A 72,089-nucleotide genomic window follows, 5' to 3' on the forward strand; every position below is an offset into this window, starting at 1 on the left:
ATAAAAGCCGCACCGTTTGAAGCTCTATATGGCCGCAAGTGTCGCTCACCGCTTTGTTGAGCGAAAGCTGGAGACAGACAACTGATTAGTCCCGAACTAGTCCAGGAAACGACTGATAAAATCTTTCAGAACAAAGACCGTATCAAGGTGGCTTGTGATCGACAGAAGAGCTACACCGACCGAAGATGGAAATCGTTAACTTTCGAGGTAGGAGACAAGGTTTTGTTGAAAGTCTCACCTTGAAAGGGTGTAGCAAGGTTCGGGAAACATGGAAATTTGAATTGTCACACCCCCAAAATCCACAAGCGGAATATCACCGCAGGGAGCATGACAGACCAGGATCCGGCCACCAATCATATTGAACAATTTAAATAAATAAATAAAATCCAAACCAAACCAAACAATATAATTGGTGTCTAAACAATTTAACAAAGTCTAAGTTATCAGCGGAAGCAATAAGTTCAAAACCAAATGACGAGTTTAAAGTTCACAAGTTAATCACGAACACACAACGGTCCATGCTCCACAACGACACCTCCCATGCAAGCTCCTGCTAAGTACGTAATGACCTGTAAGGCATGTAACAACGAATGAACAACAGTGTTGAGCGAGTTCACAGTTGGTTATCCAGTTTAATGTTGTTCCAAAAACCATAAGTTGTTTCGAAAACCACAAGTTATCCAATTCCTTGTTTCCCAAACCATAACCAGTGGGGGCTTCCCCATGTTAACCACATGTTAACCACTAGACTCGTTACCATATCAACTACTGATTGTAGTTATGTTTATGTGCCCTGCGTCAATGTCTATCATCATTGACTAGTGCCCAAGTCCATTAGTCCACGCCCGTCCTCTGCGGCACGGTGTGAGGCTTGTCAAACCTAATAGCGCTATTTAACTAATGACCCGTTCGCCATTGGCCCGGCGATTAAGTCGATATAAAAATGAGGGACTTAATGATAGAGTTTTGTCTAGTGTCTATCAATGTTGTCACCCTTCAATTGTGAGGGTGGGAGTACGTGTCCTACCCAAAGAGAACACGCAGGTTTCAATGTTGTCACCCTTCATCTAAGAGGGTGGAAGTACGTATTCTACCCAAGGAGAATACACAGGTTTCCTTATTAAACGTTAACCCATTCCCAAACCACCGGGAATCCCATGCCTTGTAGAAAGTGTGAACTCACTTAGATTAGCTCGGCAGATTAAGTTATGGAAAGAAATACGTGAGGTGGAACCAGTCAATCACGTCCTAACATGAATACCATTTAAGGGTTAGTGGGTGTGCTCACACGGAAACACGAATCCTACACGTATCTAGCACATAACACATTTTATCATACAATACCAATATCATGCATGCATTTATCACGACATAGCTTAGCGACAACATAAGTGTCACAAAAGACTTAAAATACTTTTCAATAAATATTCAACCATATAGTGCATTTTCGGCAATTTTCGGCAGTTTTCAGATTGTTATCCGGAATAGTTCGTGTATAACAAAATTCCCAAAAAATTGCAGAATGTGTTAAACGATCCAAATATTATTGTGTCAAAATCTCGGGTTCCAATTCATCACCAATTATTTTATAAAATTCATTTGCCGGGCTACAATCAGATTCGTCACTTTCTGACTGCAGTCCATGGAAAAAATCATTTAAAATTCCAGTTGTAGAATTACAACGACATCAGTGGCCATCTACAGTACAAATTTCATAGCAAAACTCCAATTACGCAGCAAGTTATGACCCAAAACATATGACCCATTTACTGCAGATTTTCGCAGCTTCAGTGTTTGTTCGTAAATAATTCGTTAAACATATCAAACGGTGTCGAAAAAATATGATTCTAGTGCCATATGATTCGTATTTCAAAATAACACGTAATAGACTCAAGAAACACCAAATTTCGTCAAATTACGACCCGGTTACAGCCGAGAAAACTCAGCTGTAACTGCGTGACAGTTTGTTGTTTTCGCTTCCCGAACCAGCAAACGATCAACTAGCAAACCCGCGACAATCAATATTAATTATAGCAGGTTATAGGTTGATTTATATCAGATCCATCCTACCAAAGTGTCAATATCATAAAAAACATAAGCCCTAATCCATATGTGAGCATCTAACCAACCATATAACGACTAAACATATAATATTACACAAGACTCTCTTGACTACACACCATCCAACACACAAACAATAATTCACTCATCATTCATGTAGCACATAATTCACTTATGACAGCTCCATTTGAAAGTTAACCATCATTTTTCTTTTTTTACGTATACATACATCCGATCGATAAATACATGCACATCCTCCTATATTTATTTCCTATAACATACCCCTCTTGTTCTAGTAAATCCCCACATCCATGACTACACACAAACACAGTTACGCATGCATTTATAGTTCATCCATACACACTCAATTTGCAAGCTTTCGATTCATTATAACTATCCACGATCAACCGAGCTTGTTACACATAACATCACCTACATAACTTCATGTCCCTGAAGTCTACAACCAACCCGAATGTTCGTATACGAGTTCATGTTTTTGAACCGAAGTCGAACCGGAACTTGTTCTCATACATACTCTTTACGTTTTCTCTCGAGTACATATATACATATACATATACACAGTTACGCAAACACATATTACACGAATTCGTGTACGGGTTTTCATGGCTTTAAAACGAAGTCGGACCGGAACTCTTATACATTCAGTCCAACCCATGCACTTCACCATGAAGATCAAGTATCAACTACCATCATATTACCATAAAACCATACTCCACAAATTTCATGCATACATCTGCCCCTATACATATATATGTAGACAAAGGCTTTCATGTGCAAGCATAATCACATACCATCTACTCTTATATGTCATCGTACACATACAACTATTAATAGTTTCATGTAATCACTTAATCACAGGCACAAAACGAAGCTAAGGTCCGACCGAAACCGAGACAACACGTTCTTAAATTAAAGCTATGAGATGAGTGGGTCTTACCGATAACTGTCACACCCCCAAAATCCACCTGCGGAGTATCACCGCTTGGGAGCGTGACTGACCAGGATCAAGCCACCAATCATATTGAACATGCATTTAATATTAAGTAAAAGAAATGAAAACCATCCATTCAATACAAAAGGTGTTCAACAATAAATCGTTTCAAGTGTAGCGGAAGCATAGTAAATAACCAGTAATAGTTAACAGTTTAAGTGTCATAATAATTCAATGGAAAAGCCACGATCCTTGTCCACAACGACCCGCTTCTCCAGTGCAAGCTCCAAGTACCTAGCGATCTGCAAGGCATGTAACAGAATGATCAACAAACTAGTTGAGCGAGTTCACATAAAGGAAATGCGTAATAGTAAGTTCATTTGTAATAGGTGGCTCTACTGGGCCGTTTGTATATTTTACTGTGGTGGTGTTCCACGTTTTCCTGTGGTGGTGTTCCACGTTTTCCTGTGGTGGTGTTCCACGTTTTCCTGTGGTGGTGTTCCACGTTTTCCTGTGGTGGTGTTCCACGTTTTCCTGTGGTGGTGTTCCACGTTTTCCTGTGGTGGTGTTCCACGTTTTCCTGTGGTGGTGTTCCACGTTTTCCTGTGGTGGTGTTCCACGTTACTTAACCACTAGACTACTCGCAACTATAGGTATCCTTCGCAACCGAGGATGGTGATGTGGTAGTCTAGTCATAGTGTCAATAGAGTATCTAATCAACCTTCCAATCCCCATTCCCAACCCCGGGAACCCCATGCCTTGGTAAGAGTGTGAACTCACCTTGGTTTGCTCGGTATGCTAAATAAGTGCTCACAGTTAATTAATCACGTCCTATGTATACACGTATAGCAAATCAGTTCATGCTCGAAATGTTACGCATGCAATTAATTGGTTCACATAGCAGTCAGTTTGCATATCAGTACAACACGTAGTATTACACGAATATGTTCATCACCAAGCATGGCATGTAAATTAATTCAACTTATGTTCCACTGTTCAAAGCGTTATCAAAACCCTAATATCTTTCGATTCATTAGTCATCTTTCGACCAACAGTTTTGTCATGTTTCGAAGCATGCTATCCTTCGACCAAATCTATCCTTCGGTCAAATTATGGTTCGGTCAAACTATCTTTCGGTCACTACTATTATCTTTCGGCATATACATTATCTTTCGATAATATCGGTTACGTTTTATTCAAGTTTCCAATTTATCCGTGAAAATCAACCAACACGATTTCAATCATTTCTGTTTCCTAAAAATTGATCAAACAGGGATTATTTTCATAAACATTATGAACCCTAAATTCACCCACATGAACCATAACAGTATTTAATCCTATACGATCCGATTTCAAGAGCAACGAATCAATAACACAAATCGAATTGTACAATATCACAACCAACCCACAAACCTTATCATTATACATTATCACAACGGATTCGATTTGTTAGCCGATTAATAACAATATCATAACAATCATGGCAGTTTAATACAAATATCCTTGCTAACCCATCGTAACATTCATACCGTACAAATCCGATCATAAAAACACATATTGCAAAACGATTAGGCAGTTATAACATTCATATCCCATTAACATTCGTAACCGGTTAGCATACAAACCACGTATAGCAAATAATTGATAAACCATGACATCATGTACACCTTGAACACTAACCGGAATTTGTAAACAAGTGGATCGATCAGCAAGAAGTCTCCGTAAGTCTGTGATTGCCGTCACAAGGATGCTCTAGGGTTTTTTTAGAATAATCATTACCGATACATGTATTTTCAGTTATAAACGTATCATCGGAATGGGCCAAGCCCATTAAATGACTGGGCCGAAGGATGTCGAAGGATTCCTTCATGGCCCGAATGATATGTTTCGAGACTTATCAATCCGAAGGATGATCTTCCGGATCGAAGGATATGTTTCGTCATCCTTCGATTCATGCACCATGTTTCGTGGACATCCTTCGAAGGTTGTTTGTGTAATGTAATGTGTTTCATGCTAACTAGTTTACAAGTTTCACAATGTAGCAAACAACTATGCACGATCAAACAATCAAAACGTATATATATATTTTCATTAACACACAACTCGTATAATTCAAGTCCACAATCCAACAACTAAACAGTCAAAGTCAAAGTCAACGCGCATTAAATGCGAAAGTGAAAATCAAAAACTCGAGTTGTCACATTATCCCCAACTTAAAAGAAATTTCGTCCCGAAATTTGGTACGCACTTACTGAGGAAGCTAGGTAAGTTACATCGTTCACTGATTTTCCTGGGGTGTCACATCATCCCCCCGTTGATTTGGAATTTCGTCCCGAAATTCGGTAGTAGTAGCTTCAGCCTCAGAAGTGGATGCATTGGTTTCGAATAACTGGGGATACTTTTCTTTCATCTGGTCTTCGCGTTCCCAGGTATACTCTGGACCACGCTGGGAGTTCCAACGAACTCGAACAAGAGGGATTCTCTTGTGCTTGAGGACCTTAACATCCCGGTCCGTGATTTCAACTGGTTCCTCGACGAACTGCAACCGCTCATCGATAGTGAGTTCCTTAAAAGGAACTATAAGGGTCTCGTCTGATAGGCATTTCTTCAGATTCGACACGTGAAATACATTGTGAACTGCACCGAGTTCAGGAGGTAGGTTTAATCTGTAGGCTACTTTGCCAATCTTTTCTAAGATTTCGAACGGTCCGACGTACCGCGGATTGAGTTTGCCCCGTTTACCAAAACGTACCACACCCTTCCAGGGTGAAACTTTCAATAAAACCCGGTCCCCGACCTCAAATTCCAATGGCTTTCTACGCTTGTCCGCGTAGGCTTTCTGACGGTCGCGTGCTGCCGCCATGCGTTGTCGTATCTGTGCTATCTTTTCTGTGGCGTCCACAACAATATCTGGACCCGTAATCTGACTATCCCCCACCTCTGCCCAACAGAGAGGTGACCGGCATTTACGTCCGTACAATGCCTCGAATGGAGCGGCTTGAATGCTGGTATGATAACTGTTATTGTACGAGAACTCTACCAAAGGGAGGTGCTTTTCCCAGCCGTTGCCGAAATCGATAACACACGCTCGAAGCATGTCTTCTAGAGTTTGAATAGTTCGCTCAGACTGCCCATCCGTCTGAGGATGATATGCTGTGCTCATGTCTAATCGTGAGCCGAAGGATTTGTGCATCGCTTGCCAAAGCTCTGACGTGAATCGTGCATCGCGATCCGAAATAATAGAGGTGGGCACTCCGTGCCTCGAAACAACTTCTTTCATGTAGATGTCTGCTAGGGTAGAAAACTTATCCTTTTCTTTGATAGCCAAGAAGTGAGCAGACTTTGTGAGCCGATCAACGACCACCCAGATAGTGTCATTCCCACGCTGGGATCTAGGTAGGCCAGTAACAAAATCCATGGAAATTTGCTCCCATTTCCATTGTGGTATTTCTGGTTGCTGAAGTAGGCCTGATGGTTTCTGGTACTCGATTTTAACCCTTGCACAAGTTAAACACTTGCCGACGTAAGTTGCGATAAGAGCTTTCATGTTTGGCCACCAATAAGTTGTTCTGATATCGTGGTACATCTTATCCGACCCTGGATGTACCGAGTAGCGAGACTTGTGCGCTTCATCCATCACAAGTTCGCGTAAACCGCCATAAAGTGGGACCCAAATACGCCCCGTTACATAGTAAGCACCGTCTTCCTTTTGTTCCATGCGTTGCCTTGAACCGCGTAAGGCTTCAGCTTTGACGTTGTCAGGTTTCAGTGCTTCTAACTGAGCTGCTCGTATCTGTGCAGGAAGACTGGACTGAATGGTAAGCTGTAGCGCTCGCACGCGCTTAGGTAGAGAGTCTTTCCGACTGAGGGCATCAGCCACAACATTGGCCTTGCCTGGATGATACTTGATGGCGCATTCGTAGTCGTTCAGAAGTTCAACCCATCTTCGTTGACGCATATTCAAATCCTTTTGCTTAAGAATATGCTCGAGACTCCTGTGATCGGTGTAAATCGTGCACCTGGTACCGTACAGGTAGTGTCGCCATATCTTAAGCGCGAAAACAACAGCTCCCAGCTCTAAATCGTGCGTCGTGTAGTTCCGTTCATGAACCTTGAGTTGCCGAGAGGCGTATGCGATAACTTTATCCCGTTGCATCAATACACAACCAAGCCCTTGTATCGATGCGTCACAATAAACCACGAAGTCATCCGTGCCCTCGGGCAGTGAGAGAATAGGCGCGCTGCAAAGCCTATCCTTTAAGTACTGAAAAGCGGTCTCCTGTGTATTACCCCATCTGTAAACGACACCTTTCTGTGTAAGCATAGTGAGTGGTTGCGCGATCTTGGAGAAGTCTTTAATAAATCGCCTGTAGTAACCTGCCAAACCCAAGAATTGGCGTATTTCTGTCGGTGTACGCGGTGCTGGCCAGTTTCTGATCGAATCAACCTTGGATGGATCGACATGAATCCCATCCTTGTTTACCACATGACCTAAGAAGTGGACTTCACGAAGCCAGAAGTCGCATTTTGAAAACTTTGCGTACAGTTGCTCTTTTCGAAGAAGTTCCAAGATAATACGTAGATGCTGCTCGTGCTCCTCCTGACTCTTGGAGTAAATCAAAATGTCGTCAATGAAAACGATGACGAACTTGTCGAGATACGGTTTGCACACCCTGTTCATAAGATCCATGAAGACTGCAGGTGCGTTTGTAAGCCCGAATGGCATGACCAGAAACTCGTAGTGACCATAGCGAGTTCTGAAAGCAGTTTTGGAGACGTCCTCATCCCGGACTCTCAGCTGATGATACCCTGACCTCAAATCGATCTTGGAATAGTAACACGACCCTTGCAACTGGTCGAATAAGTCATCTATGCGTGGAAGAGGATAACGGTTCTTCACCGTCACCTTGTTGAGTTCACGGTAGTCGATGCACATCCTGAACGTACCGTCTTTCTTCTTCACAAATAACACTGGAGCTCCCCAAGGCGAAGAGCTTGGACGAATAAAGCCCTTTTCCAAGAGCTCTTGTAGCTGCTTCGACAGTTCTTCCAGTTCGGTTGGAGCTAAACGATACGGTGCGCGGGCTATTGGTGCTGCTCCAGGTGCCAATTCGATCTGAAACTCGACTTGACGATGAGGCGGTAAGCCTGGTAAATCTTCAGGAAACACCTGAGGGAAGTCACGTACAACTGGGATATCCTCCAGCTTCTTTTCCTTTGCTGATGCATCAGTAACGAGAGCCAGAATGGCAGTATGCCCCTTTCGTAAACATTTCTGCGCCTTCAAGTAAGAGATGATGCCAACCACAGCACCACTTTTGTCGCCCTGAACTTCGAGAGGTTCTTGACTGGAGCGAGGAATACGAATAACCTTTTCCTTGCATAAGATCTCTGCATGATGTTGAGATAACCAATCCATGCCAATGACGACGTCGAAGCTACCCAAGACTATGGGTATAAGATCAATCGTGAAAGTCTGACCCGCTAGAACAATGCTACAACCCTTGACTACATGAGCGGCTTCTACACTTTTACCATTCGCTAGTTCTACGACGTGTTTAGTGTCTAGAGGTGTTGGTGTACGTTTTAATAAGTTACTCATTTTCATGGACATATAACTTGTATCAGCACCCGAATCAAATAAGACAGTAACGTAAATATCGTCGAGAAGGAACTTACCCATAACTACGTTAGGATCATTCACTGCATCTCCTCGACCCAACACAAATGCTCGACCACGAGCTTCATTGCCGTTGTTGTTGTTGTTGTTGTTGTTGTTATTTCCCCCGTTGTTGTTGTTGCCATTACCCTGATTGTTGTTGCGGTTGTTGTTGTTCTGATTTCTGTTCAACTGAGGGCAATTCCTTTTAAAGTGTCCCTCTGCACCGCACTGAAAGCACCCTCTGTTACCCTGCTGCTGATTCTGCTGTGCCTGAGGTTGCTGCTGATTCTGGTTTGCAGGACGAGCGCTTCTACAATCTTTAGCCTCGTGACCCATTTTGTGGCATCTTTGACAACGAACCTTATTACACTGGCCGCTGTGGTGTTTGTTGCAGGTGTTGCACTTTGGAAGGTTTCCTCGATACCCTCCCTGCCTGTGGCTGCTCGATGAGTGTTGACTGGGACTTTGGTAACTATCCGTCTTTCGCTGCTGAGACTGTGACTGTACCGATGCTGATCCCTTGCTAGAATCCCCCTCCCATTTTCTCTTACTTTCGCTGGGAGTAGCAAGTGTAGTAGTAGCAGTAGCGGTAGCGGTAGCACTGATACGCTTTGGCAGTTTGCCCTGGTCTACTGCCTGATCTGTGATGCGATGAGCGAGACGCTGGATTTCCTGGATGTTGTTGAGGTTAGCCGAGGTAACGTGGCTCTGTATTTCTGGTGCCAAACCTTTGAGATACAACTCGATTCGCTTGTATGGAGGGTCCACCATAGTTGGACATAACACAGCCAACTCATTCGATCTTTTGGTGTAAGCTTCGATTTCTGAACCCACCATCTTCAAATTGTACAACTCATCCTCCAACTTGTGGATGTCTTCTCTTGTGCAATATTCCCTCTTAATCAGTTCTTTGAATTCATTCCAGGGTGTGGCGTTAGCAGCTGCCAACCCTAAGATCTGTACTTGCGCATTCCACCAGGTGAGCGCAATCCCTTCAAGAGTGCCAGTGGCGAACTTCACCCTGCGAGCCTCAGGGCATTCACACATTTCAAAAACCGACTCGAGCTTTTCAAACCAGTGGAGGAGTCCAACTGCCCCCTCCGTGCCACTGAACGAGCTAGGACGACAGTCCATGAAATTCTTGAATGTGCACCCAGGTTGTTGCTGAGCGGGTTGACCTATTGTGTACGAATAGGGCAAAGTTAAGTACGAGAATTAATGTAGGATCTAAAGATCCTAGTGTCTATACTGCAGGGTATACTACCTGCTTGGGCGGCTGCAACTGCCGCAGCAACGAGAGCCTCTAGCTGGGCTTGAGTCATGGTAATTCGTGCGGCCATTGATCTTCACATCAAAGGCAACATAAGTGAGAAAGGTTCGCGAATAGTGCGATGACAGAAGAGTGTAAGCACATAAGTATTCTCATGCTATGACAAGTTGTGAGCAAGGTAATGTAAGCATACTACGAGCAAAGTTCTAAGCAAATTCTAGCATGTAGGCAATAAACATAAACCTTATTACCTAAGAAGTTGAGTCTTGCACGTGGAGCGAAGCGTCGTTGTGGATCGTTGAGAGCACTGTTCTGGTTATAGTCTGGTTTTAATAAAAACGTTTTCCCCTTATTAAAACCAAGTTCTCTATAACCAATGGCTCTGATACCAATCTGTCACACCCCCAAAATCCACCTGCGGAGTATCACCGCTTGGGAGCGTGACTGACCAGGATCAAGCCACCAATCATATTGAACATGCATTTAATATTAAGTAAAAGAAATGAAAACCATCCATTCAATACAAAAGGTGTTCAACAATAAATCGTTTCAAGTGTAGCGGAAGCATAGTAAATAACCAGTAATAGTTAACAGTTTAAGTGTCATAATAATTCAATGGAAAAGCCACGATCCTTGTCCACAACGACCCGCTTCTCCAGTGCAAGCTCCAAGTACCTAGCGATCTGCAAGGCATGTAACAGAATGATCAACAAACTAGTTGAGCGAGTTCACATAAAGGAAATGCGTAATAGTAAGTTCATTTGTAATAGGTGGCTCTACTGGGCCGTTTGTATATTTTACTGTGGTGGTGTTCCACGTTTTCCTGTGGTGGTGTTCCACGTTTTCCTGTGGTGGTGTTCCACGTTTTCCTGTGGTGGTGTTCCACGTTTTCCTGTGGTGGTGTTCCACGTTTTCCTGTGGTGGTGTTCCACGTTTTCCTGTGGTGGTGTTCCACGTTTTCCTGTGGTGGTGTTCCACGTTTTCCTGTGGTGGTGTTCCACGTTACTTAACCACTAGACTACTCGCAACTATAGGTATCCTTCGCAACCGAGGATGGTGATGTGGTAGTCTAGTCATAGTGTCAATAGAGTATCTAATCAACCTTCCAATCCCCATTCCCAACCCCGGGAACCCCATGCCTTGGTAAGAGTGTGAACTCACCTTGGTTTGCTCGGTATGCTAAATAAGTGCTCACAGTTAATTAATCACGTCCTATGTATACACGTATAGCAAATCAGTTCATGCTCGAAATGTTACGCATGCAATTAATTGGTTCACATAGCAGTCAGTTTGCATATCAGTACAACACGTAGTATTACACGAATATGTTCATCACCAAGCATGGCATGTAAATTAATTCAACTTATGTTCCACTGTTCAAAGCGTTATCAAAACCCTAATATCTTTCGATTCATTAGTCATCTTTCGACCAACAGTTTTGTCATGTTTCGAAGCATGCTATCCTTCGATCAAATCTATCCTTCGGTCAAATTATGGTTCGGTCAAACTATCTTTCGGTCACTACTATTATCTTTCGGCATATACATTATCTTTCGATAATATCGGTTACGTTTTATTCAAGTTTCCAATTTATCCGTGAAAATCAACCAACACGATTTCAATCATTTCTGTTTCCTAAAAATTGATCAAACAGGGATTATTTTCATAAACATTATGAACCCTAAATTCACCCACATGAACCATAACAGTATTTAATCCTATACGATCCGATTTCAAGAGCAACGAATCAATAACACAAATCGAATTGTACAATATCACAACCAACCCACAAACCTTATCATTATACATTATCACAACGGATTCGATTTGTTAGCCGATTAATAACAATATCATAACAATCATGGCAGTTTAATACAAATATCCTTGCTAACCCATCGTAACATTCATACCGTACAAATCCGATCATAAAAACACATATTGCAAAACGATTAGGCAGTTATAACATTCATATCCCATTAACATTCGTAACCGGTTAGCATACAAACCACGTATAGCAAATAATTGATAAACCATGACATCATGTACACCTTGAACACTAACCGGAATTTGTAAACAAGTGGATCGATCAGCAAGAAGTCTCCGTAAGTCTGTGATTGCCGTCACAAGGATGCTCTAGGGTTTTTTTAGAATAATCATTACCGATACATGTATTTTCAGTTATAAACGTATCATCGGAATGGGCCAAGCCCATTAAATGACTGGGCCGAAGGATGTCGAAGGATTCCTTCATGGCCCGAATGATATGTTTCGAGACTTATCAATCCGAAGGATGATCTTCCGGATCGAAGGATATGTTTCGTCATCCTTCGATTCATGCACCATGTTTCGTGGACATCCTTCGAAGGTTGTTTGTGTAATGTAATGTGTTTCATGCTAACTAGTTTACAAGTTTCACAATGTAGCAAACAACTATGCACGATCAAACAATCAAAACGTATATATATATTTTCATTAACACACAACTCGTATAATTCAAGTCCACAATCCAACAACTAAACAGTCAAAGTCAAAGTCAACGCGCATTAAATGCGAAACTGAAAATCAAAAACTCGAGTTGTCACAATAACGGTGGTGGTCTTGAGGGGCTACTTAGTCGTTGAGGGTTGCATAAGATGGAGGAAGAGGTGGTGGTCGTTCGGTCGCCGTAGGGTTTCGGCGAGAAAGATGAGGGACGAATGGGGGGAAACGGGTAGGGTTTAGGTTTTAAATTTATTATAGTATTTTTTTTTGCAAGATGGTCCCTCAAGTTCCAAGTATTTAATGCTTGGTTGAAAAGTTAACTAAATAACTTTCATATTATGGCTAGATTAGTCCCTCGGTTATGTTGGTTATTGTTTATTGCGCTAACCTCCTTTTTTAACATGTGCGTGTTTAGTTAGTGACCTCCAAGTCACTACCGCTTAAGAGTTTATTAGTGATCTACAAATCGTGGATGAGGGTGGCCGACCGGAGACTCCCTCCGCATCTATCTTTCTCTCTCATCTGGCTCTCTCTTGAATATGCATATTTATGCATGTGTTAGGAGAAATAACTATATAGCTAGGGTTTAGGTGGGTGGGTTAAGTGCACACTGCGAATGCGAACCCGCTTAAACGTCATGAGTCTCATTCATATTTCGTTCATTAAATTATAAAATAACTATATCAAAAAGTTATTTATTTATCTAATTAAAATGAATATATGGAATATATACTATATATAAAACATATAATATACATTGAATCAATATCGTTTGGCTACAATTGTTGGTTAAACGACACGTTGCACGCATCGTAAGTTTAAGAAGCGTATTTCCACATAATTATTTTCACCGGTAACCTTACGTAATTAACCAAGGTCGAAAATATATGGTTGTCACATTCTCCCCATGTTACAGGAATTTCGACCTCGAAATTTAGGTTAAGATATACTATACGCTCCAGGTATAGGTTCATCAATAACACGTTGTTATGTGAAAATAAATATGGTTTCACGAAGGTTCACTACACATTACCAAGCACACAATCATTCAAATAAAATCAACCACCATATACATTTCATTTAATGTACATGCAATTACACAGTAAAACGAAACGTTCAGGGATTTATATGAGTTGTCACATCATCCCCAAGTTGAAAGAAATTCCGTCCCGAAATTTAGCACATAGTCACTGAGGAAATTAGTTGTGTTGTGCGTTTTCCTAGGGTATCACATCATCCCCCCGTTGGTTTGGAATTTCGTCCCGAAATTCCGAAGTAGCTTCAGTACTGGACTCACCTTTCTTAAATAACTGGGGGTACTTGCGTTTCATCTGGCCCACTCTTTCCCAAGTGAACTCTGGGCCACGATAGGAGTTCCAACGGTTCCTCGACGAAGCACAACTGGTCGTCGATAGTGAGTTCCTTGAAAGGAACAATGAGGGTCTCATCTGATAAACACTTCTTCAGATTCGACACATGAAAAACGTTGTGAACACCACTGAGTTCTTCGTGCGAATTCAATCTGTAGGCCACCTTGCCGATTTTCTCAGTGACTTCAATGGTCTGACATATCGCGGATTACGTTTGCCACGTTTGCCAAAATGAACCACACCTTTCCATGGCAAGACTTTAAGTAGCACACGATCCCCAACCTGGAACTCGAGAGGTTTCCTATGCTTATCCGCGTAGCTTTTCTGACGGTCACGAGCTGCCGCCATTCGTTGTCGGATTTGGGAAATCTTTTCTGTTGTGTTGATAACGAGTTATGGGTCAGTGATTTGGCTGTCGCCAACTCCTGCCCAACATAGAGGTGATCGACATTTCCACCCATACAAAGCCTCGAACGGAGCAGCCTTGATACTGGGGTGGTAACTATTATGGTATGAAAACTCCACTAAAGGCAGGTGCCTCTCCCAACCGTTGCTAAAGTCGATAACACATGCCTAGGTTTGGTTTCTTTCCGACTGAGGGCATCAACCACAACATTGGCCTTGCCTGGATGATACTTGATTACAGACTCGTAGTCGTTGAGGAGTTCGACCCATCGACGATGGCGCATGTTCAACCCCTTCTGATCCAAGATATGTTGGAGACTCTTGTGATCGGTGTAGATGGCGCACTTGGTATAATCGTGGGTAGTGTAGTTCTTTTCGTGAGTCTGGAGTTGGCGTGATACGTAAGCAATGACTTTCTCACGTTGCATCATCACACAACTACGTCCTTGGATAGACGCGTCACAATAAACAACGGAATCGTCTGTGCCTTCGGGTAGTGAAAGAATGGGTGTACTACATAGTTTCACATTCAACTGTTGAAACGCGGATTCCTGAGCAATCATTCGAGTTAGAGTTGCGAGGGTTTGTGCACACTGTTGGACCGTTCTATGACCCTAAACAGTCAGTATAAGGCAGTTCATCTTCAATACAAAGGCGGAATCAGTGTAAATGAAGTAACACAGCTGTTCCTCTTAATTTCCTCTTTATAAACACTTTCTGAGTCGTTTTACAAGAATTCTGACAAAAATCCGGTAGCACCTCGACTCTGATTTCGCTCCAAACGTTACAAGTGAAGATCACACATGAGGTATTTATAAGCTGGCTGATTTCGCTCCAAACTGCATGAGCGAAATCACCATGTGACCTAATAAGCGAAATCACCAGGTAACCATATGAGCGAAACTCCCTAGCTGACCCTATGAGCGAAACCTACTCTAATGTGTATACTAGAGCGAAATTACAAGACTAACTGATTTCGCTCAGAATGACACAAGTGTCATCTGGAGCGAAATTAACATCTTAAAACCCTAAATTCTATTTTCAACTCTGTACAACCTATCTAGACCTAAGACTCGATACAAACGTAGTCAACAGACATTCAGTGCACCAACAGACTCCCCCTTGGATGTTGACGAAGTCTTCGGCTCCGAGTCTTCAGTCTTGGTCTTTTCTCGAACTTTGTCTTCTCATTATAAAAACTCTATCTTCACAGGTTCAGGATCACATCCTGGCTCTATCTTCAAACTTCCCCTTTTGACTGTTGATCCAGACTCCCCCTTTCACAGACTCCCCCTCTCAATATGCTAGAATCTGAGGTCTTCATCTGGTTCAAGCTTTGACAATTAGCTTCCGTGGGAATGATGAAGTCCAAAACCTGTGTCTCAAACATCAAACATTACAAACTTATCTTTTCACAACAACACACAATCTATCAGTTCTAGAAATCCACTCAAGTATTCAGGTCCAATTTAATGACCCTGATTACTCAATTAATCTACCAAGTTCAACTTAATGACCTTGGTTGATCTTTTGACAATACGGACTGATTTTGTAAAACATTTTCAAACATTTTCTGAAAAATGTAACAAGCATCAAATTAATGAACTTGTTTTAACTTGTAAATCACTCAAACTCTGTCAAAGTAAGCTCTCCTCATTCTTCAGCTCAGAACTTTTCCTGCATCTGCTTCAATTCTTCGAGAATCCAACGATTAACTCTCCACTTTGGTTTGTCAAAAATAAAGCAGAAATAAAATCTTTTTGGATTTTAATAAAGTGTTCTAAACTAAGAAAATGAAATTCAAAAACTTAAATTGCAGAAATTAAAGACATTAAACTATTTACACACATATTTTTGGTGAGCGTGTCAGGGAATCATATCAGCTTTTCAGACAAATTACAAGTACCGTTAAGCTTCATTTCATACTCAGACTTAAACAATTCACGTCGATTGTCGATATACTGATCCTTCTTAAATTCTCACACAAATTTCAATTTACTCAGGATACGAATTAGATGTTTTAAGAACTTAGCTCATTCATGTGTCCCACCTCTTAAATATACTCCCGTATCCAGAATCCCAAATATTCAGTCTTACAGGTGAGTATACCACAGATGATATCTGTCAGGGGTTAAACGCGAGGGCCGTGAGAGCTCAGGTCGATACTTCCGTATACGCAGAGAGATGACGGCTTCGACTTTTCGGTGTGTCCCCTTTAGAGGATCTTTTAGTTACAATAGCACACGATTAGCATTTTGCAATGTTTCATCGTTTTTTATGCTGAGGGTGGTTGCTATATTTCAAGCAACGTGGAAAGTATTATTCGGGGACTAGGTCAGAACTTCCATTCAACAGAAGACCCGGAATAATACCCCAGATATCACTGAGTATAAAGACCTAGTATCTTAGAATAAGGGACCTTTCAAACGAGATTTCAGGGGTTACCTATATATCCAAGTAGTGTTCCCCACGAATTACGCAAGTTTGAAAGTTTAGGTTTATATCCCGAATAAATCTACTGAATGTGCGAAAACCTATCGACACATCATCAGTGAGACTGTTTAACTCATTTAAACTTTACAATTCTTTAGCATACTGTAATTGTCTAGCCGATGTACGATCATATTCCCTTTTTACACAAGCTCTTTTTCAGTTTTCTATTGTTTTTGGATTTTGAAATTTTATCATGTTTTTGTATTTTTGCATTTTTTACTGTTTTTGTATTTTCTGAAAATAAACTATTTACATCTACTCCCCCTAAATACCAAAACAAGTAAAAAATCGACAAACCATTGTAGATTATTTCTCATCTTCATCGGCAACAGTACTCTCATCAACGCCAATAATACCATCCGACACCGAAAGAAGCTTCATACCATTCAGTTTTAACAGATATTTAAACCGTGTTTTATCAAAAGCTTTGGTATGTAAATCAGCTTTCTGTTCGTCAGTGTGGATTTTCTCAATTCGTATCAACTTTTTCTCGAAACAATCGCGAATAAAGTGATGACGAATTTCTATATGTTTAGTTTTAGCGTGATGTACTGGATTCTTTGTTATATTTATTGCGGCCTCATTTTCAACAAAAAGAGGTGTGTTAAGAAACTGCAAACCGTAGTCGCGCAACTGTTGCTGTATCCGTAGGATTTGAGAGCAGCAACTGCTAGCAGAAACGTACTCCGCTTCACATGTAGATAGCGCCACAGATGTTTGTTTCTTACACTGCCAGGTAACCAATCTAGGTCCAAAGAACTGGCATCCTTCAGTTGTTAATTTTGAATTGACTTTGCAGCATCCGAAATCCGAATCGGAATACCCTTCGAGCGTAAAGTCGCCTTTCCTAGGATACCACAACCCCAATGAAAGAGTTCCTTTCAGGTAGCGTAATATCCTCTTCTCAATAATCATGTGCGAAGCTCTCGGGTTAGATTGATATCTTGCTGCGAGGCACGTTGGGTACATGATATCAGGACGTGAAGCAGTTAGATACATCAAAGAACCTATCATGGAACGGTAGAACGTTTCATCAGCCCTGTCTCCGGTGAGATCGGGGTGAATCCCATGATTTGTTGCAAGTGGGGTAGCAGCTGGAATAGAACTTGACATTCCAAATTTCTCTAGAATATCATGCACGTACTTCGTCTGGTGAATGAAAATTCCTTTAGGTAGTTGTTCAACTTGAAGTCCCAGAAAGAATTTCATCTCCCCCATTGATGACATTTCGAATTTTTGCTTCATCAACTGTTCGAAATCTTTGCATAGATTCCCATTCGTCGACCCAAAGATTATATCGTCCACATAAATCTGAACTATCAGAAGATGTCCATCGACTTCTTTAGTGAAGAGAGTGGCATCCACTTTTCCACGTATAAAGCTGTTGGCTAGTAGGTGTTGAGACAAAGTCTCGTACCAAGCTCTCGGGGCCTGGTGTAAACCATACAACGCTTTGTCCAATAAGTAGACCTTGTTTTTGTGGATTGGATTGGTAAAGCCCGGCGGCTGACCGACATAAACCTCCTCTTTAACCTTCCCATAAAGAAACGCCGATTTTACATCTAGCTGATATACTTTGAAGTTCTTCCAAGATGCAAATGCAAGGAAAATTCCGATTGCCTCTAGTCGTGCCACAGGAGCATAGACTTCAGTAAAATCAATCCCCTCCTGTTGACTAAAGCCCTGAACAACGAGTCGAGCTTTGTTCCTTACAACAACTCCTTTATCGTCTCTCTTACATTTAAATACCCATTTCGTATTGATTTTCCTTTGACCATCCGGCAAATCCACTAACTTCCACACACCCAACTTTTCAAACTGACTTAACTCTTCTTGCATCGCAATGACCCAAGAGTCTTCAGTAAGCGCCTCTTTGTAAGTTCTTGGTTCGATCTGCGAAATAAAACAACTCAATGAAAATTCAGTTTGTAAAGGTGCTACTGTAGAGTAAAAACATGTAAGGCCCTGGTCAATTTGACGTCTCGTGCGAACGCCTGAATGCAATTCTCCTATGGTCAACTCCTCTGGATGGTATGAAAGAGTTCACGGCATTACATCGCTTGGAACATCCACATCGCCTTCCAGATTAGTAACATTTTGATCTGCACCTTGTTCACCAATTTGGTTTGTTTGACTTAAATCCTGAATCTGCTCCCCCTCCGAATCTGAATCTCCTCGATCAAATATCGGCATGTTTTCAGCTTCTTGATTATCATTCTCAACCGACTGATTATCTTGAGCAACTTCATTCTGTTGGACATCATTATGTTCACCAGCATTACTCGGACCTGCTTCATCGTCATTTGAGGTTCCCCGTGGTCGCCTTGAATACTCAACTGGGAACCTTTGCTGTGACTCGTACTCACGCAAAATATCCAACTCATCAAAGAAATCTTCATCTTCCTCGGAATCTTCTCTCATGTCAAACTATTCCCACAACTTGTCATAATGATATCGCCATGAATCTCCTGGATTTTGTGGTGGCATAGTATAACCTTGACATTCAACATTTGCAGCTTCAATAATCCGTCTCTCACTTGGAACGAAGACACGTCGCGAAGGACTTGAATATCCAACAAATATACCCTCAATGCACTTCGGACCAAACTTTCCATAAGGCTCTAGAACAGTACAGGGTGACCCGAACGGTTCAAGATACTTCAAATTAGGTTTGCGTTTATTGATCAGCTCAAAGCATGTTTTGTTGAACTTCTTGACAGTGAGAACTCTGTTGAGCGTATAGCATGCGGCGGAAACAGCTTCAGCCCAAAAATTAATCGGTAACTTTGAATCTGCGAGCATCGTTCTAGCCGTCTCGATTAGTGTCCGGTTTTTGCGTTCTGCGACTCCATTCTGCTGCGGAGTGTACGGAGCACTAAACTCATGCAATATACCTCTTTCATCACAAATTCTTCCATCTTGCTGTTCTTGAATTCAGTACCACTATCACTTCGAATTCTTTTGATACGCCTTTGGTACAGATTCTCAATTCTTTTGAACAACGCTATCAAACTATCAAACGTTTCGTCTTTCATTTTCAAGAAAGAAACCCACGAAAATCTGGAATAATCATCAGTAACCACAAGACAATATTTGTCTCCCGTAATACTTTTGACATTCACCGGACCAAACAAATACATGTGAAGTCTTTCCAGGGGTCTTGAGACTGAATTGACTTGCTTTGTAAGGTGTGACTTTTTCTTCTGCTTGCCTTTAACACAGCTAATGCACTCCCCTTCCAGATGAAAACCTTTGACATGAACTCCTGTAACCAAATCATTATGCACCAAGTGATTAATTTTTCTAAGATGTATATGTCCCATCTTCCGGTGCCACAATCTCGATTCTTTTTCAGTTGCTCTGGACACGAAACAATGAGCCTGACCCGTGGTTGTAGTAGCTACGCTCATATCCAACACGTACAGATCATTAACTCTCGGTGCCCTCATGATAATCCATTCCTCAGGGATAACAAATCCTGGCTTCAAGATCAAACATTCTTTATCAGTGAAATGAGTGGTATACATCCTGTCACAAATCTGCGAGATACTCAGCAGATTGTTCTCCAGCTCAGCAATGTAGTTAACTCTTTCAAACGTCACAATCCCGTTGGATAACGTTCCTTCACCAATAATTCTTCCTCCTTGATTACCCGCAAAACCAACGTAACCTCCATTGATATTCTTCACATCATATAACAATGCAGTCTTCCCTGTCATATGTCGAGACGCTCCACTATCCATAATCCAGCGTGAGACTAATCTCGGAAGATCCTGCACATACAACAACATGATTCAAACACTTCAATAAGGATGCCGATTCATGCTTCGCGATCAACGAAGCTCCGGCAATTCAAACTGCTTAGTCAAACATTGTGTCCACCCAAGCCTCATCAGTCTTGGGTGTGACCTTGGTAGTTTTAACTCTCGCAATTTGAATTTTAAAGTTTTCAGCCTTCAAAGGTTTAAAATTTGCATCATATTCAATCTGAATTGAATCCTCAGAAGGTGAAATCTTTTTCTTAGTTTTCGGTTTCCAAACTTGTTGAGCTAATACTACCCGTTTGTAAAATTTGTCATTTTTAGTTATCACTTTCTTTACGGATTCATTTTTCACTTTGATGTTGTCATTTTTCACACTCTTTTTCTCAAAAACCACTTGTGTTTTACCCTTCACCTCAACTTTCTTCTGTTAAATCTTCACAGTTTCAGTCTTAGGCTTCACGTTGGTACACTTTCGTGCAATGTGACCAACTTGATTACATCTGAAGCATGTTCGAGTATCAACTACTCGACCTGTGCCTTCAGACTGAGACTGTGAAGCTCTCTTCTCAAAGAACTCTTCATTTGATTTTGAAAAAATCTCTTTCTCTTCATCAGCAAGTGAACTCGAACTGCTCACAAACATTTTCTTTTCAACAAACCTCTTGTTTTGAACATTTCTTCTCTGATAATTCTTACCACCCTGATAACCACCTGACCAATTGTTTTGATTCTTGTTGTTATAAAAACGTGGTGGAACAACAGGTTTCTTGTAGTATGATTTATCTTTTTCAAAGTTCATTTGTCTCTTTGTTTGACTCAAACTGTTCATTCTGACAATTCAACTTCGACCAACTTGAAAACATTTGTTAACTTTTTCACATTCACATTCTCAATTGGAAACTCTGAATCTGAATACAACTTATCAGATCCCGACATCTTGTACATAACAAGAGTAGGTTCATCATTTAAGTTGTTTTTGGACTTTTGTTTCGGAATGTATTTATCCAGAAAACATCCATCATCTTCAGCTGAATCAGACATCAAAACACTTTCAGTTGTGCTCTTAACAATCTTCAGCTGAATCAGACATGTTCTCAAGAAGTTTAACTTCATTCTCTTCCTCGATTTCAACCAACCCAGATTGCTTTTTCGTATAATTTTCAAGAATTGGCGGTGGAACTCTATGAAAACCCACCCCAGTTCCATCTGAATACACATCTTCGCCTGCTTTGTTCTTCCCGATGGGTTTGGGAACAATGTGTTGCAAAACAAAGCTTTCGGAGTTGTAACTGTTAAGCTTCAACTGGATGCGCTCATTTTCGATTTCAACCTCTTGAACTTTAAGTTTCAATTTAGTGATTTCATCCAGTTGTTCGTTGATTGATTCTTCTTTTATCCTAAGCACAGTTTTTAGTTGAACATTTTCTTTATAAGTTTTACCATTTCGATCATCATTATCTTTCATTGTGCTTTTAAGCTTCTCAAATTTTTCAGTAATTTGACGGTTTTCAAGAACTAACTTTTCATTTTCTTGTCTAATCCTTTCATGATCAGTTTTATCATTTTCGATTTTGTTAGTTAATTCTTTTATCCGTTCAGTTGAAGCTTTAACCATCTTGTCACGATCAAGAATTTGATTCTCAACGTTTCTGACTTTTGCTGTCAGATCTTCAACCTTCTTACCATTGAGATACGTGATCGTATTACAAAATTTGCATTCTTTGATGCAATTTTTGCAATCAGCATCCCCATTAACTTTCTTACCTGATTCAGTCGTTGACGTGTTTGAACTGACCTGGCTTTTAGACTCAGAGACGGATTTAGAATCTACCTCAATCGCCTTAGCTGCCAGCACCTTGTTAGCCATCTTTCCGAGATTTTCAGTAGTCAACTCCTGAGTAGTGTCAATGATTCCAGTATCAACTTTCTTTGACTTCTCTTTCTCTTCTTTCTCCTTCTTCTCTTTCTCTTTTTTCTCTTTCTCGTCTCCAGTTCCCCACCATTTATTCTGCCAATAATCATCATCATCTTTTAACTCTTTGATTATGGCCTCTATGTCACACCCCGACCACGTAAAACATCAAATCGTGGCGGAAACGTCGGGGAGTGTTGTAACAGAATTATTGTTCCACAACCAAGGTAATTTAAATAATATTTTATTCATCACCCAAGGGTGGAATACATTGTTTTGAAACAAGAACCAACGAGTTACAGTGTCTTAAAATAAAAAGAAACAAAGTACATAACAAGTTTTTAGCTAGTCTAGATCTATTTTATCGTCACTAAGGCCCAAGTCCATCCTAGTGTATCATGATCATCCTATGCATTTGCTCCTGAAACACATGTGAAAATAGGTACGTCAGCATAAAAATGCCTGTGAGATACATAGGTTTTGTGAAAATAGGATCCATGACTTAGGTTTTAGAAAAATGTTTAATGAAATGTAGTCATGAACCTTGTTGATTGTATTGTTTGTAAATCATTTGAAAAACGATGGTAGATATGTATTTTTGAAAGAATAATGTATGGTTAAATGAATAACCAGGTAAAATGAATTTGTATAAAACAAACTATTTTGTAAAACAATGTCTTGTGAAAAATATGTTATTTGTGTAAAAATGTGTAAATCCAAATTAAATGATTTAAATAACGCAACGACATGTAATATAGTACAAGCACTTATATATAGGAAGTACCAGCGGCGTATCCACCATGCTTGTATCACATTACACACGCCTCGTTACTTAAGTCACTTACCCAAACAAACCACCAATGTAAATTGCCCATGTCTAAACCAATTGTCAAATGTTATTGTCAAAACCATGTCAAAATGTCTATGTCAAATGTCAATCATGTAATGTGTAAACAAAATGTCATGTATGGCAAGTGAAATATGTATCCACTAAACCATGTGTAAAAGTGCACAAAACAATGTATTGAAGTAAAACGTGGTTTAAATCAATGTTATGTTTTGTGGAAATGCATGCTATACTGAATACAAACACTTATGCGGTATTGAGAAAGTGCATACATCCAAGCCTTGTGACTGTGGTGATAAACCTTTAAACAAATTAAAGGTCCATCGGTTTTTATGTTTAAATCGAATTCGGTCATTCCTTTCATCCAAACATACCCAGGATGTCAGGAACGGGAGTTGTCAATTCCTATGGTACCACTACCTACTAACGAGCAGCGTGATCAAAGTTAATGAATGTATATTGTCCCACTTAAACAAACTAAATGTCATACACAAAATATAAACATGTGAAAACAATGCACTAAGTATGTAATCAAATGTACACACTTAGCGTGAAATATCATGTAAAACAAATGTACTAAGTATGATGAACATACATAGCATGAAAATGGTAAATCAAATGTACTAAGTATGGTAAACATACATAGCATGAAAATGTCATGTAAAACGATGTACTAAGTATGCACACAATGGACATACATAGCAAAAACATAATGAAATCATGTACTAATGAACATAGCAAGTATATAATGCAAAAACACGAAAAGCATGAAAGTAACAAGTAGGCACATGTGTTTCACCCCAAAACGTTTGAAAAACAATAAAAGAGGGGTCTATGTACTCACTTGAGAGTGCTTAGAAGTCCTAGGATAACCACTAAGCAAAGCTAGTGTCACACCCCGGCCGCGTAAAACAACAAACCGCGGCGGAAACGCCGGGGAGGTGAGTGGCGACAGAATTATTGTTTCAACAACCATGGTAAATAAAGTTATGTATTATTAAAATTTAAAGTTACATTGTCTTTAAGTTCAAACTAAACTAACATAATAACTGTCTTTTAAGTCACTAAGGCCCGAGTCCGCCTAAGTGAAGCACAAGCATCATCATGCATTAGCACCTGAAACACATGTAAAAATAGGTACGTCAGCATAAAAATGCCTGTGAGATACATAGGTTTTGTTTATGCAGATTCATGACTTGTATTTGAAAGGAGAGTTTAATAAAATGTAGTCATGAACCTTGTAAAATGTTTTCCTTTGTAAAACCATGTGAAAATCAATGAAAATCAAATGATGATGAAATGATAATGCATGGTTAAATGAATAACCAAGTAAAAGTGAATTTGTATAAAATATGTAATTTGTAAAACAATGTCATGTTTATGTATGAAATGTTTCATGTGTTGCCCAAGTGGTTTATATAACGCAACGATGTATAATACGATAAAAGCACTTATATATAGGAAGTACCAGCGGCGTATCCACCATGCTTTTATCATATAACACATAGCCCCGTTACATAAGTCACTTATCAATAACCAACCAAAATGTCTTGTTCCATGTCAATATGTGTATGTGTAAACCATGTACAATGTCATGTGTATCATGTAAAACCAATGAGATGCATAGCAAGTAGGAAATCATCTACTCAACTATGTAATGATGTCTAATGTGAAAACAAATGTCATGTATGGTGAATAACTAGAAGTTACTCAACCCCATAGAAAATGTACAAAACATGTTTTTGAATAAACCTAAGTTTAAATCAAATGTTATGCTTTGCAGAAAAACAATGCTTTATGATTACAAACATTTATGCAGTAATGTTAATCGCATACATTCAAGCCTTGCGACTGTGGCGACAAACCCTTAAACGAATTAAAGGTTTATCTAAATTATGTAGTCGGATTCTGTCATCCCCAACTTCCAAACAAACCCAGGAAGTCGGAAACGGGAGTTGTCAATTCCTATGGTACCATTACATAAGTCCGAGCGGCGTAGCTAATGTTAATGAATGTATTATTGTCCCGATTGAACATACCAAATGTCATAACCAATGTAGCATGTGAAAACCATGTACTAGGAATGCTAAGTAAACATGCCTAGTAGAAATGTTCATGTAAAAGCAATGTGCTAGCATGCTCAGTAAACATACATAGCAGAAACGTCATGTAAAACAATGTGTTACATATGCTAAGTAAACATATGCAACAAATGTGTAACAAATCAATGTGCTAGCATGCTTGACATACATAGCAAAACACAATGGAAAGCATGTACTATATATGTACTAGGTGAAAGTAGCATGTTTATGTCATAAAAGCATGAAATACACAAAAGTAACATGTATGTACATGTGTATCACCCCAAAGTATTTGAAAACGGTAAAAGAGGGGAACTATGTACTCACTTGGGATTGCTAATTAGTCTTGAGAATAAGACCAATTTAAGCTCTAAGTATCACGGAAATCAACCGGCACATAGTATAGGTAACTATGTTAATAATCGGCTCCTAAATCGGGAGATAGGATAGAATGAGGTTCTATAAATCAAATGAGTAATTGAACTCATATAGTATGATTTATTAGTCCCAACATTCTGATTGGAAGGCCTACCTAAGTGCTTTTGACCCGTTTCGACACATTATGGTAACATAAGCTACTATAAGGCGTCGTTAGCGTAAAACTATCATCGGATGGTTAACTATGTGCTATGTCAAGTCTTACATGCCCAATTATCCCTAAACATGTTACTAAATCAGATTACATGTCAAAATTATGTTCACATAGTCAAAATACGGATTTATGCTTCAAAAGGGCATTTTGGTCATTTCCTATGGGCATACAAGCTAACAAGCATATGACTAACCAATCCTAGGTGATCATAAGGTTATAACCTCAGTGGTTATTCCCTATGAAACTATGATCATTAACTAAGCTTGGTCGGATCCTAAAGATCGACCAAACGGGTCGGGTTCGAAAGTCTAAGCGGTTGTTTAGACCGCTTAACTTACGACCCTAAACAAGCACAAACTAATAGTGTCGAGTTAAACATGTCAAAACATGTCTAACCTACTGATTTGGTATCAAAACAAAGTGTTTTGATACCCTAAAGTAGTTTCGTTGCAAAATGCGTGCTAAAACGCATGTTGACCGAAACTTTGACTCGACACTACAACTAGCTAACGTGGTAATCAGCAGCTATAACCGTGAAGGATTATAACTATCGTGATTACAATCACGTTTCAAAGTTCAATTGAACTTTGACTTGACCAATTGATGGTCAAAACCGAAAGTCAAACTGTTGGCCAAACATTTGACTTTCTGCACTACATAAGGAAAAAGCCATAAAAAGAAATGAAAGAATGCTCACTAAGGGTCCTTGCTATCTTTTCTACAAGAAGACAAAGTCCCAAATGCTTGAGAGAGAGCTCCAAAGCAGATGTGAAGAGAGAATGAGAAGAAATGAGCAAAGAATGAAGGAGTTTGGATGGCTATTTATACTTGTGGTGAGTTAATAGGATCATCACAAGTGTTTTGCTTGGTCATTAAGCATTAATCCTAGCCATACATGTGTTACAAGCTGATTAGAAGCCTTGTTGAACACACAAACTTGCCCACCACACAAAGAAATTGCACAAACAGCCCCTGAATTTGCAAACTGTTGCTGAAAATGAACTTTCTGCCCAGATGTGGCACTCGCGTAGCGCGACGGCATAGGCAGGAGGGCTCGCGCTACGCTAGCATGCATCAGGTTCAGCAAAGTTTCAAAATTGACAGAAATGGTCCCTGCACGTGTTTAAAGCCTTTTTCGATGCGTTTAAACCCCGTTAACCTCATTTCAAGGCTCTAAAATGAAGTTAAAGTATAGGGGACTCAAAACATGCTTGAAAACATCTCGGATGTCGGTTCGTTTGGTCGTACGATCGCGTTGTTCGGTTAATTACGACGGAAGTCGTAACGAACGCAAAATCGATCCAAATTAAGCGACGAATGGAATTTTTGCATGGCGAATCACTAAAATAAAAATATTTTAGTGTGTACAAAAATTTTGGATGTCCAGATGTGTCCAGAACGTAAGATATGCGCGAAAATGCAAACTTACGTCGTTTTTGACACTTTTAGTCCCTGTAAGATTATATAAGCATGTTTTCGCACACCGAACCTATCAAAGCTTATTTCTAAGCCATGTTTAGGTTATTTATGGTATGTTTAACTTATGATCAAGTTCCGGACTGTACGTTGCCTTACGAAACGGCAGACTTTCGCAAGTTGACGCAAATAGTCCCTGAGAGCGAATAAACTTGTTTTTGCCATACCAAAGCCTTTAAAACTTATTTCTAAGTTATGTAAAGGTTATTTAAGGTATGTTAAGTTTATGATGATGTTCCGGAGTGTTTGTCGCGTTAAACTGATTGTGTTTACGCATCAGTTTGCGTATAACTTTCCAGAAAACGATATAGAGTTCAAAATCGATCAAAAATCAACATGGGCACAAAACCAAACATAAATGACAAACATTGGGATCAAAACACACTGTTTTATTAATATTGTATTGTTCAGAGTTTGTAAAATGATATCACAAGCACAGATGTCACAGTCTCCCGTACTTCAGGAAATTTCGTCCCGAAATTTATTTAGAGGAAACTTGTGAGAATAGATGCGGATATTTCGCTTTCATCTGATCTTCACGTTCCCAAGTAAACTCTGGGCCACGTTTAGATTCCCAGCGAACTTTGACCAATTTAATCCGCTTGCCTTTCAACTGTTTAAACGAACGGTCCACTATCTCCACAGGTTTCTCAACGAAGTGCATTGTATTATCAACACGAATTTCATCAAGTGGTATGTGGAGGTTCTCATCAGCTAAACACTTTCTGAGATTGGACACGTGGAATGTTGGATGAACATTTCCAAGTTCAGGAGGTAGCTCAAGCCTGTAGGCTACTTTTCCGACTCTTTCAACGATCTTGAATGGTCCAACATAGCGAGGTGCAAGTTTTCCTTTCTTCCCAAATCTAATCACACCTTTCCAAGGGGATACCTTGAGTAGGACGTGATCACCAACTTGGAATTCCAAGGGCTTGCGTCGTCGATCCGCGTAACACTTCTGACGGCTTCTAGCTGTCTGAAGGTTTTCACGAATCTTCTTGACCTTATCTGTAGTCTCTAGAATGAGTTCAGGTCCAGTAAGCTGAGCTTCACCTATCTCATCCCAGCAGACCGGTGAACGACATTTTCGACCGTATAAAGCTTCAAAAGGAGCCATATTGATGCTAGAGTGATAACTGTTGTTGTAAGAGAATTCGATCAAAGGTAGATGCGAATCCCAACTACCACCAAAGTCAATCACACACGCTCTAAGCATATCCTCCAGTGTCTGGATTGTTCTCTCAGATTGACAATCTGTCTGCGGATGGTACGCTGAGCTTAAATGAAGTTGAGTACCCATGGCAGATTGCATGGTTCTCCAAAAGCGAGACGAGAATCGAGCATCTCTGTCTGATATAATGTTCAAAGGAACACCATGTCGAGATACAATCTCATCAACATATATCTTGGCAAGATCGTCAGCAGACAGACTCTCAAGGATTGGCAAGAAGTGTGCTGTCTTTGTAAGACGATCAACAACAACCCAAATGGCGTCATGACCCTTCTTAGTGCGCGGTAACTTGGTAATGAGATCCATAGAAATGTTTTCCCATTTCCAAACCGGAATCTCTGGTTGCTCCAAAAATCCAGAGGGGTGTTGATGTTCTGCCTTAACCTTAAGACAAGTAAGGCATTTTGAAACATATAAGGCAATGTCTTTCTTCATACCTGGCCACCAGTACTGGGTTCGAAGATCCTTATACATTTTGTCCGCACCAGGATGAATAGAATAACGAGACTTGTGAGCTTCATCCATAAGCAAAGTGCGAAGATCGTCTATACTTGGGACCCACAAACGGCCCGTGTAATAGAAAATCCCAAAATCTCTTAGTTCAAGCTCAGGATTAGTATGACAGGGTAACTCTTTACCCATCAAGTCTTGTATAACACAAGTATGTTGAGCCTGAATTATGTGAGATTGAAGGTCGGATCGAACCTGAACATAGTGAAGCTTGACACGTTCCTTACGACTTAATGCATCAGCCACGACATTCGCCTTACCAGGATGGTAGCGAATTTCGCAATCGTAGTCGTTTAGGAGTTCAACCCAACGTCGTTGCCTCATGTTTAGTTCTTTCTGATTGAAGATATGTTGGAGACTCTTGTGGTCAGTAAACACTACACACTTTGTACCGTAAAGGTAGTGTCTCCAGATTTTGAGAGCAAAGACTACTGCACCTAACTCAAGATCATGAGTTGTGTAGTTTTTCTCGTGCACTTTCAGCTGTCTTGATGCATAGGCTATAACTTTGTTTCTTTGCATAAGAACACAGCCTAGGCCTAAGTTGGATGCATCACAGTACACGACAAAATCGTCGTTACCCTCGGGCAAAGATAGAATAGGTGCATCACAAAGCTTCTGTTTCAAGGTCTGGAAAACTTCTTCCTGTTTGGATCCCCACTCAAAAGGTTTGCCTTTCTGAGTTAAAGCAGTGAGAGGAACCGCAATCTTGGAGAAGTTTTCTATGAAACGGCGGTAGTAACCCACTAGACCAAGAAATGAACGAACCTCGGTAGGAGTAGTAGGAGTATCCCAGTCCTTAATCGCACTGATTTTGGCGGGATCTACATGTATACCTTGTTCGTTGACGATGTGCCCCAAAAATTGAACTTCCTTAAGCCAGAATTCGCACTTGGAGAATTTGGCGAAAAGCTGTTCTTTCTTTAGGAGCTCCATTGTAAGACGAAGATGTTGCTCGTGATCCGCACGAGTCTTAGAATAGATCAAAATATCATCAATAAAGACGATGATGAACTTATCCAAATAAGGTTTACAAACCCTATTCATCAAGTCCATGAAAACAGCAGGAGCATTTGTTAAACCGAAAGGCATAACAGTAAACTCATAATGACCATATCTGGTACGAAAAGCTGTCTTGGGAATATCTTCTTCGAGAACTCGAAGTTGATGATACCCAGAACGTAGATCAATCTTTAAAAAGCAAGTAGCACCCTGAAGCTGATCAAAGAGATCATCAATGCGAGGTAGGGGATATCGATTCTTGATGGTAAGCTTGTTCAGCTCACGATAATTAATACACATCCTAAAAGATCCATCTTTCTTTTTCACGAATAGGACAGGAGCGCCCCATGGGGAAAAGCTTGGACGGATGAATCCTTTGTCAGAAAGCTCCTGAAGCTGCTTAGACACCTCTTGCATCTCAGACGGTGCAAGACGATAAGGTGACTTAGCAATGGGATTAGCGCCAGGCACAAGATCAATGCGGAACTCAACTTGGCGCACAGGGGGTAAACCAGGTAATTCTTCAGGAAATACCTCTGGATAATCCCGAACAACAGGGATATCTTGGGTTGTCTTACCCTTGCCTTTATCCTCTACGACATGTGCCAAGAAAGCAACATACTTCTTGCGTAGAAATTTGCGGGCTTGGGTACATGACATGAGTTTAACGGGTTTCTCCCCATGAACTTCTAAGATCTCACCAGTCGAAAGCGGTATACGAACCAACTTCTCAAAACATACTACCTCAGCATGGTACTTGGATAACCAATCCATTCCAACTATAATGTCGAAGCTCCCGAGTTGCATCGGTGTGAGGTCGATAGGGAAAAGATGGTCATTGAGATTCAACTGGCAATTTCGAAGAACAGAGTTGAGGACAACAGGTTCACCACTAGCTACTTCTACTGTCAAGGGCTGTCCTAGTTTTGTTCTAGTCATCGCAAGTAAAGGCTCAAATGCTAAGGACACAAAACTCTTATCGGCACCCGAATCAAATAGAACAGAAGCAGGATGGTTGTTAACAAGGAACGTACCGTTCACCACTTCGTTATCCGCACGCGCCTCATTTGCATTCAGATTAAAAGCTCTACCACGAGCTGGTGCCTGATTTGCATTTACCAACCTCGGGCAATTGTTCCTATAGTGGGTCAGATCCCCACAGTTGAAACATGAACCAGGCGGAAAGTGAGGTCGTACAGGATTCTGGGCTGGGTTTTGTACTGCTGGATTTTGAGCTGCCTGATTCTGATTAGGAGCAAAGCGGCAGGTGTTTGCAAGATGACCAGACTTGCCACAATTCGTGCAGATACGGCATTGCATCTGTGGCTGGTGGTGGCTGTTACATCTGTTGCACAGAGGTGCATTTCCCGCATACTGCCTCTTGGCAGCAGGTTGTGCAGCCTGATTCTGTGCTGCCTGATTGGTAGCAGCCTGGTTAGTCTGAGCAGTGACCGCGAAATTCTTGGAAGCCTTACGCTTCCTAGATTTCTTTGAAGACTCAGCAGCCTTCTTGCCCTTACTCTCCTTGGCGCTATCAGACTGTTTCTGTTTCTTATCACCCTTCCTGTGGAGTTTACCCTTCTTGATTTGGGATTCAGTAAGGGTAGCAGCTAGCTCAATGGCCTGTCGGACGGTAGTAGGGTGACTGCCAGTTACAATATCCTGAACAGGATCTGGCAAACCGTCTATGTACCTCTCAATAGCCTTATCCAAAGGCGTGACCATAGTCGGACAGAGCAAGCTTAACTCCTCATATCTGTCAGTGTAAGCCCGGTGTTCACCACTGACTTGCTTCAGATCATTGAACTCATCTTCGAGTGCCCTCTGCTCATGTCGAGGACAAAATTCTCTCATCATGAGAGTCCTGAGTTCCTCCCAAGTCTGGCCCAAAGCAACATCAGCACCTCTATCTCTCATTACCCCATTCCACCAGGTAAGAGCCCTCTTCTGGAATACACTCGAAGCAAACTCGACCTTACGGTTGTTCGGACACTGAACATGGCGAAACGTGCTCTCAAGACTCTCAAACCACTGGAGAAGCCCAGTTTCTCCTTCAGTACCACTAAACTTGAGCGGTTTAGCCGAGTTAAACTGTTTAAAGTTGCACAGAGCAGGTGCATTAGCATTATTATTGGTGGCTTGGTTTATTTGAGTTATGAGACCAGGTAGCATAGCAGCCATCTGCTGTGCTATAATAGCTGCCAGTTCGGCATCAGGTTGAGGAACGTTACGTCGAGGAGGCATTCTAAAAGAGGAAACATGAGAGAAAACGAGTGAGATGATGTGATGAAAAATGAGATAACAACGAAATCGACAAAAGCAAGGAAGGTGGTCATTTGTTTGTTACCACAAAGCAAACAAACAACACACGGTGACAAATCAAAGTAAATGAGTCATAATAATGTATCACCGAAGACATGCTCGCCTATAAGTGAACACTCACCCCAAGAGTTCCCAGGTAAGAATGACTGGTCCGATAATGCGGATTTGTACGAACACTCTAGCCTTAGACAGAAAACTCAGGGTACAGGCATTCACTCTTCCAGTTTGCACGTGTTCACATTATTTAGACCCAAAACTTTGACGAGATTTTGAAAAATTGGAAGGTTAGGAGATTGATGATTCATTTTGGCTTCATGCCTTCCATTATGTTCGGTTTTTGTTAATCACCTAAGGATAGGTGACGGGTATTGTTTTAAGATCTAAACACAAGTAAACTTGTGTTAGGGTCCTAGAAAGTTATAGTCTAGGTCAAAGCATTGCTAATAACCTAATTCCCTATAACCATTGGCTCTGATACCAACTCTTCTGTCAACCCCGGCCGCGTAAAACAACAAACCGCGGCGGAAACGCCGGGGAGGTGAGTGGCGACAGAATTATTGTTTCAACAAGCATGGTAAATAAAGTTATGTATTATTAAAATTTAAAGTTACATTGTCTTTAAGTTCAAACTAAACTAACATAATAACTGTCTTTTAAGTCACTAAGGCCCGAGTCCGCCTAAGTGAAGCACAAGCATCATCATGCATTAGCACCTGAAACACATGTAAAAATAGGTACGTCAGCATAAAAATGCCTATGAGATACATAGGTTTTGTTTATGCAGATTCATGACTTGTATTTGAAAGGAGAGTTTAATAAAATGTAGTCATGAACCTTGTAAAATGTTTTCCTTTGTAAAACCATGTGAAAATCAATGAAAATCAAATGATGATGAAATGATAATGCATGGTTAAATTAATAACCAAGTAAAAGTGAATTTGTATAAAATATGTAATTTGTAAAACAATGTCATGTTTATGTATGAAATGTTTCATGTGTTGCCCAAGTGGTTTATATAACGCAACAATGTATAATACGGTAAAAGCACTTATATATAGGAAGTACCAGCGGCGTATCCACCATGCTTTTATCATATAACACATAGCCCCGTTACATAAGTCACTTATCAATAACCAACCAAAATGTCTTGTTCCATGTCAATATGTGTATGTGTAAACCATGTACAATGTCATGTGTATCATGTAAAACCAATGAGATGTATAGCAAGTAGGAAATCATCTACTCAACTATGTAATGATGTCTAATGTGAAAATAAATGTCATGTATGGTGAATAACTAGAAGTTACTCAACCCCATAGAAAATGTACAAAACATGTTTTTGAATAAACCTAAGTTTAAATCAAATGTTATGCTTTGCAGAAAAACAATGCTTTATGATTACAAACATTTATGCAGTAATGTTAATCGCATACATTCAAGCCTTGCGACTGTGGCGACAAACCCTTAAACGAATTAAAGGTTTATCTAAATTATGTAGTCGGATTCTGTCATCCCCAACTTCCAAACAAACCCAGGAAGTCGGAAACGGGAGTTGTCAATTCCTATGGTACCATTACATAAGTCCGAGCGGCGTAGCTAATGTTAATGAATGTATTATTGTCCCGATTGAACATACCAAATGTCATAACCAATGTAGCATGTGAAAACCATGTACTAGGAATGCTAAGTAAACATGCCTAGTAGAAATGTTCATGTAAAAGCAATGTGCTAGCATGCTCAGTAAACATACATAGCAGAAACGTCATGTAAAACAATGTGTTACATATGCTAAGTAAACATATGCAACAAATGTGTAACAAATCAATGTGCTAGCATGCTTGACATACATAGCAAAACACAATGGAAAGCATGTACTATATATGTACTAGGTGAAAGTAGCATGTTTATGTCATAAAAGCATGAAATACACAAAAGTAACATGTATGTACATGTGTATCACCCCAAAGTATTTGAAAACGGTAAAAGAGGGGAACTATGTACTCACTTGGGATTGCTAATTAGTCTTGAGAATAAGACCAATTTAAGCTCCAAGTATCACGGAAATCAACCGGCACCTAGTATAGGTAACTATGTTAATAATCGGCTCCTAAATCGGGAGATAGGATAGAATGAGGTTCTATAAATCAAATGAGTAATTGAACTCATATGGTATGATTTATTAGTCCCAACATTCTGATTGGAAGGCCTACGTAGGTGCTTTTGACCCGTTTCGACACATTATGGTAACATAAGCTACTATAAGGCGTCGTTAGCGTAAAACTATGATCGGATGGTTAACTATGTGCTATGTCAAGTCTTACATGCCCAATTATCCCTAAACATGTTACTAAATCAGATTACATGTCAAAATTATGTTCACATAGTCAAAATATGGATTTATGCTTCAAAAGGGCATTTTGGTCATTTCCTATGGGCATACAAGCTAACAAGCATATGACTAACCAATCCTAGGTGATCATAAGGTTATAACCTCAGTGGTTATTCCCTATGAAACTATGATCATTAACTAAACTTGGTCGGATCCTAAAGATCGACCAAACGGGTCGGGTTCGAAAGTCTAAGCGGTTGTTTAGACCGCTTAACTTACGACCCTAAACAAGCACAAACTAATAGTGTCGAGTTAGACATGTCAAAACATGTCTAACCTACTGATTTGGTATCAAAACAAAGTGTTTTGATACCCTAAAGTAGTTTCGTTGCAAAATGCGTGCTAAAACGCATGTTGACCGAAACTTTGACTCGACACTACAACTAGCTAACGTGGTAATCAGCAGCTATAACCGCGAAGGATTATAACTATCGTGATTACAATCACGTTTCAAAGTTCAATTGAACTTTGACTTGACCAATTGATGGTCAAAACCGAAAGTCAAACTGTTGGCCAAACGTTTGACTTTCTGCACTACATAAGGAAAAAGCCATAAAAAGAAATGAAAGAATGCTCACTAAGGGTCCTTGCTATCTTTTCTACAAGAAGACAAAGTCCCAAATGCTTGAGAGAGAGCTCCAAAGCAGATGTGAAGAGAGAATGAGAAGAAATGAGCAAAGAATGAAGGAGTTTGGATGGCTATTTATACTTGTGGTGAGTTAATAGGATCATCACAAGTGTTTTGCTTGGTCATTAAGCATTAATCCTAGCCATACATGTGTTACAAGCTGATTAGAAGCCTTGTTGAACACACAAACTTGCCCACCACACAAAGAAATTGCACAAACAGCCCCTGAATTTGCAAACTGTTGCTGAAAATGAACTTTCTGCCCAGATGTGGCACTCGCGTAGCGCGACGGCATAGGCAGGAGGGCTCGCGCTACGCTAGCATGCATCAGGTTCAGCAAAGTTTCAAAATTGACAGAAATGGTCCCTGCACGTGTTTAAAGCCTTTTTCGATGCGTTTAAACCCCGTTAACCTCATTTCAAGGCTCTAAAATGAAGTTAAAGTATAGGGGACTCAAAAAATGCTTGAAAGCATCTCGGATGTCGGTTCGTTTGGTCGTACGATCGCGTTGTTCGGTTAATTACGACGGAAGTCGTAACGAACGCAAAATCGATCCAAATTAAGCGACGAATGGAATTTTTGCATGGCGAATCACTAAAATAAAAATATTTTAGTGTGTACAAAAATTTTGGATGTCCAGATGTGTCCAGAACGTAAGATATGCGCGAAAATGCAAACTTACGTCGTTTTTGACACTTTTAGTCCCTGTAAGATTATATAAGCATGTTTTCGCACACCGAACCTATCAAAGCTTATTTCTAAGCCATGTTTAGGTTATTTATGGTATGTTTAACTTATGATCAAGTTCCGGACTGTACGTTGCCTTACGAAACGGCAGACTTTCGCAAGTTGACGCAAATAGTCCCTGAGAGCGAATAAACTTGTTTTTGCCATACCAAAGCCTTTAAAACTTATTTCTAAGTTATGTAAAGGTTATTTAAGGTATGTTAAGTTTATGATGATGTTCCGGAGTGTTTGTCGCGTTAAACTGATCGTGTTTACGCATCAGTTTGCGTATAACTTTCCAGAAAACGATATAGAGTTCAAAATCGATCAAAAATCAACATGGGCACAAAACCAAACATAAATGACAAACATTGGGATCAAAACACACTGTTTTATTAATATTTTATTGTTCAGAGTTTGTAAAATGATATCACAAGCACAGATGTCACAGCTAGAAGATCACGGAATCAAACGGCACCTATATAGGTATCTACATTAATAAACGGACCTATCGGAGGATCGGGTAGTACGAGGTTTCATAAACCAAATAAGTGTGGGAACTTATGTAATATGGTCTAACAAAGCCTACGTACTAAAACGAAACTTATCCTAAGTGCTTTTGACCCGTTACGACCCGTCTAGGTAGCTTACGCCACTTTAACGCGTCGTTTGCGTAAAACGCGTTTGGAATGCCTAACTAGCCCTATGATAAACAAGATATGCCTTAACATGTTTAATATTGTTGTTAAATCAGTTTAGATACCAAAGATTATGTTATATAGGCTTAAAATGAATTTTGGCGTAAAAAGGGTATTTTGGTAATTTATCTAAGGCACATACATTACCTATCATACAACTAGTTAAACGATGTGACCATAAGGTATACCCTCGGAAGGTTATTCCCTATACAACTATGGTCACCTAAAGTGTTTGGTCGGATCCTAAAGATCGACCAAATGGGTCGGGTTCGTAAGCATAAGCGATTGATTAGATCGCTTACCTTTACGACCCTAAATAAGCACAAAACTAAAAGCGACGAGCTAAACATGCTAGAACATGTTTAGTGAAGTTAGAAAACAGGTTTGGTATTAAAACAAACGGTTTTAATACCCTAGAGTAGTTTGGTTACAAAATACGCGAGAAAACGCATTTTGGCCGAAACTACGACTCGTCACTAAGCCTAGATAACGTGGTAATCAGTAGGTATTGTCACTAGGGACTATAACCATCGTGATTACGCTCACGTTATGAAGTTCAAACGAACTTCGCGTTGACCATAAACTGGTCAATGCAGAAAGTCAAACACAGTTTGACTTTAATGCTAAAACGAACGAAAAACGCGAAAGAATACTTACAGAAGGTCCCCGCAAGATTGATCTTTCCAAGTATTCTCAGGTATGAAGTGGTTACACTTCAACTTAGAGAAATCTCAGAAAAATCAAGTGGGTTTGAGTGAATGGGGTGGGGGGTATTTATAGATTTCGTAGAACCGTTAGGATCGTTTCTTGAAATCCGAGCTTCGATCTCCACCCTCCATGTGTGCCCATTGTTTTAGAAAACCATGGGACATCCAAAACCAGCCCACAAGATGCAAGAAACCATGGGTAAAGGTGTGTAACAGCTAGAAATGGCTGGAAAGCACATTCTGCTGATCTGGGGAGGCTTTACGGACCGTAAGCAGGTCCATACGGTCCGTAAGGACCCTGCAGACCAGCAATGTTTCAGTTTTGGCAGTTTTGGTCCCTGTGCGCGTATGGTCGTGTTTTGGCACTTCTAACACCCGTCAAACCCATTTCTAAGCTCTACAAGGATGTTAAAGTATAGGGAACATAAAACATGCTCAAAAATATGTCGGATGTCGGTTCGTTTGGCCGTACGATTGCGTTGTTCGGTTAATTACGACGGAAGTCGTAACGGATGCAAAAACGGTCCAAATTGCGCGACGAAGGATTTTTGACAAGCTAATCACTAAAACATAATATTTTAATGATTAAATAAATTTTTGGATGTCCTGAAGTATTCAGAATGTAAGTTATGCGCGAAAATGCAAACTTATGCACTTTTTGACGCTTTTAGTCCCTGAATGAGCATAAAGTTTATTTTAGCACACCGAACCCCTCAAAGCCTATTTCTAAGCTATGTAAAGGATATTTAGGGTGTGTTTAACTTATGATCATGTTCCGGAATGTTCGTTACAGTTCAAATCGGCATACTTTCGCAGTTTGTCAATTTTAGTCCCTGTAAGCGAATTGACTGGATTTTGCCATACCAAAGCCTTCAAAACTTATTTCTAAGTTATGTAAAGGTTATTTAAGGTATGTTAAGCATGAATTGATGTTCCGGAGTATTTATCGCGTTTAACTGATTATGTTTTCGCACCAGTTTGCGTATAATTCTCCAGAAAGCGATATAGAGTTTGAAATCGAATAAAAGTAAAAACATGAAAAACATCAAACACAAATAAACAAACATTGGGATCAAATAACTTTATTTCATTGATAACTGAACTGTTTACAATGATTACAAGCACAGATGTCACACTCTAAATCAAGAGTGTTGTGATCAATAGCAATGTTTCCATATGGGTCAAGATAACACTCCCTATCTGGATCCCATCTATTTGCTCTTTTTGCCTCCGAAAAGATACCAGAAATTCTAATCATTCTATTTGTGGAAATCATCCTTCTGTAATTATACTTCTGTTCTTCAGTTCTGTCGTCTTTCCACGGAACAGGTTCATTCTTTGCCGTGAAAGCGTACCCAACCACATCTTCCTCCGGTAACAATTCACTCCAGTCATAACCCTCATCATCATAAATCACCGCAAGAGCTCTAGATTTCTCTTTGTTCTCTTCAATCTGCTTCATTCTTGGCGGCTCCGATTTGTTTTGATGATATATCGCCTTTTTGTAGTAATCTTCCCTGAACGGGTTTTCAGACTCATCAGCATACGCATTTCTGCATTCACGCTTGAAGTGACCTTTCTGCTTACATTTAAGGCATGTCACCTTGGACTTATCAAAACCTAACTTGGTAGAAGGTCCACAAATTGACTTCCTGCCGGTTATTTCCATGAAACGCTGTGCTCGACGAACAGCACTGGCCATGCACCACCTTATGTCAATTAGTTCCATTTCTTCAGGATCTATTTGATCATAGTCCTCTTTTGTTAGGTTGGTGTTGCCAATCTTCTCAGCTACAAGGCTTTCATACGATTCCAATACCGAAGCTAGGAAAACTATCTGCTGTTTAGCCGACTCCTCGCTGAAATTCTGAGCATTCTTCATGTCTACAGCGATGTTGCAATGAAACAAATTCTTTGCATCAGACTGGTTTGAATTTGATGAAGATCCACTGTGATATCCACTGCTTTAACTTTCTTTGTTCGTTGCGGAGACATTCTCAACAGAAAACGCAGTTTTGGGAGAATTGTTCTTTGGCATCATGCTCTTTGGATAATACAAATCCAAGTTCTGCTGGTACGATGAGTGATTGACTTTGAATGTCTTCTTCAGTTCCAACTCGTGACTCTCGAGTTTCTCAATCAGCAAATCTACAGTTAACACTTCTGGCGCTTTGATAGTATTTTTCAGCATCATCGCATAATATTACCAATCCATCTCGTCTGGCAACGAATCGAACAATTTGTCTACTAGCTCATCTTCAGGAAACTTAATTCCATGTCTAGCTAGTTCCAGCTTCAGGTGCCCAAACCTCTCGATCATTTTTGAAACTGATTCATTCTTTAAACACCCGAACAAATCAAATTCTTTCCTAAGAAGTTTCTTTTTGTTTTTCACGATTTCAGTACTTCCTAAACATTTCTTTTCTAACTTTATCCAGAGATCTTTTGCACTAGAGTATTCGATCAATGAGATTATATCTTCACGAATAGATTGAAACAGCAACGCAATACATTTATGCTCAGCAACAAACGACTCTATCTCATCAGATGTTGATAAAGTTTCACCCTTTATGCTTCCAGCATCGTATCCATTTTTGAGACTCTTCCAGCTCAGAAACGCAAAAGCAATCAACCAATCTTCGAATTTCTTTGCCCACCGACTATATTCTTCAATAGCCATCAACTTGGTGGTTTGTTGTAAGTTCCGAAAGCACTTTTAACCTCCAAAGCATCCGATAATTTCTTCTTTGCAGTTGGCGGGTTCTCATTGTTGTTGCTTGTAGATGTATCATCTCCCGAATTTCCAGCAAATGCGTACATGTCGCTAAACGGGTTCAAGAAAATGTCATCCATCTTGAATGTACCTGCAAAATCAGCAAACACTTAGAAAAATTTTCGAAATTTTGAAAAACAGTGATTTCGAGCGAAATCACCTATGAGCGAAATCAACAGAATGTACTTCGAGCGAAATCAAGTATATACTGATTTCGAGCGAAATCAGAAATGACTTTACGAGCGAAATCAAACACTTAGGTTCCTACGAGCGAAATTAGAAGATTTATGTCCTTATGAGCGAAATCAAGTATTTCGCTCCTAATGGCCAAGATGTTTTCGAGCGAAATCAGGTTCTTATGAGCGAAACCTTCGATGTTCGTAAAAGCGAAATCAGGTTTTTAGCTAATTTTCACCATTTTTAGTCCGAATTTTAGCCTGATTCTTTCTAGGGTTTGTTATTTCTATGTTTTACACGTTATACTCGAAATTCAGTCCATTTCAACCGTAGGAACCAGTTCAAATCAGAAAAGTATGAGAAGAAGTGAGTAGAAGTAAGAGAATCTGGTAGAATCAAGCTGTAGTAGTATGAACTCCTCGTCCTGAGCTCTGATACCACTTGTTGGACCGTTCTATGACCCTAAACAGCCAGTATAAGGCAGTTCATCTTCAAATACAAAGGCGGAATCAGTGTAAATGAAGTAACACAGCTGTTCCTCTTAATTTCCTCTTTATAAACACTTTCTGAGTCGTTTTACAAGAATTCTGACAAAAATCCGGTAGCACCTCGACTCTGATTTCGCTCCAAACGTTACAAGTGAAGATCACACATGAGGTATTTATAAGCTGGCTGATTTCGCTCCAAACTGCATGAGCGAAATCACCATGTGACCTAATAAGCGAAATCACCAGGTAACCATATGAGCGAAACCCCCTAGCTGACCCTATGAGCGAAACCTACTCTAATGTGTATACTGCAGCGAAATTACAAGACTAACTGATTTCGCTCAGAATGACACAAGTGTCATCTGGAGCGAAATTAACATCTTAAAACCCTAAATTCTATTTTCAACTCCGTACAACCTATCTAGACCTAAGACTCGATACAAACGTAGTCAACAGACATTCAGTGCACCAACACACACAATCAAGAAAAGCAGGCTTTACAACGTCAAAAGTCGTTCGTTGGAAACTAAACATAAGGTTGTTTGTGTTGTAAAGGCTCCATGGTAAGGTGTAGGTATCGTTCGGATTCCTACTAGTTCTTGGAGTAGTTTCAGATGTCGTCAAAGAAAACAAGTGGCATTTTCCGTCAAGGTGGGCTAAATCCGAATGTCGTGACTGGGAACCTATCTCAGTCGTATCGAGTTCTAAGGATAGTTCTCGTGATACCTCCATATCTGTGATATTCATGGCGCATTGCTCCTCGAGTAACGTTTGTAGAGAGTAACTCCTCCAAGCGACAGTTCGCGAAGAATGTCGTTAGGATAAGGATCTTAGGATTCGAGAAGTATATCGTGAATGGATGTGCAAAACATGCAAAAATGGTAGTCGCAATCGATGCGTAAGCGTTTAAGAATCCGTAGCAGGGGTTTACATGTTGTCGAGGGTATAGCTGGTCGTACACAAGTTGCATAAGGTTAAAATGAAGAACGCCGTTTCCCGTATAGAGGTGCCACATTAGTATATTACCCATAACAAGAATTAACCAGAGAAGAATGGTTGTTGCATGAGTTTGTAGTGTTAAACGTCTGTCAAAGTTGTCGAGCTCGCCTACGTGCGAAGGAGGAATGATTCACCTTGATCCATGAACTTAGATGAGTTTGCGATTTATCAAGCCGACAAGCAACCAAACTCGAAGGAGTTTCCTTAGGTCGTGTGAATGAATCTAAAATATGCCTGTATAGTCAAGAGGTTTCAAAAAAAAGGACACAAAAACATGTTCAAGAGGGTATGATCGTATCAACAACACATCACCATCCTCAGGGTTTTAAGAAGTAATCGCCAATGATCGAAAGTCGAGCCTTTCAAATTCTCTAAACTAGAGTGAGTTCGTATTAGTCTCTGCATGGAGAAGCGAGGACGTAGTGTCACTGTGGTAAAGGAATGGTGGTTTTGTCTAAGTCAATAGTAGAAATTAGGCATTGCATTAATCAACAAGCATAGGTCGGTACAAAGGCCATCAAAAAGATTTCACATAATTAAGATAAACTATCGTAGGATCAAAATGCGACTCTTGTAGTGTTAGGGGAAAAGCGGTGAGGTAAATGTGTAGTTCATCGTGTCCGTCTTTAGGTTGGGTAATCCGTATCTCCGTCCTCAAATGTCCAAAAGACTATCCCATCATTAGGAGGCATCCACTTGCTAAGTTGGGTATACGAAGGTGTAAATCAAAGTAGAATCAGAATTAACCACTTAACAAGGTAATGGAGGGGGGGGGTAATCTTGTGATCGGTGGAAATCGTGGTATGGTTGTTAGTGTTTCGCTATATCGGTTACGGATCGAAGAAACAGGGGGTTGGTGATGTTCATATGAAGAATTAAGCGAAAACAAAATCCAACAAATAATCGAAGAATCTCGTAAACTATTCTGTTCTCCAGAGGCAGTTCCAGCAATGGTAGATGGTGACAACGGCATGATAAGAAAGCTCGTTGCGTCATGGTCACGTGAGTATATCATTTGTCCAAAACAGAGTTCAGATGACAGGGTTTCGAGTTGCACAATGACAACGCGTGTAACTGTGATTGCTTCGTTTCTGGTGATGACGACTGGTGGAGATGATAAGGTTCGTCAACATGGATGCATAGGTATATTGTTCTCCTAAATCCGAGTTCGTTTGGGCCGGTTCTGGTCCACGTGAATGTTGTGGTGCAAACCGAATGTACGGAGGGTCAGATCTGAATTCTAGCTATAACGGCGACGTCATGTCGAGAAAATCGTATGAATAGATAGAATGCATAAAATAGTTGTCGTAGTAGGGTGAGGAGAAAACAGGAAAGGAATTTGATCACCACGCGTCAAATTTCAAGTAAATAGTTGGGTGTCATAAAGAGCACATTCAGGCTAATAGATAACATGCTACTACTCTAACTGGGCATACCATATGCAACACACAATGTAAATGTAAACTAGCAAGTAGGAAATACAAATATAAATCATACCACCTAGAGTGTTGAGTCTTGCACGTGGAGCGAAGCGTCGTTGTGGATCGTCGAGCACTGAATAGGTTATAGTCTTGTTTTTGTCAAAAAGATTTTTCCCTTTTTAAAACCAAGTTCACTATAACCAATGGCTCTGATACCAATCTGTCACACTCCCAAAATCCATAAGCGGAATATCACCGCAGGGAGCGTGACAGACCAGGATCCAGCCACCAATCATATTGAACAATTTAAATAAATAAATAAAATCCAAACCAAACAATATAATTGGTGTCAAAACAATTTAACAAAGTCTAAGTTATTAGTGGAAGCAACAAGTTCAAAACCAAATGACGAGTTTAAAGTTCACAAGTTAATCACGAACACACAACGGTCCATGCTCCACAACGATACCTCCCATGCAATACGACATGCAAGGCATGTAACAACGAATCAACAACAATGTCGAGCGAGTTCACAGTTGGTTGTCCAGTTTAATGTTGTTCCAAAAACCATAAGTTGTTTCGAAAACCACGAGTTATCCAATTCCTTGTTTCCCAAACCATAACCAGTGGGGGCTTCCCATGTTAACCACTAGACCCGTTACCATATCGACTACTGATTGTAGTTATGTTTATGTGCCCTGCGTCAATGTCTATCATCATTGACTAGCGCCCAAGTCCATTAGTCCACGCCCGTCCTCTGCGGCACGGTGTGAGGCTTGTCAAACCTAATAGCGCTATTTAACTAATGACCCGTTCGCCATTGGCCCGACGATAAAGTCGATATAAAAATGAGGATCTTAATGATAGAGTTTTATATAGTGTCTAACAATGTTGTCACCCTTCAGTTAAGAGGGTGGGAGTACGTGTCCTACCCAAAGAGAACACACAGGTTTCAGTGTTGTCACCCTTCACCTAAGAGGGTGGAAGAACGTATTCCACCCAAGGAGAATACGCAGGTTTCCTTATTAAACGTTAACCCATTCCCAAACCACCGAGAATCCCATGCCTTGTAGAAAGTGTGAACTCACCTTAGATTAGCTCGGCAGATTAAGTTATGGAGAGAAATACATGAGGTGGAACCAGTCAATCACGTCCAAACATGATTACCGTTTAAGGGTTAGTGGGTGTGCTCATGCAGAAACACGAATCCTACACGTATCTAGCACGTAACACATTTTATCATACACTACCAATATCATGCATGCATTTATCACGACATAGCTTAGCAACAACACAAGTGTCACGAAAGACTTAAAATACTTTTCAATAAATATTCAGCCATATAGTGCACTTTCGGTAGTTTTCGGATTGTTATCTGGAATAGTTCGTGTACAACAAAATTCCCAAAAAAATTATAGAATGTGTTAAACGATCCAAATATTATTGTGTAAAAATCTCGGGATCCAATTCATCATCAATTATTTTATAAAACTCATTTACCGGGCTATAATTAGATTCATCACTTTCTGACTGCAGTCCACGGAAAAATTCATTTAAAATTCATCGTAAGTCGGATTGACGAAATTCCAGTAGGAGAATTACAACAAAATCAGTGGCCATCTACAGTACAAATTTCATAGCAAAACTCCAATCACATTGCAAGTTATGACCCATTTACTGCAGATTTTCGCAGCTTCAGTGTTTGTTCGTAAATAATTCGTTAAACATATCAAACGGCGTCGAAGAAATATGATTCCAGTGCCATATGATTCGTATTTCAAAATAACACGTTATAGACTCAAGAAACTCCAAATTTCGTCAAATTACGACACGGTTACAGCCGAGTAAAGTCGGCTGTAACTGCGTGACAGTTTGCTATTTTCGCTTCCCGAACCAGCAAACGATCAACTAGCAAACCCGCGACACATCAATATTAATTACAGTAGGTTATAGGGTGATTTATATCAGATCCATCCAACCAAAGTGTCAATATCATCAAAAACATAAGCCCTAACCCATATGTGAGCATCTAACCAACCATATAACGACTAAACATATAATATTACACAAGACTCTCTTGACTACACACCATCCAACACACAAACAATAATTCACTCATCATTCATGTAGCACATAATTCACTTATGACAGCTCCATTTGAAAGTTAACTGATGTGCACAAAATGCAACATCTAAATTACATCAATTGTGGCATAAAACTAACCCTTTTTTAGTACTAATGTTGGAAAAAGTGTGCTTTTGTCTTCCTTTTGTATTTTCAGGATTAAATGAGCTCAAATGAACAAAAGAAGCAAAAAGACAGCTAAATGTAACATAAATACAAGAAAAGGAACAAAACGTGGCATGCCCGACCTCCGACAGCATCTTCCCATGCAAAACAAGAAGACAGAAGCCTGAACACGCCCCGTGCTCAGTGAGCACGGGGGCGTGCCCAAGTGTCAGCAGAAAAGACAAAGTGGTAGAAGCTTCCATCGCCCACCACGGGGCCGTGCTCAGCGGGCACGAGGCCGCGGTCAACTATAAGATTCGCGGAATCAAGGCAAATCTTAATAGTACAGATATGCTTCTGCACACGCGGTCATGCTCAGCGGACACGGGGGCGTGGTCAACTAATGCAGACAAACTGCATTTAATGAAGAAAGAGAGGAGGATGGACACAGGGCCGTGTCCAGCGGACACGAGGCCGTGCCCGAGCTTCTGTTCCGCATATAAATAGGAGTGCTTGGAGCTCTTGCAACTCATCCCTTCGCACACCACCTCTCTCACACTTCATGCGCCACCCACCACCATCACAACACCATCATCCATTGTCCATCATAGAGTGTGTGAGTCGTCTCGGGATCCAAGATTGATCGTAAGAGTTCTTGACAATCAAAGGCCATGTTTGCCTAAGTCTCTTACATCACTTGGTGAAGACAAGTGTTTAGTGTAATACTTTTTATTTTTAATCTTTTGCACTTTTTAATTGGTTTTGTATTAATGACTTTAATTACTAGTTTCGTATGTTGAAGGTGATTCTTCCTTATCGTTTGTCCGTGGTGTCTTCGCATTATTTTACTGTCTATATAAAATAAAAGATTTTCACCATTCATATCTCCACGGTCTATATGGAGGTATGTTGGCTACCTGGTCGAGGGTTAAGGGAACGGTTTGGTAAGAGTCTTGGGTTAAGGGAACGGTTTGGTAAGAGTCTTGCCATTGTTCAGTGTATAGATCCTACAAAGGACCTGGGTCAAATTTAGTAGGACCTCCTTCAATACCCAACGGTATTGGATGGCGGGGGTCCAAACTCTTTGATCCCCTCATAAGTTAAACCACTATTAAAACTTTAACCCAGCTACTTAGAACTGTATCCTTGCTGACTCAGACTACTTAGCCGAGGGTAACGTCGCCTTCAAAAGAGGGGCCTACCACATTATGCATTAATAACTTAATTAATTATCTTTCAATAATCCGACCCTTTAGGATTTTATCCTTGCTGACTCAAACTACTGGGTTGAGGGTAACGTCGCCTTCAAAAGAGGGGCCTAATACAATAACTAAGATAATCTCTTAAACAAGTGCAAAAGTGCGAAAATAATCAAAGGTTACATTACACACGAGTCGGATCCAAGTGATTCATCTTGTCTATCTGTTTTATTTTTATTTTACTTTTCAGCATTTTAGTTAGTTTTATTTTCCTAGTTTAAAAACCTTTTTCTAACATTTTGATTTGATTAGACGTTGAGGATAAACCGGTACTAAAAGCTCTTGTGTCCTTGGACGACCTCGGTATCTTACCAACACTATACTACGTCCACGATTGGTGCACTTGCCCATATGTGTGTTTAGTGTTAGTGAATATCGTGTTTATAAATTTAAAACTTGGCTAAAAAGTGTAAAAGGGCTTAAAATATACACCTAAAACATATATACACTGACACGCATCATTAACCATCATTTTTCTTTTTTTACGCATACATACATTCGATCAACAAATACATGCACATCCTCCTATATTTATTTCCTATAACATACCCCTCTTGTTCTAGTAAATCCTGTTAGTGCACTATGTCTATTGACTTCGTCTTGTATCGAGTCATGTAATGAAATAGGATAGGATAATCAGTGCTCGGGGTGCTAGAAACTGAGTTTTATGAGATTTCTAGTAATTCCGCTTGAAACTGCCAGTGGTCAGTTCAAGCGGAATCAACATTGTTAATTCCGCTTGAATGTGGCTATGGTCAGTTCAAGCGAAATCACCATTAGTATATATAGGAGCACTTGCCGTTTCATTTGAAGCGGAATTAGCATCTTGTATTCGGTAACGAAGTGCTGCCGGATTGTCTCCATGTGTTGTAATCACTATTATATCAATATACGAGACATTTAAATTGTATCGAGCGTCCGTGTCATTGATTCCGCCTTTGATTCGGATAAACAACTCTTCTGATTGACTAGTTCGGGTCATACAACGATCCTACAAGTGGTATCAGAGCACAGAAGGAAGAGTTTAGCTTGATATCATCAGTTTTCTGACTTCTACACCTTCTTTTTCAAATTGGACAAGATTTCACGGACAAAATGGACTAAATTTTTCACAGTAAATGCGAAACAGTGTTTTAACAAAGCCTTGAGAATATCAGACCTAAATTCGGATTAAAACTGACAAAAACAGGCCAAAAACCTAATTTCGCGTGAACGAACATCTTGATTTCGCTTGAAAAGTCTAGCCGATTTCGCTTCAAATCGTAATTCCGCTTGAAATTAGCACCTGATCTCGCTTGAATCGGTAATTTCGCTTGAAAAGTTCAGCTATTCCGCTTCAAAGTGTTATTTCGCTTGAAGATTCAGTTTGAAAGTCTAATTTCGCTTGAGGTGTCATCTAGGGATTTCGTTTGAAAGTTGCTATTCCGCTTGAACAAGTGATTTCACTTCAAGAGTGATTCCGCTTGAGATCCTTATTCCGTTTGAAAGTGGATTTTTGTGTTAAGATCATTTCACGTCAACCGAGTATCAGTCTATTTCGGAATATTTGTTATTATTGATTCTGATTGTGTTTGTTTGTTTGTATCTAGGTAAATTCAAGAATTCACATCATGGCTGAAGAATTCTACAACACGTTCTTCAATGCGTTTACATCTGAGTCTTCCGAAATCTCGACTGTTACACCAAAAACAATTACAAAAGCGATAAATGAGAACATTAAACATGACAACTTCTACGGCACACATTCAAACCACCAACTCTGGAAATTATTGAAGACTATACATTGTGGAAAGAGCGTTTCATTAACTGGGCAAAGGCGTATGCTCATGAAAGCTGGTTCTGTTTGGAGTTTGGATATGAGAGACCAAAGGATGATAAAGGAGAAGATCTTCCACTCAAGAAACTATCTAGAGATGACAAAGCAGAATTTGTAGCTGAACAGAGAATGATTGCTTTAATTCAATCATCCATCAGAAATGATATGTTTGCCTTGTTACAACATAATGGATCTTCAAAATCCATTTGGGAAGCTTTACGGGTTAAGGAAGAGGGGGGTGAATAAATCAGGAAAAACAAAATTGCTTTGTTAAAGAAAGAATTCGATTTGTTTGATAGTTTAAAAGATGAATCTGTTAGGCAAATGATTGAAAGATTTGGTCATTTGAAAATTGAGCTTGATCGTTTTGGCATTGTCAAAACAAGAGAGGAAATCATTGATAAGATCAAAGACGCGTTACCACGAGCTGATCAGTGGCAAACGTTTGTTTTTATTCTGAAAAATGATGCTTTGTATGATACAATTTCTCTTGATGTTTTGATAGAAAAGGTTGAAAGTCAAGAACTGGAGTTGCAGAAACAGAACAAGATGAGCAGTTCTTCACATCAACAGAATGTTGGTTTGTATTACAAAGGTAGATTACCTTCGGTGAAAGCTGATAGTTAAACAAAGACAGCATTCAGTGGTGAGAAGATAGAGGAGCCACAGAAAAGCTCATCAAGCTACAATCCGGGTTATCATTCATCGGCTTCAAAAGCTAGTTCTGAAGATGCAGAGGAGATATTGTGCAACATTGCTCTCAAGTTGAAAAATTCTCCTGCAATGAGCATCAATGCAGCTAAGCAGCAAATGAGCTTTTTAGCATCTGTTCTGGAATCATATGAAGGTCTTGTGGCGGGAAAAATTGGAAACTCAGAGTTAACCAAGGAAGACTACGACCAGATTGATCCGGAAGAGATGGAACTCATTGACATCCGCTGGTGTTTAGCAAGTTGCATTTGCAGAGCTCAGAGATATATGGAAATTACTGGGAAACAATCATTAGGAGGTGCATCAACAAAAGTTGGATTCGACAAGTCCAAAGTGACCTGCTTCAAATGCAAGCAAAAAGGTCATTTCAAGAGAGAATGCAATAATTCTGTAGTTGGTGGAAATGAACATCCGTTCAATGATGATTACTATCGAAAGGCGATCTACCATCGAAGCAGAGAAGAGCCGAAAATGATCGAAGATAAACCCAGAGAGAAATCTAGAGCTTGTGCAGTAATCTACGATGATGAAGGATATGATTGGAGTCAAGTTCTTCCAGAAGAAGATCGTTTGGAGAATATTCGAAAAATAGCTCATGGCAGAGCTATAACAGAGAGCAAACATTATGTTCTTGTTGCTGAAATTAAAGAAGAAAAAGGCACAGCTGAAATTAGAGAGAAAACCAGAGAAGAAATTCTAAGTGAGAAAACTTATAGAGAAAGAAACATTGCTTTGAATAGAATGAATGAGATGCAGGAAGAATATGAGAGTGCTGTTATGAATAACAGATGGGATAAAAAGAGAGAGTGCTACTTCAACAGAGAAGGTGAACCAGTTGTTCTGAAGAAAGACATAATTTTTGAAGATGTTCTTCTCATAATTCCTTCATCGGCTGAATATTATAGAAATGTTCAAAAAGATGACACGTATGCAAAAAGGCATGAAAAGGAAATCAAATATGCCATGATATCGTGTTTAAGAAAGAGAGATGAAGAGGGAATGAAGAAGAGTGTTGAAGAAATGTTGATCAACTTGAAGAAAGCTGCTGAAGAAGTAAAAGTTGAAGCTGTTAAAGTTGAGGTTGAGAAGAAAGTTGAAGTTGTAAAAGAGGAAGATTTGAAAGTTGTTAAGACAGAAAAGATTGAAGAAAAAGTTGAGGTGAATGAAGAAGTTGAGAAAGCTGTTACTGAAGAACAGCAGGTTGAAGAAGATGAGAAGAAAACTGAAAGTTTGACTGAGGTAAAGATTGAGAATTTGAAGTCTGCTAGTGATAAAGGTGCTGGTGATGAGAAGAAGGAAGAGCTGAAGTAGGTATTTGGGGGTTCCTTTAATTTCGACCAGGCTCCTTTACAAAGACTGCTCGGTTCTTTTAGAAAACTTGGAGAATCGTATTTTAAATTGGAGAAATAAACTTTTGTCGTTTGCTGGGAGATTACAGCTGATTATGTCGGTTCTGTCGTCTATGCATATCTACTGGTCCTCGGTTTACATTCTTCCGGCTCGTGTCACATCGGATCTGGAGGCCAAAATGAGGAATTTCTTGTGGGCTCAAGGGGTGTTTCATAAAGGTAAAGCTAAAGCTTCTTGGAAAATGTCACATCCCGACCACGTAGAACATACAAAACGTGGCGGAAACATCGGGGAGTGTTGTAACAGAATCGATTGTTTCAAATCCATGGCAATTGAAGTTCCGTTTTATTGATCAAACATGAAAGTTTACATTGTTTAAACAAGAACCAAATAGTACATAACATAAATTAACTAGTTCTTGTCTCGTTTTAACTCACTAAGGCACAGGTCCGCCTAAGTATATCTTGATAAGTCCTATGCATCATCTCCTGAAAACACATGTGAAAATAGGTACGTCAGCATAAAAATGCCTGTGAGATACATTGGTTTTGTGAAAACGGAATTCATGACTTATGTTTGAGAAAATGTTTAGTCACGAACTTTGTAATTTGCTTTGTCTTGTAAATCATTTGAAAAATGATAAAATCAGATGATATGTATAAATAAGAAGACACTGTATGGTTAAACGGATAACCATGTAAAATGTGTTTGTATAAGATAAGTCGTTTGTAAAACAATGTCTCGAGAAAGTGTGTTATTTGTATAAAATGTCATATGTCTCAAATTGAAATGATTCAAATAAAGTTACGATATGTAATACCATACAAACATTTATATATAGGAAGTACCAGCGGCGTATCCACCATGTTTGTATCATATTACATACGCCACATTACTCCAACCATTTACCCAAAACCAACCACCATGTAAATAGTTCATGTATAAATCAATTGTCAAGTGTTATTGTGTAAACCATGTCGAAATGTCTATGTTCTATGTAAACCACCAAGTATGTGTATCAATGTCAAAATGTTTATGTTCAATGTAGATAATGTAATGTGTACCCAAAATATATCTTGTATGGTAAGCGAGATGTATCAACTCAACCATATGTAAAATGCACAAAACAAGGTGTTGAAGTAAAGCATGGTTTAAATCAATGTTATGTTTCGTGGAACAATGCATGCTCTACTGATATAAACATTTATGCGGTATTGTGAAATATGCATACATCCAAGCCTTGAGACTGTGGCGATAAACCCTTAAACAAATTAAGGTTTATCTAAGTTATGTATATCGAATTCGGTCATTCCTTCCAATCCTATCAAACCCAGGATTTCAGGAACGGGAGTTGTCAATTCCTATGGTACCACTACCTACTAACGAACGGCGTAGCTAATGTTAATGAATGTATTGTTCCATGTTAAACAAACCAAATGTGATACCAAAATGAAGGCATGTGAAGTAAACAATTGTACTAAGTATGCACACAATGGGCATAAATAGCATGAAATGCAATGTGAAACAATGTACTAAGTACGCACACAATGGGCATATATAGCATGAAATGTAATGTAAAGCAATGTACTAAGTACGCACACAATGGGCATACATAGTATGAAATGTAATGAAATCATGTACTAATATGTACTAACGAACATAGCAGGTATATGATGTGAAAACATGGAAAGCATGAAAGTAACAGGTAGGCACATGTGTTTCACCCCAAAACAGATTGGAAAACAGTAAAAGATGGGGTTCTATGTATTCACCTGAGATTGCTTTGAATTCCTTGTGTAATAATCACACAATGCTAGAGATCATGGATATCAAACGGCACCAAATAGGTTGCTATATTAATATACCGGACCAAAATCGAAGGATCGGATAGTATGCGGGTTTGTAAACCAAACGAGTATGGAGACTCGTGTAATATGGTTTAACAAAGCCTACATACTAAAATGAAACCTAACCTAAGTGCTTGCGACCCATTACGACCCGTTTAGGTAGCTTATGCTACCTTACGCGTCGTTCGCGTAGAACGCTCTGGAACGCCTAACATCGTGACCACAAGGCATAACCTCGGAAGGTTATAGCTATGGTCACCTAATGTGTTTGGTCGGATCCTAATGATCGACCAAATGGGTCGGGTTCGAAAGTATAAGCGATGGTTTAGATCGATTACCTTACGACCCTATATATACACTAAACTAAAAGTGACGAGCTAAGCATGTTAGAACATGCTTAACTAAGTTTAGAAAATAGGTTTGGCATCAAAACAAACGGCTTTGATGCTCACGAGTAGTTTGGTTACAAAATACGTAAGAATGCGCATTTTGGCCGAAACTATGACTCGTCACTGAGCCTAGATAACGTGGTAATCAGTAGGTATAGTCACTACGGATTATAACCATCGTGATCACGCTCATGTTATGAAGTTCCAACGAACTTCGCATTGACCATAAACTGGTCAACGCAGAAAGTCAAACATAGTTCAACTTTCGGACTCGAAAAGCGATAAAACAACGAAGGAACACTTACAAAGGGTCCCCGAAAGCTAATGTTGATAAAAGAAACTCAGGTATGAAGCAATACTTCAACTTAGAGCTTTTAGATCAGATTCTTGTGGGTTTTTTCAAGAATGGGGGGGTATTTATAGGAAAAGCATAACCGTTAGGATCGTTTCTTGAATAACGTGCCACGATCTAGCCCGTACACTTGTCGAATTATTGTGGTACAACTGATCTTGCCCCTAATTGGCTGGAAGAGACAAGGGCAAGATTGCCCCTTTCACTTCATGAAGAGGCAACTGCATTTAAAGCTGAATCTGTTGTACTGGGGATGCTTTACGGACTGTATGGGTTGTGGCTTACGGTCCGTAAGCCCAAAACTTGGTATTTGATGCGTTTTTGACACGTTTAAGCCCCGTTAACCCCGTTTAAAAGCTCTAAAATGAAGTTAAAGTATAGGGAACTTAAAATGTGCTCAAAAATATCTCGGATGTCGGTTCGTTTGGCCGTACGGTCGCGATGTTCGGTTAATTACGACGGAATGCGCATAAGAGCGAAAGACGATCCAAATTGCGCGACGAATGGATTTTTCTCATGCCAAACACTAAGGCATAATATAAGGATGCTTACATAAATTTTTGGATGTCCGGATGTATTCAGAACGTAAGGTATGCGCGAAAGTGCAAACTTATGCACTTTTTGACACTTTTAGTCCCTGAATGATCCAAAAGTTTGTTTTAGCATACCAAACCCCTCAAAGCCTATTTCTAAGCTATGTAAAGGATATTTATGGTATGTTTAACTTATGGACATGTTCCGGAATGTTTGTTACAGTTCAAATTGGCATACTTTCGCAGTTTGTCAAGTTTAGTCCCTGTTAGCGAATTAACTTGTTTTTACCATACCAAAGCCTTCAAAACTTATTTCTAAGTTATGTGAAGGTTATTTAAGGTATGTTGAGTATATGTTGCTGTTCCGGAGTATTTGTCACATTAAACTGAGTACGTTTACGCACTAGTTTGCGTATAATTCCCCAGAAAGCGATGTAGGGCTTGAAATCAAACAAGAGTTGATATGTGCAAACGATACACATATTTATACAAGTCCAAAGTATGAAATACAGTATTTCATTGGTTTGGCTTTTGTTTGATGGTTGAAGTGACACAGGTGTCACAGTCTCCCCTACTTTAGGAAATTTCGTCCCGAAATTTAGTTTTTAGAGGAAACCTGTGTAGACAGCTGTGACGGTTTCGCTTTCAGACAAATCCATTGAACCCTTAGGTAAAACTCTAGTCCATGTTAGGATCCATAGCGAAAATTTCAACCCACAAAGTGAAGTCCTTGTAGTAACAAAACATGGAGTTTCGAACTACGGGCAGGAGAACGTTTCCCGTGAAGAGTTATCATAGGAAACTTGTGTGTGCTTGAAATCAGAATTGGGGAGTGTAAGGATAAATGACATTGGTCAAAATCCAAGACTTCTCCTGTATCACTATTCTTGTCACTGTAGGTCTTAACACATGACATAACTTCCTGTGGTTTCTGTGCACTGAATTCCATAATTATGTAGGCCTCCATAATTACGTACTTCCTTGCACAGTCCGCGCAGTTCATTTCATAATGCGTATGGGAAAAAAATCAAACGAATAATCTCTTCAGCTAAACTACCCAAGAGAAATATTTAACTACATCAACGTAGGACGTCTTTAACTAGATTGTCGAGCCAATCTATTTAACTTAGATCGACGTAGGATCTCTTTAACTAGACCACCCGAGGGCCTTTTTAACTATATCAACGCATGATATATTCAACTAGATTGTCGAACCAATCTCTTTAACTTAGATCAACGAATGATCTATTTAACTAAACTACCCACGGGGAATATTTAACTAAACTACCCACGGGGAATATTTAACTACATCGACGTAGGATGTCTTTAACTAGATTGTCGAACCAATCTCTTCAACTATATTAACACATATTGTCCTTAAACTTTGGAATAGTACTTTATAATCCAAGGGACATAACTACAACGTAGAAGTCCATTAAGGATTTAAGATAGTACCTTTTTGAAAATCCTACTACGAATCCCTCATACGAAGGTATGAAAGATTCTACGAGGATTTGGATAGCGAATATCCAGAGTATACAAAAACACAAAATGCATAAATGGAAAGACAAGATGCATAAACACATAGTCACATAACCACAAAATTGTTTATCTAGATCTTTAATTTGTTAATTTGTTTTGTTGATTACGTACATGCATTTAAAGCACACTAGGAATCCATTTCATGGATTTCATTCGGTACTTTAAACATTAGCAAGAATCTAACTATGAAGATAGAAAGATCTCCTATAAATTCGATTTCGTTTTCAAGAAAACGCAATTTTCGAATTAAGGTACAATAATTTTTGAATATACGGAAATACCCTTAGGTACCCTATTAAGAATTTATAGTGGTACTTTGGGTATTCGTGGAAAACACAAGAGATAATAAAATGGAAGAAATTACGGGGTAGTCTGTTCTTCAAGGAATAAGGAATACGGTTCCTTGATTGTCGGTATTGTAGAGGATACGTTGTTTATACATGACATCACATTTGTACATTGCAATGTAAAATAAAAAGGATTTATTTATAAACAACAACAACTGTTTCATGGGCCTTGACTACAAAAGAAAATAATACATAAGGCTTGATTATCTCTAAACAACATTGTCTTCTAGTTGGTCCAATGCTCATCCTTGCGCTGGATTCGCATTAGCAGTCTTTAGGCAATTTCTCTGGAAATGGCCCATTTCGTCACAGTTGAAGCAAGGACCTAGTGGAAGACGAGCTTGAGCAGGATTTACTTGAGGTTGGTTTGGACCACCTTGGTTTGGGGTAAATCGACAAGCATTTGCCAGGTGACCGAGTCGCCCACATGATGCACATAATCGGCACTGTAGGTGAGCTAAGTGGTGTGCATTACATTTGTCGCATTTCGGTGCAGTACCGGCATAAGGTTTCTTTGCAGGAGGTTGAGTTGGTTAGTTGCGGGTGTTTTGGTTGGGTTGAGCAGCAATCGCACAATTCTGCGAAGCCTTACGCTTCTTAGACATCTCAGGGGATCCAGTCTGTTCATCCATGGTCTTTGATTCCTCGATTGGCTTCTTGTCACCCTTTCGAAAAAGTTTATGCTTTCAGATCTGCGATTCAGTCAAGGTTGCAGATAGCTCAATGGCCTGACAGAGTGTGGTAGGGTTGCTACCAGTGATAATGTCTTGTACCGAGTCAGGCAGGCCGTCGATGTACCTTTCGATTGCCTTGTCGAGTGGGGCGACCATAGTCGGGCAAAGTAGACTCAACTCCTCAAAACTATCAGTATATGCCCTGTGTTCGCCACTATCTTGTTTCAAATCATCAAACTCCTTCTCCAACGCTCGTTGTTCATGACGAGGACAAAACTCCCTCATCATAAGAGCTCTCAGTTCAGCCCATGTCTGTGCTAGAGCAACATCTGCACCACGGTCTCTCATTACCCCATTCCACCATGTAAGAGACCTCTTCTGAAACACACTCGAAGAAAACTCGACCTTGCGATTATCCAGACACTGCACGTGGCGAAAAGTATTCTCGATGCTCTCGAACCATTGAAGAAGCCCAGTTGCTCCCTCAGAACCACTAAACTTGAGTGGTTTAGCCGAGTTAAAGTTCTTGAAATTGCATGTACCATTGTTGTTGTTGTTGGCTTGGTTCCATTGAGCGAAGAGATTTGGGAATTGGGTAGCCATCTGCTGCGCAATAATTTCTGCCAGCTCGGCAGTTGCTATCTGGTTTTCGCGTCGAGGAGGCATTCTAAAAGAGAAACAAGAAAGAAAGCAAATGAAATGGCATTGGGTAAGAATAGGATGTTACAATTACCGACCATAGTCATGGTTGATGGTCATTTGTTTGAACCACGAAGCAAACAAACAGCACCAAGGCTGAATCAAAGCAAATAGATCCTTATAGTGTATCGCGAAGACATGCTCGCCTATAAGTGGACACTCACCCCAAGAGTTCCCAGGTAAGAGTAACTGGTCCGATTATGTGGATTTGTACGAACACTCTAACCTTAGACAGAAATCCCAGGGTACAGGCATTCATTCTTCCAGTTTGCACGTGTTCACACTATTTAGGACCCAAAACTTTGACGAGAGTTTTGAAAATTCAAAGGGGTTCAAAACCTTATAACAGAGGGTTCAAAACCTAGTAATCAATCATCTTAGAACAGATGATTAGTTTTCAAAGCGGTTTTGAAATTTATGTTCTTGTTGTGGTCGTCGCCTAAGGATAGGTGACGGTATTGTTTTATGACTAAACGCAAGTAAACTCGTGTTAGGGTCCTAGGAAGGTCATAGACTAGGTCAAAGCATTACTAATAACCTAATTCCCTATAACCATTGGCTCTGATACCAACTCTTCTGTCACACCCCGACCACGTAGAACATACAAAACGTGGCGGAAACGTCAGGGAGTGTTGTAACAGAATTGATTGTTTCAAATCCATGGCAATTGAAGTTCCGTTTTATTGATCAAACATGAAAGTTTACATTGTTTAAACAAGAACCAAATAGTACATAACATAAATTAACTAGTTCTTGTCTCGTTTTAAGTCACTAAGGCACAGGTCCGCCTAAGTATATCTTGATAAGTCCTATGCATCATCTCCTGAAAACACATGTGAAAATAGGTACATCAGCATAAAAATCCCTGTGAGATACATTGGTTTTGTGAAAACGGAATTCATAACTTATGTTTGAGAAAATGTTTAGTCACGAACTTTGTAATTTTCTTTGTCTTGTAAATCATTTGAAAAATGATAAAATCAGATGATATCTATAAATAAGAAGACACTGTATGGTTAAACGGATAACCATGTAAAATGTGTTTGTATAAGATAAGTCGTTTGTAAAACAATGTCTCGAGAAAGTGTGTTATTTGTATAAAATGTCATATGTCTCAAATTGAAATGATTCAAATAACGTTACGATATGTAATACCATACAAGCATTTATATATAGGAAGTACCAGCGGCGTATCCACCATGTTTGTATCATATTACATACGCCACATTACTCCAACCATTTACCCAAAACCAACCACCATGTAAATTGTTCATGTATAAATCAATTGTCAAGTGTTATTGTGTAAACCATGTCGAAATGTCTATGTTCAATGTAAACCACCAAGTATGTGTATCAATGTCAAAATGTTTATGTTCAATGTAGATAATGTAATGTGTACCCAAAATATATCTTGTATGGTAAGCGAGATGTATCAACTCAACCATATGTAAAATGCACAAAACAAGGTGTTGAAGTAAAACATGGTTTAAATCAACGTTATGTTTCGTGGAACAATGCATGCTCTACTGATATAAACATTTATGCGGTATTGTGAAATATGCATACATCCAAGCCTTGAGACTGTGGCGATAAACCCTTAAACAAATTAAGGGTTTATCTAAGTTATGTATATCGAATTCGGTCATTCCTTCCAATCCTATCAAACCCAGGATTTCAGGAACGGGAGTTGTCAATTCCTATGGTACCACTACCTACTAACGAACGGCGTAGCTAATGTTAATGAATGTATTGTTCCATGTTAAACAAACCAAATGTGATACCAAAATGAAGGCATGTGATGTAAACAATTGTACTAAGTATGCACACAATGGGCATAAATACCATGAAATGCAATGTGAAACAATGTACTAAGTACGCACACAATGGGCATACATAGCATGAAATGTAATGTAAAGCAATGTACGAAGTACGCACACAATGGGCATACATCGTATGAAATGTAATGTAAAACAATGTACTAAGTACGCACACAATGGGCATACATAGTATGAAATGTAATGAAATCATGTACTAATATGTACTAACGAACATAGCATGTATATGATGTGAAAACATGGAAAGCATGAAAGTAACAGGTAGGCACATGTGTTTCACCCCAAAACAGATTGGAAAACTGTAAAAGATGGGGTTCTATGTATTCACCTGAGATTGCTTTGAATTCCTTGTGTAATAATCACACAATGCTAGAGATCACGTGTGACACCTGTGTCACTTCAACCATCAAACAAACGCCAAACCAATGAAATATTGTATTTCATACTTTGGACATATATAAATATGTGTATCGTTTGCACATATCAACTCTTGTTCGATTTCAAGCTCTAGATCGCTTTCTGGAGAATTATACGCAAACTGGTGCATAAAACGTACTCAGTTTAATGCGACAAATACTCCGGAACATCAACATATACTCAACATACCTTAAATAACCCTTACATAACTTAGAAATAAGTTTTGAAGGCTTTGGTATGGCAAAAACAAGTTAATTCGCTTACAGGGACTAAACTTGACAAACTGCGAAAGTATGCCAATTTGAACTGCAACAAACATTCCGGAACATGTCCATAAGTTAAACATACCATAAATATCCTTTACATAGCTTAGAAATAGGCTTTGAGGGGTTTGGTATGCTAAAACAAACTTTTGGATCATTCAGGGGCTAAAAGTGTCAAAAAGTGCACAAGTTTGCACTTTTACGCACAACTTACGTTCTGAATACATCCGGACATCCAAAAATTTATGTAAGCATCCTTATATTATGCCTTAGTGTATGGCATGAGAAAAATCCATTCATCGCGCAATTTGGATCGTCTTTCGCGCTTATGCGCATTCCGTCGTAATTATGCGAACATCGCGATCGTACGGCCAAACGAACCGACATCCGGAATATTTTTGAGCATATTTCAAGTCCCCTATACTTTAACATCATTTTAGAGCTTTGAAATGAGGTTAACAGGGCTTAAACGTGCCAAAAACGCATCAAATACCAAGTTTTGGTGCTGCAGGGACCAAAACTGCAATTCTGCCAAACTAGGGGCTTACGGACCGTAAGCCATAAGCCATACGGTCCGTAAGGAGTCCCCAGTACAGCAGAACCCACATTAAATGTTGATTGGCTCTTCAAGTTTCGAAAGGCCAAATGGCCCTTGCCTCTTCCAGCAAATGAGGGGCAACCTCTGACTTACCACAACATTGTGACAAGTGGACGGACAAGATCGTGGCACGAAATCCAAGAAACGATCCTAACGGTTCCACCTTTCCTATAAATACCCCCCCCCCCATTTTGCTCAAAACCCACACAATCTGATCTTAAGGCTCTAAGTTGGAACCATTGTTTCATACCTGAGCCATTTTGGTCTAGATTAGCATTCGGGGACCCTCCGTAAGTATTCTTTCGTTCTTTTATTCGCTTTTCGAGTCCGAAAGTCAACGTTCTGTTGACTTTCTGCATTGACCAGTTTATGGTCGATGCGAAGTTCATTAGAACTTCATAACGTGAGCGTGATCACGATGGTTATAGTCCGTAGTGACTATACCTACTGATCACCGCGTTATCTAGGCTCAGTGACGAGTCGTAGTGTCACACCCCCAAAATCCACCCGCGGAGTACCACCGCTTGGGAGCGTGACTGACCAGGATCAAGCCATCAATCATATCAAACATAGCATTTAATAATAAAAGTAATCAATGTAAATCATCATGACATGATTGATGTTCCAAAACCAAACATCGTTTAAATAGCGGAAGCATAGTATGTAATCTCAAAATAGTTATAAGTTCAGAATAAGTTCATGATCCGTATCCCACAACGCCCTGCTCCTCCCTGTGCAAGCTCCAGTATACCTAAGGTCCTGCAAGGCATGCAGCAAATAATCAACAAACTAGTTGAGCGAGTTCACAGGAAGTAAGTTCATAACATAGTGCATAAGTATAGCTAGTGGGGGCTTCCCAAACTAGTGTGTACTAAAGGTGGGGGTTTCCCATGTTTATCCTGGCTAATGAGGGCTTCTCATTAACGGTACTTACTAGACTAACTTCCGACCATGTGTTCTTCTTTACCGAGAACAGGAAAACGTACAGGGTCACGTAGGCTTTACGTGACGTGCCCTTCCCCGAGGACAGTGGTACGCGTGGGGGCTACGTAGGCTTTACGCAGCGTGGCCTTCCGACCTGGAAGCCAGTAGATGGTATTGGGTTACGTAGGCTTTACGTAACGTGTCCTCCCGACCCGGGAGACAAATGGCAAATATACTGGGTTACGTAGGCTTTACGTAGCGTGTCCTGACTAACCTGAGGACGATGGTCTATAGTCTGGTATATGCGTAAGTACGAGTAACTCCTTTTACAATAACATATCCAACCCAATTCCCAACCCGGGAATCCCATGCCTTGGCTGTGTGAACTCACCTTGGTTTGCTCGGCAGATACACAAAGAGTATAGATAAGCTAGTAATCGGTCAATCACGTCCTAGCATGGTTGTAATACAAGTCAGGTTTGGTTCAATGATGCACGTATACAACATGGCAAACACGTATGCACGCAAACACATTAAGTACACTACTTGTGCTATTCGGATGGTTGGGCCAAAGAACTTGTGCGAGCCCAACCATCTTGTGCGATGTGAGTCTAGGCCCAAACCTTACCCGGCCCAACGAAATGACAAAACAAATATAATGTTCGTTGATCCAATAACAATCGGCCCAAAATAAATCAAGTAACAAGTATCTTGTGCGTGGTGATCATCTTGTGCGGCCCGAACAAGTTGTGCGACTCGGATTGGGCTTAAGGCCCAATCAGTTAATCAGACCTATAACCTTGTGCGATCTGTTAACTCTTGTGCGTTTGACACCCCTTGTGCGACCGAGTGACATGTGCGATCCGTGTGGGCTTGTACAGCCCAACCTGTACGTCTGGCCCAAAATACAGCCTTGTGCGATAGGCTGCCCTTGTGCGACTGGGGCTGCACTTGTGTGATTGGACCAGGTTGTGCGAGTAAACAACTTGTGTGACAAAACCTCTTGTACGTCTAGGCTGTCTTGTGCGAGAGGTTTCAATATCCGGTTATTAAGCTTATTCGGTTACAATATCCATTATCATCAATAGTTTCCAAATTTGTAACAATCAATTAACATACTCCCTACAATTCTGTTAACCATTTAAGGATCAAACAAGGCAATAACATCAAGAATTCTTATAAACCCTAATTCATCCAACATGAACAACATTCATATGAACCATAACATATTCATAACTCGTCAATCTAAATCATCAAACAATACTATGATCATTGTTATAGCAGCCATAAACACATCACAATTGACATACATTCGGTTTAAGCATAATATCCAATCGGTTTTTAGGTTAATCTCATGCATCTCTGATTCATAAAAATATCGACACACATACTGATTATCATATCAACAATCCCTAGTTTATCATACAAGATCATATATCATCAATTATACAAACACTAACCGATTGGAAGAAGGGTGGAATGGATCCGTACACAATGATCTTCGATGAAGAGGAGTCCTTGGCTGCCTTCGGTTTGCAAAAGAGGGAGAGAGAGATAGCTAGGGTTTCTTGTATGTGTGATATGTTTGTAACAAGTGAGAGAAACAACAACCCCCAAGGTTGTGTTACACGACCAAAAGGAGAAGGAATGGGCCGGCCCTTAATGGGCTGCCTTCGGTTTGCAAAAGAGGGAGAGAGAGATAGCTAGGGTTTCTTGTATGTGTGATATGTTTGAAAGCTTGGCGTACAACTGTTCCTTTCGAAGGAGTTCCAAAATCAGGCGAAGATGTTGCTCGTGTTCCTCCTGACTCTTGGAGTAAATCAGAATGTCGTCGATGAATACTATGACGAACTTGTCAAGATAGGGTTTGCACACCCTGTTCATCAGATCCATAAATACGGCAGGCGCGTTCGTTAACCCGAATGGCATGACGAGAAACTCGTAGTGACCGTAACGAGTTCTGAAGGCTGTCTTGGAGACGTCCTCATCCCGGACTCTCAACTGATGGTACCCCGACCTTAAGTCTATCTTCGAATAGTAGCACGACCCTTGCAACTGGTCGAATAAGTCGTCAATACGCGGAAGAGGATAACGGTTCTTCACCGTCACCTTGTTGAGTTCACGGTAGTCGATGCACATCCTGAACGTACCGTCTTTCTTCTTCACAAAAAGTACTGGAGCTCCCCAAGGCGAAGAGCTTGGACGAATAAAGCCCTTTTCCAAGAGTTCTTGTAGCTGCTTTGACAGTTCCTCCAATTCTGATGGAGCTAGACGATATGGTGCGCGAGCTATGGGTGCTGCTCCTGGAGCGAGCTCGATTTGAAATTCAACCTGACGATGAGGCGGTAAGCCAGGTAAGTCTTCAGGAAACACCTGAGGGTAATCACGTACAATTGGAATATCCTCCAATTTCTTTTCTTTTGCTGATGCGTCTGTAACGAGTGCCAGAATGGCAGTGTGCCCCTTACGTAAGCATTTCTGAGCCTTCAAGAAAGAGATGATGCCAACCACAGCACCACTCTTGTCGCCTTGAACTTCTAGAGGTTCCTGACCAGAACGAGGAATGCGAATAATCTTCTCGCTGCATAAGATTTCTGCCTGGTGCTGGGATAACCAATCCATCCCAATCACGACGTCGAAGCTACCCAAAACTATGGGAATGAGGTCAATAGTGAAAGCTTGACCAGATAGGATAAGATTACAACCTTGAACTACGTGCGTGGCTTCTAGACTTTTACCGTTAGCTAATTCTACTACATGTTTGGTGGGTAAAAGTGTTGGTGCACGTTTTAGCAGTTGACACATTTTCACAGACATATAGCTTGTATCCACACCCGAATCAAATAAAACAGTAACGTAAATATTGTCGAGGAGAAACTTACCCATAACAACGTTGGGATCGTTCACTGCGTCTCCTCTTCCCAAAACGAAAGCTCGACCTCTTGCCTCGTTGCCATTATTGTTGTTGTTCCCGCCGTTGTTGTTGCCGTTGCCCTGGTTGTTATTGTTGTTGTTGCGGTTCTGGTTCAACTGAGGGCAATCGCGTTTGTAGTGGCCTTCAGTCCCACACTGGAAACATCCCCGGTTTCCACGCTGTGGCTGCTGCTGCTGATTCTGGTTCTGTGGAGCTGGTTGCTGAGGCTGCTGATTTGCAGGCCGTGGACTCCTACAGTCGTTGGCCTCGTGACCCATCTTAAGGCACCTTTGACAGCGACCCTTGTTACACGGGCCGTGGTGATGCCTGTTGCAGTTGTGGCACCTAGGTTGACTACCCTGATATCTCCTCTGCCTGTGACCACTAGAGGATTGCTGACTAGGACTCTGATAGTGGTCAATCTTCTGCTGCTGAGATTGTGGCTGAACAGATGCTGAACCTTTGCTGGAATCCCCATCCCACTTTCTTTTACTGTCACCAGATGTAGCAGGAGTAACTGAGGTGGTGACGTTAGCAGTAGCATTAACACGCTTGGGCAGTTTATTCTAATCCACTGCCTGATCGGTGATACGGTGAGCGAGACGCTGGATTTCCTGGATGTTTTCGAGGTTAGCCGACGTCACGTGGCTCTGAATTTCTGGCGCTAATCCCTTGAGATACAACTCAATGCGCTTGTATGGAGGGTCCACCATAGTAGGACACAGAACGGCCAGCTCATTCGACCGTTTGGTATATGCTTCGATTTCTGACCCAACCATCTTCAGATTGTACAGTTCGTCTTCCAGCTTGTGAATATCTTCACGTGTACAGTACTCACGCTTGATGAGTTCCTTGAAATCGTTCCATGGGGTGGCGTTAGCAGCTGCCAGCCCTAAGATCTGAACTTGGGCGTTCCACCAAGTCAGTGCTATCCCTTCCAAAGTGCCGGTGGCAAACTTGACCTTGCGAGCCTCAGGGCACTCGCACATTTCGAATACCGATTCTAACTTTTCAAACCAATGGAGGAGTCCCACTGCCCCCTCTGTGCCGCTGAAAGAGTTTGGACGACAGTCCATGAAGTTCTTGAATGTGCAGACAGGCTGCTGCGCGTGTTGACCTGCTTGAGCTGCTGCAACTGCCGCAGCAACTTGAGCTTGAACGAGAGCCTCTAGCTGGGCTTGTGTCATGTTGATTCTTCCAGACATGATCTTCATTGTAACAAGTAGCATACGTAAGAATGGTTCGCGAGTAGGGCGATGACAGAAAAGTGTAAGCACGTAGGGTTTCTCATGCTATAGTATCATGTGTATCTAAGCGTAATGCGAGCAAAGTTCTAAGCAGTTCTAGCAAACAGGCAATAAACATAACCTTATTACCTAGGATGTCGAGTCTTGCACGTGGAGCGAAGCGTCGTTGTGGATCGTTGAGAGCACTGTTCTGGTTATAGTCCGGTTTTAATAAGAACGTTTTCCGATATTAAAACCAAGTTCTCTATAACCAATGGCTCTGATACCAATCTGTCACACCCCCAAAATCCACCCGCGGAGTACCACCGCTTGGGAGCGTGACTGACCAGGATCAAGCCATCAATCATATCAAACATAGCATTTAATAATAAAAGTAATCAATGTAAATCATCATGACATGATTGATGTTCCAAAACCAAACATCGTTTAAATAGCGGAAGCATAGTATGTAATCTCAAAATAGTTATAAGTTCAGAATAAGTTCATGATCCGTATCCCACAACGCCCTGCTCCTCCCTGTGCAAGCTCCAGTATACCTAAGGTCCTGCAAGGCATGCAGCAAATAATCAACAAACTAGTTGAGCGAGTTCACAGGAAGTAAGTTCATAACATAGTGCATAAGTATAGCTAGTGGGGGCTTCCCAAACTAGTGTGTACTAAAGGTGGGGGTTTCCCATGTTTATCCTGGCTAATGAGGGCTTCTCATTAACGGTACTTACTAGACTAACTTCCGACCATGTGTTCTTCTTTACCGAGAACAGGAAAACGTACAGGGTCACGTAGGCTTTACGTGACGTGCCCTTCCCCAAGGACAGTGGTACGCGTGGGGGCTACGTAGGCTTTACGCAGCGTGGCCTTCCGACCTGGAAGCCAGTAGATGGTATTGGGTTACGTAGGCTTTACGTAACGTGTCCTCCCGACCCGGGAGACAAATGGCAAATATACTGGGTTACGTAGGCTTTACGTAGCGTGTCCTGACTAACCTGAGGACGATGGTCTATAGTCTGGTATATGCGTAAGTACGAGTAACTCCTTTTACAATAACATATCCAACCCAATTCCCAACCCGGGAATCCCATGCCTTGGCTGTGTGAACTCACCTTGGTTTGCTCGGCAGATACACAAAGAGTATAGATAAGCTAGTAATCGGTCAATCACGTCCTAGCATGGTTGTAATACAAGTCAGGTTTGGTTCAATGATGCACGTATACAACATGGCAAACACGTATGCACGCAAACACATTAAGTACACTACTTGTGCTATTCGGATGGTTGGGCCAAAGAACTTGTGCGAGCCCAACCATCTTGTGCGATGTGAGTCTAGGCCCAAACCTTACCCGGCCCAACGAAATGACAAAACAAATATAATGTTCGTTGATCCAATAACAATCGGCCCAAAATAAATCAAGTAACAAGTATCTTGTGCGTGGTGATCATCTTGTGCGGCCCGAACAAGTTGTGCGACTCGGATTGGGCTTAAGGCCCAATCAGTTAATCAGACCTATAACCTTGTGCGATCTGTTAACTCTTGTGCGTTTGACACCCCTTGTGCGACCGAGTGACATGTGCGATCCGTGTGGGCTTGTACAGCCCAACCTGTACGTCTGGCCCAAAATACAGCCTTGTGCGATAGGCTGCCCTTGTGCGACTGGGGCTGCACTTGTGTGATTGGACCAGGTTGTGCGAGTAAACAACTTGTGTGACAAAACCTCTTGTACGTCTAGGCTGTCTTGTGCGAGAGGTTTCAATATCCGGTTATTAAGCTTATTCGGTTACAATATCCATTATCATCAATAGTTTCCAAATTTGTAACAATCAATTAACATAGTCCCTACAATTCTGTTAACCATTTAAGGATCAAACAAGGCAATAACATCAAGAATTCTTATAAACCCTAATTCATCCAACATGAACAACATTCATATGAACCATAACATATTCATAACTCGTCAATCTAAATCCTCAAACAATACTATGATCATTGTTATAGCAGCCATAAACACATCACAATTGACATACATTCGGTTTAAGCACAATATCCAATCGGTTTTTAGGTTAATCTCATGCATCTCTGATTCATAAAAATATCGACACACATACTGATTATCATATCAACAATCCCTAGTTTATCATACAAGATCATATATCATCAATTATACAAACACTAACCGATTGGAAGAAGGGTGGAATGGATCCGTACACAATGATCTTCGATGAAGAGGAGTCCTTGGCTGCCTTCGGTTTGCAAAAGAGGGAGAGAGAGATAGCTAGGGTTTCTTGTATGTGTGATATGTTTGTAACAAGTGAGAGAAACAACAACCCCCAAGGTTGTGTTACACGACCAAAAGGAGAAGGAATGGGCCGGCCCTTAATGGGCTGCCCTTGAAGTCCGATTATAAACAGAACGGCCCAAAAGGGCTTGTACGAGTGTGAGTGTTGTGTGGTTCGGGTTATTCAAACATACACGTATTCGCACATTCATAAGTCATAGAGTTCACATAATTCACGTAATCACTTAATTAGTAACGTTTACATAATTATACATCGTAATGTCATAACATTCAATCGATCAGTCAAGTTCACATGCTCACATATTTATTACAAGAACGGGTTTAAAATACGAGTTGTCACACGTAGTTTCGGCCAAAATGCGCATTCTTGCGAATTTTGTAACCAAACTACTCGTGAGCATCAAAGCCTTTTGCTTTGATGCCAAACCTGTTTTCTAAAGTTAGTTAAGCATGTTCTAACATGCTTAGCTCGTCACTTTTAGTTTAGTGCTTATATAGGGTCGTAAGGTAAGCGATCTAAACCATCGCTTATACTTTCGAACCCGACCCATTTGGTCGATCATTAGGATCCGACCAAACACATTAGGTGACCATAGCTATAACCTTCCGAGGTTATACCTTGTGGTCACGATGTTAGGTGTTCCAGACGCGTTCTACGCGAACGACGCGTTAGGGTAGCCTAAGCTACCTAAACGGGTCGTGATGGACCGTAAGCACTTAGGTTAAGTTTCATTTTAGTATGTAGGCTTTGTTAAACCATATTACACGAGTCTCCATACTCGTTTGGTTTACGAACCCGCGTACTATCCGATCCTTCCGATTTGGTCCGGTATATTAACATAGCTACCTATTAGGTGCCGTTTGATATCCCGTGATCTTTAGCATTATCTGGTTATTATACAAGGACTCCAAAGCAATCTCAGTTGAGTACATTGAACCCCTCTTTTACTGTTTTCCAGCTGTTTTGGGGTGAAACACATGTGCCTATCTGTTACATTCATGCTTTCCATGTTTTCACATCGTATATCTGCTATGTCATTAGTACATTATAGTACATGATTTCATTACATTTTATGCTATGTATGCCCATTGTGTGCGTACTTAGTACATTGATTTACATTACATTTCTGTTGCATATGTTTACTCAGCATATGGACACATTGATTTACATGAACATTTCTGCTTCATATGTTTACTTAGTACAATTGTTTACATCACATACCTTCATTTCGTTATGACATTTGGTTTGTTTAACATGGGACAATACATTCATTAACATTAGCTACGCCGTTCGTTAGTAGGTAGTGGTACCATAGGAATTGACAACTCCCGTTTCTGAAATCCTGGGTTTGATAGGATTGGAAGGAATGACCGAATTCGATATACATAACTTAGATAAACCTTTAATTTGTTTAAGGGTTTATCGCTGCAGTCTCAAGGCTTGGATGTATGCATAGTTTACAATACCACATAAATGTTCATATCAGTATAGCATGCATTGTTCCACAAAACATAACGTTGATTTAAACCATGTTTAACTTCAACACCTTGTTTTGTGCATTTTACATATGGTTTAAGTTGATACATCTCGCTTACCATACAAGATATATTTTGGGTACACATTACATTATCTACATCGAACATAAACACGTTGACATTGACATACACATTTGGTGGTTTACATTGAACATAGACATTTGACGTGGTTTACACAATAAACAATTGGGTTATACAAGAACCATCTTACATGGTGGATGGTTTGGGTAAGTGATTAAGTAACGAGGCGCGTGTAATATGATACAAGCATGGTGGATACGCCGCTGGTACTTCCTATATATAAGTGTTTGTATGGTATTACATATCGTAGCGTTATTTGAATCATTTCAATTTGAGACATATGACATTTTATACAAATAACACACTTTTCACGAGACATTGTTTTACAAAACGACTTATCTTATACAAACACATTTTACATGGTTATCCGTTTAACCATACAGTGTCTTCTTATTTATACATATCATCTGTTTTTATCGTTTTTCAAATGATTTACAAGACAAAGCAAATTACAAGGTTCATGACCAAACTTTTTCTCAAATATAAGTCATGAATTCCATTTTCACAAAACCAATGGATCTCACAGGCATTTTTATGCTGACGTACCTATTTTCACATGTGTTTTCAGGAAATCGTGCATAGGACTTATCAAGATATACTTAGGCGGACCTGTGCCTTAGTGACTTAAAACGAGACAAGAACTAGTTATTTTATGTTATGTACTATTTGGTTCTTGTTTAAACAATGTAAACTCTCATGTTTGATCAATAAAACGGATCTTCAGTTGCCATGGATTTGAAACAATTAATTCTGTTACAACACTCCCCGACATTTCCGCCACGTTTGGTATGTTCTACGTGGTCGGGGTGTGACATCACGGATATCAAACGGCACCTAATAGGTTGCTATATTAATATACCGGACCAAAATCGGAGGATCGGATAGTATGCGGGTTTGTAAACCAAACGAGTATGGAGACTCGTGTAATATGGTTTAACAAAGCCTACATACTAAAATGAAACCTAACCTAAGTGCTTGCGACCCATTACGACCCGTTTAGGTAGCTTATGCTACCTTACGCGTCGTTCGCGTAGAACGCGTCTGGAACGCCTAACATCGTGACCACAAGGCATAACCTCGGAAGGTTATAGCTATGGTCACCTAATGTGTTTGGTCGGATCCTAATGATCGACCAAATGGGTCGGGTTCGAAAGTATAAGCGATGGTTTAGATCGCTTACCTTACGACCCTATATATGCACTAAACTAAAAATGACGAGCTAAGCATGTTAGAACATGCTTAACTAAGTTTAGAAAACAGGTTTGGCATCAAAACAAACGGCTTTGATGCTCACGAGTAGTTTGGTTACAAAATACACAAGAATGCGCATTTTGGCCGAAACTACGACTCGTCACTGAGCCTAGATAACGTGGAAATCAGTAGGTATAGTCACTACGGACTATAACCATCGTGATCACGCTCACGTTATGAAGTTCCAACGAACTTCGCATTGACCATAAACTGGTCAATGCAGAAAGTCAAACATAGTTCAACTTTCGGACTCGAAAAGCGATAAAACAACGAAGGAACACTTACAAAGGGTCCCCGAAAGCTAATCTTGATCAAAGAAACTCAGGTATGAAGCAATACTTCAACTTAGAGCTTTTAGATCAGATTCTTGTGGGTTTTTGCAAGAATGGGGGTGGGTATTTATAGGAAAAGCATAACCGTTAGGATCGTTTCTTGAATAACGTGCCACGATCTCGCCCGTACACTTGTCGAATTATTGTGGTACAACTGATCTTGCCCCTAATTGGCTGGAAGAGACAAGGGCAAGATTGCCCCTTTCACTTCATGAAGAGGCAACTGCATTTAAAGCTGAATCTGCTGTACTGGGGATGCTTTACAGACCGTATGGGTTATGGCTTACAGTCCGTAAGCCCTTAGTTTGGCAGATTTACAGTTTTGGTCCCTGCAGCTCCAAAACTTGGTATTTGATGCGTTTTTGACACGTTTAAGCCTCGTTAACCCCATTTCAAAGCTCTAAAATGAAGTTAAAATATAGGGAACTTAAAATGTGCTCAAAAATATCTCGGATGTCGGTTCGTTTGGCCGTACGGTCGCGATGTTCGGTTAATTACGACGGAATGCGCATAAGCGCGAAAGACGATCCAAATTGCGCGACGAATGGATTTTTCTCATGCCAAACACTAAGGCATAATATAAGGATGCTTACATAAATTTTTGGATATCCGGATGTATTCAGAACGTAAGTTATGCACGAAAGTGCAAACTTATGCACTTTTTGACACTTTTAGTCCCTGAATGATCCAAAAGTTTGTTTTAGCATACCAAACCCCTCAATGCCTTTTTCTAAGCTATGTAAAGGATATTTATGGTATGTTTAACTTATGGACATGTTTTGGAATGTTTGTTACAGTTCAAATTGGCATACTTTCGCAGTTTGTCAAGTTTAGTCCCTGTTAGCGAATTAACTTGTTTTTGCCATACCAAAGCCTTCAAAACTTATTTCTAAGTTTTGTGAAGGTTATTTAAGGTATGTTGAGTATATGTTGCTGTTCCGGAGTATTTGTCGCATTAAACTGAGTACGTTTACGCACCAGTTTGCGTATAATTCCCCAGAAAGCGATGTAGGGCTTGAAATCGAACAAGAGTTGATATGTGCAAACGTTACACATATTTATACAAGTCCAAAGTATGAAATACAATATTTCATTGGTTTGGCGTTTGTTTGATGGTTGAAGTGACGCTGGTGTCACAGAAAAGTATTTGCATCGCTAAGGAGGAGGGAGGTTTGGGCATTAAAAGGATTAGTGATATGAATAAATCTCTGATGG

The sequence above is a fragment of the Helianthus annuus genome, chromosome 11, assembly GCF_002127325.2.
Source record: "Helianthus annuus cultivar XRQ/B chromosome 11, HanXRQr2.0-SUNRISE, whole genome shotgun sequence".
Classification (NCBI taxonomy): domain Eukaryota; kingdom Viridiplantae; phylum Streptophyta; class Magnoliopsida; order Asterales; family Asteraceae; genus Helianthus; species Helianthus annuus.